The 60,948-nt window shown below is 32.6% G+C and overlaps 1 protein-coding gene across 3 annotated transcripts; it reads right to left on the reverse strand.

Moving 5' to 3' along the window:
• Positions 1–32,943: 32,943 nt before the first annotated feature.
• On the reverse strand, positions 32,944–36,890 carry LOC108470694 (kinesin-like protein KIN-14U). 3 transcript variants are annotated; one of them, XM_053022306.1, is made up of 11 exons: positions 36,553–36,890; positions 35,900–36,214; positions 35,729–35,812; positions 35,482–35,643; positions 35,286–35,392; positions 35,021–35,205; positions 34,753–34,917; positions 34,441–34,659; positions 34,262–34,299; positions 34,007–34,134; positions 32,944–33,925 (listed from the first exon to the last, which is right to left on the reverse strand). In XM_053022306.1, exons 2-11 carry the CDS (start codon positions 36,120–36,122, stop codon positions 33,305–33,307), a joined length of 1,932 nt encoding a protein of 643 aa, XP_052878266.1. In that variant the 5' UTR covers positions 36,123–36,214; positions 36,553–36,890; the 3' UTR covers positions 32,944–33,304. The 3 variants fall into 3 exon arrangements, with proteins under 3 accessions (XP_052878266.1, XP_052878267.1, XP_017627611.1); XM_053022307.1 differs by having other exon boundaries at positions 36,739–36,875; XM_017772122.2 differs by having other exon boundaries at positions 35,900–36,890.
• Positions 36,891–60,948: the final 24,058 nt, after the last annotated feature.

Genomic DNA, 60,948 nt, shown 5'->3' on the forward strand with positions numbered 1-60,948 from the left:
TTTTGAATGTGGCATGTATGGCAAAACACTCACTTTGTGTAATTGATCTTATGATATGGATATGGTTTGGTAAGAAAAGGGTTTGTAAATGATTAGCCATTGGAATGGCCAATCTAAGTCATATTTGATGTTATGTATGTTTAAAATGCTATTTAGTGCATGAAAATCCTTAGTAAAGTGAAATTTGCCATAAAACAGAATCTGTCAGCAGTAGTGATGTAAATTTGAAAAATCACTAAAAATAGTAGAAATGGAATTAAATGATGAGTAAGTTATGAAATTTAAGCTTAATGAGTCTATTTTCATATGGATTGAACAAAACAGGTATATAAATTATATTTTATGAGATATTTGAATTTTTGTGAAACAGGGTCAGAGTGATTTCTAGATCCCCTGTTCTGAATTTAAAAATTCATCATAAATTTTAAAAATATAATTAGAAGTCATAATTTATATGTACAGATTCTTTATTGAGTCTAGTTTTAATAGAAACAAACTTCATAGTCATTGAAATTCTGTACAGAGAGATATCTGATTCGTAATATACAGAGGTCAGAGTAGTCAAACCCTAAAACAGGGGAGATTTTAACTAATAAACTGTACTAATTGGCTTGACCAAAAATTCTAGGAAAAAATTTGTAAATATATATATATGAGTCTAGTTTCAGGGAAAATTTACAGAATTGAATTTTGAGTTTCAAAACTCGAGATATGAATTTTTAAGTGACTGTGATGCAGATTGCTAGCTTGACTAGAAATTTTAAAAATAAATTGTTTGAGCTGTTTAAGTAATGAATTAAGTCTGTTAACATCTCGTGCTCGACTCCGGTGACGGTCTCAGGTACGGGGAGTTACATTTGGTGGTATCAGAGCAGGTTTAGTCGGTTTTCGGACTAATGTGTTGTATGTACGGGTTTTGCTATACATGCCATATATATATTGTGATAGTGTGACGACTTCTGACCTTTTAAATGATTTTTTTATAGCAAATGGATCCCGATCCAGTTGCGACTGATGATGTAGAGAGTAATGCACCAGATCCGGCTGAAGGGGCGGTGCCAACTGAAAATCCACCTCCTACTGTTGGTCAAGGAGGAGGAGAAGGGGCTCGGGAAGCCTTTCTCTAGATGATGAGTGCCTGGTATACTGAGTTCACTCATACGAACCCGAATGCACAACCTCTTCCACCTCCCCTGATTCCTCAACCTGTACCCCTGATGCCTCAAGGTGTAGATCTGATGAAATTTCACAGAACTCCAGTTGACAGAATCCATAAACAAGGGGCCGAAGAATTCAGAGCAAATATTGATGATGATGGCGAGAAAGCAGAGTTTTGGCTCGAGAATTCTTTTCGAGTATTTGATGAATTGTCTTATACACCTGAGGAATGCTTGAAATGTGCTATATCATTGTTGAGGGATTCAGCTTATCATTGGTGGAAGACATTGACTTCAGTAGTAGCGAAAGAGAAAGTAACTTGGTAGTTCTTTTAAGAAGAATTTTGGAAGAAATATATCAGTGAAAGATTTATTGATCAGAAGCGTAAAGAGTTTCTTGAATTAAAGCAGGGGAACATGACAGTTACTGAATACGAAGTTTGTCAGGTTGAGTAAGTATGCTAGAGAATATATTCTTACAAAAGCTAAAATGTGCAGACAATTTGAAGACGGACTCAATGAAGACATTAAAATATTTCTTGGGATTCTTGAATTAAAAGAAATGGTAGTACTGGTTGATCGAGCTTGCAAGGCTGAAGAACTACTTAAAGAGAAGAAAAAGGTAGAGGCTGAGTCTAGAAATTGGAAGAAAAGACCGACGAGAAGTTCATTCTCATAGCAATCCAGAAAATCTAGAAATATGAATCCTCGTTCACAGGTTTCGGCTGGACAATCATATGGAAATTCTAAGAAGCAAAATGTGGGTCATAAATCTCAGACTACTTCTGCGGCTAGTGTGGGAAATACGAGATTTGTTAAGCCTGAGTGCCAGCGGTGTGGTAGAAATCATTTTGGCCCATGTAGAGCGAATGAATGTTTTCGGTGTGGTTTTTTGGATCATTTTATTAGAGACTGCCCAGAGAGAGCTGAGAAAGAAAAATTTCAGAATGTAAAAGCTAGTGGTGCAGACTAGAGGCGAAGATATTCGAGAAAAGTGGAAATGAAGCAAGCAAAAAAATGTAGCGAGTTTCAGACTAAATCTAAAGCAAGGGCTCCAGCTAGAACTTATGCTATAAAGGCACGTGAAGATGCTTCATCACCCGATGTGATTCTTGGTATATTTTCTTTTTATGATGTTAATATTATTGCTTTGATTGATCCCAGTTCTACTCATTCATATGTATGCATGAAACTGGTGTCTAGTATGAATATACTGTTGAGAACACGAATTTATGATTAGAGTGTTGAATCAGTTAGGCAAATGTGTGATAGTTGATAAAGTATGCAAGAAATGCCCTTTAATGATTCGGGTCATTACTTTACGCCGACTTGATGTTGTTGCTGTTTGATGAATTTGATGTTATTTTGGGTATGGATTGGTTGACATTGCATGATGCTATAATAAATTGCAAAGAAAAGGTTATAGAATTAAAGTGTGAAAGTGGTGAAATTCTGGGGTTGAACCGGACAAATCGAGGCATTATCTAGTATGATTTCTTGATGTCGGCTCGTAGATATTTGAGAAAGGGTTATGAAGCTTATTTGGCGTATGTAATTAATACAAAAGAAGTTGAAAAGAAAGTTGAATCGGTCTTGGGTTGTGTGTGAATTTGCGACGTATTTCGGAAGAATTGCCGGGTTTGCCTCCAATTAGAGAAGTAGAATTTGGTATTGATTTGATACAGGAACACTCGATCTCGATTGCTCCATATAGAATGGCACCAGCAGAGTTGAAAGAATTAAAGTCACAGTTGCAAGAGTTGACTGATAAAGGCTTTGTGAGACTGAGTTTTTCACCTTGGGGTGCTCCCGCGTTATTTGTGAAAAAGAAAGATGGTTCTATGAGATTATGTGTTGACTATCGGCAGTTAAACAAGGTGACAATCAAAAACAAGTATCCGTTGCCAAGGATTGATGATTTGTTTGATGAGCTAAAAGGAGCGACATGGTTTTCAAAGATTGACTTGAGATCTGGGTATTACCAGCTGCGAGTAAAAGAGTCGGATGTGCCTAAAACTACTTTTAGAACAAGGTACGGTCATTATGAATTTTTAGTTATGCCATTCGGTTGACAAATGCTCCTGCTGTGTTTATGGATTTAATGAATCGCATATTTCGGCCATACTTGGACAAATTTGTTGTGGTGTTTATAGATGATATTTTAATTTATTCAAAAGATGAGACAGAGCATCTTTGAGCATTTGAGGATAGTTTTGCAAACTTTGAAAGATAAGCAGCTGTATGCTAAGTTTAGTGAAAGTGAATTTTGGCTCCGGGAAGTTGGATTTTTGGGTCATATTGTTTCAGGTGATGGTATACGGGTTGATCCTAGTAAGATTTCAGCCATTGTTGATTGGAAACCACCGAAAAATGTAACCGAGGTTAGAAGTTTCTTGGGGCTAGCTGGGTATTATCGGCAGTTTGTAAATGGATTTTCTATAATTGCTGCTCCTATGACTAGACTACTCCGAAAGAATGTTAAATTTGAATGGACGGAAGAATGTCAACAGAGTTTAAAGAATTGAAAAAGTTATTAACTGAAGCACCAGTGTTGGTACAACCCGAATCAGGTAAAGAATTTGTGGTGTATAGTGATGCTTCTCAAAATGGCTTAGGATGTGTACTTATGCAAGAAGAAAAAGTGGTGGCTTATGCTTCGAGGCAGTTAAAATCTCACGAAAGAAATTATCTGACTCATGATTTGGAATTGGCTACTATAGTGTTTGCTTTGAAGATTTGGCGACATTATTTGTATGGTGAAAAGTGCCGAGTATATACCGACCACAAAAGTCTTAAGTACTTGATGTCACAAAAAGACTTGAATTTGAGACAGCGAAGATGGTTAGAGTTATTGAAAGATTACGAGCTTGTTATTAATTACCATCCGGGAAAAGCAAATGTGGTTGCCGATGCTTTAAGCAGAAAATTGCTATTTGCTTTGAGAACTATGAACACTCGGTTAAAGATATCAAATGATGGTTCCATTCGAGCAGAGTTAAGAGTAAGACCGATGTTTTTACAAGAGATTTCTAAAGCTCAGAAAAATGATCAAGATTTGCAAGCCAAGAGAAAGCTGTGTGAAGTTGATACGGGATCAGATTTCAGAATCGGTTCTGATGGTTGCTTGATATTTAAAAATCAGATTTGTGTACCAAAAAATGATGAGTTGATTCAAAAGATTTTGCATGAAGCACATAATGGTTGTTTGGCGGTTCATCCGGGCAGTACGAAAATGTGTAATGACTTGAAGAAAATGTACTGGTGGAGTGGAATGAAAAGAGATATTTCTGAGTTTGTATCAAAGTGCTTAGTTTGTCAACAAGTGAATGCTGAACACCAAGTACCTTCGGGATTACTCCAGCCTATCATGGTTCCTGAATGGAAATGGGAACGGATTACTATGGATTTTATATCAGGGTTGCCGTTAACTCCGGGGAAGAAAAATGCCATCTGGGTAATAGTTGACAGACTGACTAAATCGGCTCATTTTATTCCGGTACATACGGATTATTCTCTTGATAAGTTCGCTGAATTGTATATCCGTGAGATTGTTAGACTTCATGGAATACCTTTGTCAATCATTTCGGATAGAGATCCGAGATTTACTTCACGGTTTTGGCAAAAGTTGCAAGAGGCATTAGGTACAAAGTTAAATTTTAGCACTGCCTTTCATCCACAAACTGATGGACAATCAGAGAGAGTAATTCAGATTCTTGAAGACATGCTCAGATGTTGCGTATTGGAATTTCAAGGTAGTTGGGAAAGGTACTTACCGTTGGTAGAATTTTCTTATAATAATAGTTATCAGACGAGTTTGAAGATGGCACCTTCTGAAGCATTGTATGGTCGTAAATGTCGGACGCCATTATATTGGACTGAACTCAAGGAAAATCAGATTTATGGAGTTGATCTAATAAAAGAAACCGAAGAAAAAGTGAAAGTGATTCGAGATTGTTTGAAACATGCTTCAGATAGACAGAAATCTTATGCGGATTTGAAATGAAGGGAAATCAAGTTTCAAGTTGGTGATAAGGTATTTTTGAAAGTGGTCTCCATGGAAGAAAGTCCTTAGATTTGGACAGAAGGGCAAGTTAAGTCCGCGTTTTATTGGACCATATGAAATAATTGAAAAAGTTGGACCGGTAGCATATCGGCTAGCATTACCACCTGAATTAGAGAAGATTCATGATGTGTTCCATGTAACATAGATACGTCGGTATCGTTCGGATCCTTCACATATAGTTTCACCGACAGAAATTGAACTACGACCGGATATGACTTACGAAGAAAAACCGATTAAGATTTTAGCTTGAGAAGTCAAACAACTAAGAAATAAAAGTGTCGCTCTCGTGAAAGTATTGTGGCAAAAGCACAGGGTAGAAGAGACTACATGGGAACCTAAAGAAACTATGAGAAACTAATACCCACACCTGTTTACCAGTAAGATTTTCGACGACGAAAATTCTTAAAGGGGGGGAGAGTTGTAATATCCCAAATTAGGGCCAATCGGAATAGTGGTTTCGTGACCACAAATCTGAGATAGAAATAATTATTTTATAATTATTTTGATGTTTATGATATGATTGCATGATTGTGTGAAAATTTCGTGATGAAATCCTATGCCTAAAGTGCTTAAATTGAAATTAGGGACTAAATCGAATAATTTGCAAAACTTGCATTCTAGGAGTTTTTAGTATGAAATTGTTTTGAAATATTAATGAGGAGGTCTTAAATAGAAATTTGACCAATTTCTAAGTCTATGGACAAAAATTGCACATGGATGGAATTTTTGGAAAGTTTAGTAGTAAGGGCATTTTGGTCATTTAGTTATTAAAATGAATTAAAAACAAAATTAAAAGCCAATTTTTGTCCATCTTCTTCATTAGGCCAAAATTTCAAGGGTTCTCCATAGTTAGGGTTTGTTTCAAGCTTCCAAGCTCCATATTAAGTGATTCCAAGCCCCGTTTTTAATGTTCTTTACGTTTTTGGAATCCCGATAGCTCGATTAAGCTTATGCTAGCAATAATTCAACCTAGGGTTCATATTTGGAAAAATACCCATAGGTGAAATTTGTGTATTTTGGTTTTTTATGATAGAATATGAGGTTTTAAATTATGTTAGATAACTTGTACTACTCGGTTTTAAGCGAAAACGAGTGAAAGGGCTTAATCGGTAAAAATACCTAATAGTCATAAGTACATGTTAGAGTGTGAATTTGATGTTGCCATAGAAGGAAAAAATGATCAGCATGTCATAAAACATAAGAATAAGGGATGAAGTTTAATTTCCGAGCCTAGGGGGAAAAGTGTAATTATGCAAAAGTTTAGGGGCAAAAATGTAATTTTTCCAAAGTTCGTATTAAATGCTGTTTTGATGAATGTATGTATTAAATAAGATTAATTTGGCATTATAGATCAAGAGAAACGAGATTCAAGTCGCGATCGAGGGAAAAATAAAGTTTACGAAGAATAGGCTCGATTGCTAATAATTTTGTACCGAGGTAAGTTCATGTGTAAATGTAGTAACTTAATTGTCATTTTGAGCAATTTAATGTTGTTTATATGATATGATGCTTATTATTATCATGAATTGTTATGTTTTGTGGTTATTGTTGAATAATATGTAATTATGTGAATTACTTGATAAGTATGAACATCACCGAAGTGTCGATTTCGATATTCCGTGGAAGACGGCAAAGATGTGTAATCGAGGAAAAAGCCTGTTTTAACCTTGGGAATAGATTAGAATACAAGTGACATGTCACTAGGATATTTGAGTTCCGAACTCGTTGAGTTGAGTCCGAGTTCATGAGATGTAACTAGGCATCCGAGCTTGTTGAGTTGAGTCCGAGTTCACTTATGGATGCGAACGCCCGAGCTCGTTGAGTTGAGTTCGAGTTCACTTATGGGCGGGTTACATGGTAGCTTGGCTACATAAGTTCCGCAGGCTATTGAGTTTATCTAGCTACGGGTATGGCTCTTATGTTCATGAGACCCGCGTATTCGAATTATATTCCGATGTGTTCAACGGGTGAATTAAATGATGAGTAAGTTATGAAATTTAAGCTTAATGAGTCTATTTTCATATGGATTGAACAAAACAGGTATATAAATTATATTTTATGAGATATTTGAATTTTTGTGAAACAGGGCCAGAGTGATTTCTAGATCCCCTCTTCTGACTTTAAAAATTCATCATAAAATGTAAAAATATAATTAGAAGTCATAATTTATATGTACAGATTCATTTTTGAGTTTAGTTTCAATAGAAACAAACTTCATAGTCATTGAAATTCTGTACAGAGAGATATCTGATTCGTAATATACAGAGGTCAGAGCAGTCGAACCCTAAAACAGGGGATATTTTAACTAATAAAATGTACTAATTGGCTTGACCAAAAATTCTAAAAAAAAATTTGTAAATATATATTTGAGTCTAGTTTCAGGGAAAATTTACGGAATTGGATTTCGAGTTTCAGAACTCGAGATATGAATTTTTAAGTGACTTCAACGCAGATTGCTAGCTTGACTGGAAATTTTAAAAATAAATTGTTTGAGCTGTTTAAGTAATGAATTAAGTTTGTTAACACCTCGTGTTCGACTCCGGCGACGGTCTCGGGTACGGGCGTTACACCTATAGCTCGATCAGGATCCATTTACTATATGAAAACACAGTTTAAAATTGTCAAGAGTCATCACACTATTCAAGGCATGTATAGCTAGACTTTTACACACGATACGTTAGTCCAAGAATCTACTAAACCGTAGCTCTGATACCATTAAAAATAACACCCTTACCGGTATTCAATGTCGGAACAAGGTACGAAGCATTACCGGACTTATTACATGAACAAACATACAATTTTAGGCTATAAATTTGCACCCAAATTAAAACCATTCATATTCAATCACAATGTCCCTATTACGAGCCTACGAAGCCCATAACATGCATTAGAGATAGTTCGGGACTAAACCGACTTTAGAAATTTTTACAAAACTTAGAAATTTTTTTTCCTAAACAGGGGTCACGCACTTGTGTGGATATGGGACATGCCCGTGTGGGTAGGCCGTGTGATCACACATGCCCATGTCCCAACCCCGTGTAACTCACTAACTTGTATCTCATGAACAAATTGATATCACACGACCAAGTCACATGCCCGTGTGCTCCACCGTGTGGAAAATAAATTTTCATAAAATAGGTGCAGACTTCACACGGCCAAGGCACACGTCCGTATTCGAGGCCGTGCCGTCCACACGGCTGAGACACACACCCGTGTCTCTGTCTGTATGTTCATTCACAACATTTTGTTTCTCAAAACTGAGGTGCAAGGGACACACGGATTAAACACATGCCCGTAGGGAAAGCCATGTGCGAGACACACGCTCATGTGTCTACTCGTGTGGACAAAAATAAGGCTATTTACCAAGCCATTTTGCTACCCCTTTAATGCACACACCTACACAACATAACATAGCACCAACCCAAGCATATACATACATCCAAACATTCACAACTAAGACATCAACACATCATTCATGAAAGGTATCATTATATGAATATACTTATAGCTAATATTGGCTCATTTCCAATGGCCTTATACAAAATGAACTTCTAACTAATATAAGCTAACACATTTGGCCAAATCAATTATGACACATAACAAAATGATCAAGTCCCCTATACATGCCATAACTCAAAATGTTGATTTCATTAATACCAAAATAATTGTTGATATTGTGAATGGATCTCCGACAGTCTCCGAACCCGAGCTAGATTGGTGACACTATAAGACAAGGGAAAGAAAGGGGAGTAAGCTATATAGCTTAGTAAGTTCATATGCAAATAATAAGCATCTTAACCACACATTTATCATGCAATTTAAATAATTTTGGATAACATAAATGTTATTAAAATCTCATAGTCATAACTTGCTCAATCACAACCTTACCAAGAGTTCATCACCTATCAAGTTTATTACTTATGAGTTTTATGTACATACCTGTACCAACTCGTAAAATAACCACATCCTTTCACATCTTTAACATTCCCGTTGAACACTTGGAATGTTATTGGATACTCGGAAAATCTTGCACCTAAGTGCCACATATGTAGCCAAAGCTACCTCATATCTCATAACACATATAGGCTTGCCCTCAAGCTATTCACGGGTCTACTCACACAAGCTGTTAGTCAGGACGTTGCTACACAGTGTTGTTCACACAAGCTATCATGTATCCGTAACATATGCCAAAAAACCCAGCCACTAGTAGGACGTACAAGACCAGCACCCAAATCACATAAACACATATATACATGGGTTCCTAGTGACATGTCACTCGTATCCTATTCTATTCTTAAGGTTCAACCGGGATTTCTCGCTTGTTGAAACTTTGTCGAATGTGTCCAAAAAGTCAATCACACAAGTCATGCAATATTAAAGCATTTAAAACATAAATATAACATTGTATTATTACATACGAACTTACCTCGGTACAAAAATAGTAGAATTGGACCAAATCGTCAAACACTTTGTTTTCCCCCGATCTAGGTCCGAACCTCATTTTTCTTGATCTATAATAACAAATTTAACTTATTTAATACTCATATTATTCAATTTAGCCCAAAAATCATATTATGGAAAAATTACATTTTTGCCCCTAATGTTTCATATATTTACAATTTAGTCCCTAGGCTTGTAAAATGAAATGTATTCAACTTCTTCAACACCTAAGCCTAGCCAAACCATTTTCATACTCATAACAGCCCACATTTTCCACTTAATCACACTTTTACTACTCATTTTATAACTTTTACAAATAAGTCCTTTTTTTATATTTTTACCAAAAATCACTTAGCAAAAGTTGTTTATCTTACGACTAACATACATTTTCTACCATTAGACATAAAAATACATACATGTTTAACATTGGCAAAATTTTATACTTTGATTTTCTTTCAAATTAGTCCTTGAAATAGCTAAATTAACTTATAAGGATATCAAAAACATAAAAATCATTAAAAATGGGATAAGAACGGACTTACAGTTGAGCTTGAAAGCTTGGAAAACCCTAGCTATGCCTTATCTTGTGATTTTCGGCCATGGGAGGATGAAATTGAGAAGATGACATCTTTTATGTGTTTAATTTAGTCTTTATTACCGAAATAACCAAAATGCCCTTAATGCCAAACTTTGAAATTTTACCCTACCATGTCTATTTTTGTCCAAATTAAAATAAAATGGTCTAATTACCATTTAAGGACTCCAATTTAAAATTTCTTAGCAATTAGACACCTCTAGCTTCTAGAACATACATTTTAAAGCTATTACAATTTAGTCCTCTTAGTCAAATTGGACACCTTATCGATAAAATTTCTTAATAAAATTTTCACACAATTATTCAATCATACTGTAGACCTTAAAAAAATATCAATATAAATATTCTAATTTAGATTCGTGGTCTTGAAACTACTATTCTGATTTGACCCTAAAACGGGCTGCTACATTGGGAAAAGGCCTATCCAAGAGCTTGGAGTTATTTCAAGTTGTGATATTGGTTTAACTTCTATTTTACTCTCTACTATTATTAATTCTTTTTGTAAATTTGCAGTTTTTTCACATGCTGTTTTGCATGGTGGAGTTTTGGGCGCTGGGTCCAGTTCCCCGAATAAAACTATTTGAACAGTAGGCCAAAAATTATCAGATGTAAATGAAGGGGTTTTGAAAAACTTGGGCTCTAAGAGTAGCAATCAAATTGTGAAACTAGAGATTAACTAGGAAAATGGTAAGCTTTTTTTCTAACTTTTGCCCTATTAATAATGATAATATTATTTCCTCTTCCTTTAGTACAGGTACACTTACATCAGATTGTAACACCCCTACTCGTATCTGTCGCCAGAATAGAGTGCAAGGTATTACCAAGGAGTATGAAACACTTACAGGTAATTTAAATCATTTATCATTCAAATATCAAAATTGATTATAAAAGTTCCTTTAACGGACCCTCGAGGTCTAAATCATGCATTAGGGTCGGGTCGGGACTAAATCGGAGTTGTATGAAATTTTTCACAAAATCCCAAAATTTTTCTTATTTACAAGGGTCACACGCCCATGTGGTGTGGCCGTGTGGCTCACATGGCCGTGTCTCTGAGGTGTATAACTCTCTGACTTGCATCTATGAAGAAACTCGGGTCACACGGCCTTAGTACACTCCCATTTTGCCAGACCATGCGTCATATACAGTTATGACACACGCTCATATGTCTACCCGTGTGGACAAAAATTAGGCTACTTCTAGCCATATTTCTTACTCATTTGATCCTTTATCTTCACTCACATTTAATACATACAAAAACCAATTTAGGATATTCAACCGAGCCTTACACTTAATGCCATTTGTTAGTCGTACACTTCATGTAAATAACAAGAAACGTATATGGGCTCAATTCCCATTAAATTTCTCTTGTACTTATACTTTTTTACATTATATATTCGTATAGCATATAACAATCATACCTCTATATTTCATATACAGTTTCATAACAATTTGTCTTGGTTTCGAACTACTTCATATTTGAGTTTTACTCATCAAATCATTTGAAACATCATCTTTACACATATAGTGCGCTTGAGGTGCACAATTCTATAATTATAAATGAACACATTTATCAAACATATTCCATGTTTTTATATATATCATAGTTTCATATTTCCATGTCTTAATTACCATCACTTCCTCGTATTTCAGACAAATACGTGTAACAATTCATAAACATGCAATTCACTAACTCTTCCTGCCAATCACGATTTAAATTGACAAACCACTTATTGAGCCCAATTTCAATGTTCACTAAAATCTATCACATAAATTTGGATGTACGTATTCATTAATAAATTTCATGTACAGATATCATCATCTCATATTTCCACATACATTTACTCTCCACATTTATGAATTCAAATAACATATACAAGACATACCAATGTATTTCAAGTACGTTTTCATGATATTTCATTTTGAATTCAGATTATTTCATATTAGAACTTTTCTCATTAACTCATTTGGGATACCAATTCATACGGATAATACACTCAAGGTGTAGAAATATATAATCACAAATGAACTCATTTATCAACCAAGTTTTATGTTCATGTCTCATCAACTCGTTTTTTCCTTATATCACATAATTTCATGTAATACTTGCCAAACTTTGTTAAATTAGTGAACATCTTGCAGAATTGGTCTGCATCGGTATGCACTGAATTTCACTGATAATCACTGATGCTGTAGCATAGCTATGGTCTTAAATATTAAACACATATCACACCGATGCCATATCCCAGATATGATCTTACACGAAAATCAATTGTCGCTTGTAACCGAAGCTACCATTATTCACTGATCAAGTAGTCGGAGCTACCACTTCTCACTGATTAGATTACTTATTATCAAATTAGGAAACGTCTTACGAAATTGAGTACGTCGTTGCCCAGTGCCACAATTCACAACTCAGTATGGTTTTCCTCATTGAAATACCATACCTACATTTCACAACTCGGTATGGGAAATGCCATACCTACATTTCACAACTCGGTATGGGAAATGCCATACCTATGTTTCTTAACTCAGTATGGATAATACCATACCTACTTTTCACAACTCGGTATGGTTAATACCATACCTACGTTTCACAACTCAGTATGGATGATACCATACCTACGTTTCACAACTCAGTATGGTTAATACCATACCTAAGTTTCGCAACTCAGTATGGATAATATCATACCTACGTTTCACAACTTATTATGGATGATACCATACCTACATTTCACACTTTGCCATGGATCAACCATGGTCTTTTCCGTCAATTCGTCTTGTCACTGAACTGTAGTGCTCAATTTGATCATTTATTCAATTTTCATGCTTTTACATTATTCACGATTTTATCATCAATACATATGAAATAACACATCATGAAATTCATAAAATTAAATCACTAAAATTTAGTTATATAAACTCACAAGTTCAATTTTTGTATTATAAGGATAATCATAATTTCATAATAAACATTCCAAATAAAACATTATATCATTTCTAATTCAACACTTATCGATTATAATCAGGCATGTGATCAATTTATACACGAGTCATTCATATATTTTTCCTCCTCCTCCTCTCCATCCACATCCTTATTATAAATAACACACTTGTAAGCAACATTATCCATAATTTTCACTATTTACTTATGTGAATATTCAAGCTATCTATCTGTGTCATAGAAACTAAATTATTTTTATCTCGAACTACAGAAATCCAAATTAAGATCCGTTAATTTTCTCTAAAACTAGACTCACGTATCTTTTTACCATAAAATTTTTACAATTTTTGGTTAACCAATAAGTACGGTTATTCTTTAAAGTTACCCTTGTTCTGCTGTCTGACAGTTCTAACCCTTCTTCACTAAAAATTAATTATCTCCTCGTACAGGATTCGAATGATGTTCTAGTTTGTTTCTCTTGAAAATAGACTCATTCAGGATTCCAAAAATATAAATTTAAGCCCCTAATTATTTTTATCCAATTTTTATTATTTTCCAAAATCATAACAGGGAAACCCTAAATCATTCTGACCTTGTCTCAAAAATTTTACTATATCTCATGATTTATAAATCCATTGCTTACATCGTTTCTTCTATAAGAAACTAGACTCAATAATATTTAATTTCATATTTTATTCATCCTCTAATTCGATTTCTACAATTTTTCGTGATTTTTAAAAATTAGACTGCTGCTGCTCTCCAAAACAATTTTAGTGCAAAATGTTGATTTCCATTTTGCCCCATATTTCACAATTCATACAATTCAGTCCTTACTTAATTAACCCCTCAATTGTGCTAATTTTCTCAATTAATATTTTATTCTATCATTTTAAAATACTTCATAACCCTTGAAAATTAGAACTTTAGCACTAGACCTTATTTCCAAACTCTTTCACAATTAGGTCCTAAAATCAATTTCCATCAATTTTACTTGATAAAATCATCATATATCAAAATTAAAACTAATTCTATGTTTATTCATCATATTATTTCAGCACTCATCCATAAAAACTTTAAAAATTAGCCATGAAATCAAAAACCAATGAAATAGTAAGTTGGACCCAATTGTAAAAGTCCAAAAACATAGAAATTTCAAGGAGAAAGCAAGAATTAAACTTACATGAAGCTAGAGTATGAAGCTAGAGTATGAAAACCAGCTTGAACCCTCTTCCATGGCTGTTTTTTAGCTGATGAATATGAAGAGAAATGAACAGAATTCTAGATATTCCAATTTAGTCCCATTTTTGTTTAGCTAATTTTGGGAATTTTCTAATTTTGCCCTTATTTCACCCATTTCCTGATTTTTCTCAACTATTGCCGCCCAAAATATCTCCTTTAGGCTTATTTACACTTTAGGTCCTTCCTCATTTGACAATTGAGCTATTCAATCCTTTTAGCAACTTTTACACATTTTCTAATTTAGTCCTTTTTATTTAATTAACCACCCAAACGTCAAATTTTTCTAACGAATTTTAATACTACGTTATTGACACACTGTAAATATTAATAAAAATATTTATGGCTCGGTTTATAACACTGAGATCTTGATACCTCTTTTTCTCAATTTCTTGACCAAATAAATCTTTATAAAACACAATTTACTATTTCAAAAATCTTTTAAAAAACTACATTTGGCTCGTAAATATTAAATAATATAATCTTCGAGTTCATTTGTCGGATTTGATGGTCTCGAACCACTATTTTCGACATCGCTGAAATTCGGGCTATTACACGGATAAAGTGGTACTTAAGTCAGATAGAGAAAATGATGGTGCTAAAACACGAACTAACCCAACTTTTGAGGGGTCGGTTGGAGAGGACGTCCAATTGACCGTCAGCATCCTAGACTCATGTAAGCATTCTGGTGTGGTTTTTTAGGAGGGTGCTGATAAAAATCGAGTAGTTGTAATGGCAAGCGTAACAATGTTTCTAAAGGTAGGGGTCTCTCTTTTAGCAAGGATAAGAAATTAATGGGTAATTTTAATGCGTCTCGAGGGATTGGGAAAATGAATAATGTCTTAAAAAGAAGGAGAAGTCGGTTTAAATCCTCCGGCAACTCTTAAATCCTCTTAATTGAGTCCGTGGAGGCAGTGGTTGATTTATTGTCTTCTCACGTGGCTGGTGACACTGGTAAAGAAGCACAAGTAATTGCTCTTCTAAATTTGGATAGGGTTCTTCTCAGAGGTAATAAAGGTGTTTCTTTTTATTTTTTTAATTTTTTTAATCATGAATTTTCTAATATTTTCATGGAATTATGAGGGATGTGCTATTGTTAAATTTTCAAGAGCTTTTTGGGAATATAATATTGATTATAAGCCATACATTGTTAACTTAATTGAACCGAGAGTGAGTGGGGTCAAAACAGACAACATTATTGCTAAACTAGGATTTCAGTACTTTCATCGAGTTGAAGCGATCGGTTATTCAGGGGGCATCTCGTTAGGCTAGAAAGATTCTATTCATCTTGAGGTGGTTCATAGTCATTCGCAGTTTATTTTAGTTCGCATTTGGTCTATGCCCTCTACTGTTCCAGTTTTTGTCTCTTTCATTTGTGGTAGTCCTTATTGGCAAAAGCAAAAAGATCTCTAGAAGGATTTAAGTATGACAATTTTATTGGGACCTGTTCTATGGGATTCTATTAGAGATTTTAATGTCATCTTGTCTCCTAATGATAAAAGCGGAGGTATGTCCACAAGTAGATGTTGTCCTCAATTTGGTGATTTTATGGATATGGCTGAGCTTCATGATTTAGGTTTCAGGGGTCCTCCTTTTACTTGGCATAGAGGAGGGCTATTTGAGAGACTGGATCATGCGTTGGGCAATGTCCACTGGGTTCAAAATTTTCCTAATAACGTGGTTACTTATCTTTTGAAGATTAAGTCAGATCACAAGCCCCTTTCCACTATTTTTTAATCCTGAATTAAAATTGCCTAGAGGAAAACCATTTAGATTTCTAGCAGGGTGGGTTGAACATCCAGATCTTGAGTATTTTGTGGGAGCTAACCGGAACTTTAGAGGGAATATGGCTGATGATTCAGCTAAGTTTACTTCTGATCTTAAGGTTTGGAACTGTAACACCACTAACCCATATCTGTCACAGGAACAGGGTTACGAGGCATTACACTTAATGGTATTAGAGCTTGGGTTTAGTCGATTCTCAGAATATGTATGATATAAAAAGTGTCTAGAAATACATGCCATATAAATTTGTGATAGTGTGATGTGTATGATCCGATCTAATCCTTGTTTTTATTATAGATTATCTTCGATTTGAAAAGATGTCAGATAGACTAGAACAAATTGAGCAAGAAGAAGTTAATAGTAGAGTACAAACCTCTGAACAAGGAACAAGTAGTGAAGTTCCAATTTCATTGATGTGAGAACAAGAACTCAAAAATATGATTTATGGATTATGAATCAGTGGTATAATGAGAATGTGTAAGAAAGAAATCAGACTCAGCAACCTCCTCCCCTTATTTCAACAACGGTAGTACCCTCGGTTGCTCCTCTACCTCCTTTGACAACTGAATCCAGTAAACGTTCTCCGTTTGAAAAGCTTAGAAAACATAGGGCTGAAGAATTTCGGGGAAGAACAGATGATGATCCTGTCAAAGCTGAGTATTGGTTATAAAGTATAATAAGAGTTTTTAAACAAATGGCGTGCTCACCAGATGATTACTTAATATGTGTTGTGTCATTATTGAAAGAAGAAGCTTATAACTGGTGGGAACAATAGAAGCTGTAGTACCGACCGAGCAAATCACTTGAGAATTTTTCCAAAATAAATTTAAGAAGAAATATATTGGTAGAAGATATTTGGATAAGAAGAAAAGAGAATTTCTCGACTTACGATAGGGAAATAAGTCAGTGGCTGAATATGAGAGAGAATTTGTTTACCTCAGCAAATATGCACGAGATATTGTACCCACTGAGAAAGAAATGTGTATCAAATTCAAAGAAGGGTTAAATGATGAGATCAGAATGATGATAGGGGGCACTGAGATACGAGAATTCGTTGTTCTATCAGATCATGCTCAGAAACTTGAAGAAGTATATAATAGAAAGATGCAACGAGATAGAAGGAACAAAGAATCTTTCAAAAGAAGTGCATCAAAGTCATTTTCTGATTTACCAGAAAAGAAATCTGAAGAGGAATTTAGTCGAACCACTTTAGCACTGAAAAGATCGGGAAAGAGTAGACCAAGACAATCTGATTACAAGGCATCTGACAGACCTGCTGTTAGCGTGGGTTGTGTACAAAATACCCAAAGGCCTAAATGCCAACATTGTGGAAGAAGTCACCCAGGTGAATGTAGAAGTAAGTTAGGGGCTTGTTATAAATATGGGGTCACTGATTACTTTATTCGTGACTATCCCTATCTACAAGTGGAAGAAGTTGAACAGAAGGAGAAACAGAAAATTCCTCCTCAAAAAAGAAGACGCTTTGGTCAGAGCAATGCTACAGGGGCTACTCGTTCGGGTATGAAAGATACTGCTAGTCGATTAGAAGTTAGGGCTCCTGCTCGTACTTATGCCATTCGGACAAGAGAAGAAGCAACAGTACCGGAAGTAATTGCTGGTACTTTCTACCTTTATGATGTTCCTGTGTACGCTTTAATAGACCCTGGGTCTACGCATTCATATATTTGTACTATGTTAGCATCTAAAAAGAATTTATTTATTGGGTCTACTGATTATGATGTACAAGTTACAAATCTATTAGGCCAAAGTGTGGTAGTTAATCTAATATGTCACAACTGTCCACTGAAAGTTAGGGGCTGTGAATTCCCCGCTGATTTGATGTTGTTACCCTTCCGGGAATTTGGTATTATCTTGGGCATGGACTGGTTAATAAAACATGATGCGGTAGTGAATTGTCGAGAAAAACGAATCAATTTGAAATGTCAAACAGATGATATTATTTTGGTTGAGTTTGGAAATTTGGGTGATACTGTTAGAATAATTTTATCTATTTTTGCTCAGAAATTGTTGCGCAAAGGAAATGAGGCATATTTAGCCTACATTCTTGATACTCGAAATTCTGAATCAAAGATAGCACAATTACCGGTTGTGAATGAATTCATGTATGTATTTCCTGAAGAATTACCAGGTTTACCACCTGATAGAGAGGTTGAGTTTGTAATAGATATGTTTTCGAGAACAGCTCTCATATTAGTGACACCATACAGAATGGCTCCAGTAGAATTAAAAGAGTTGAAGACACAATTAAAAGAGTTGTTGGACAAAAGGTTTAGCAGACCGAGTATGTCGCCATGGGGTGCACCTGTCTTATCTGTGAAAAAGAAAGACGGTTCATTAAGGCTGTGTATAGATTACAGGTAGTTGAATAAGGTAACAATTAAAAATAAATATCCTTTGCCTTGTATTGATGATTTATTCGATCAGCTTAAGGATGCTGCGGTGTTTACAAAAATAGATTTCAGATCGGGGTATTATTAGTTAAAGGTAAATGAATGTGATGTGCCGAAAATAGCTTTTAGAACTCGGTATGGTCATTATGAGTTCTTAGTTATGCCATTTGGTTTGACAAATGCTCCTACTACTTTTATAGATTTAATAAATCGAATTTTTCATTCCTACCTAGATATATTTGTGGTTGTGTTTATTGACGATATATTGATCTATTCAAGGACAGAATCCGAGCATGCTCAGCACTTGAGAATTGTACTATAGATTTTGAGGGAAAAACAGTTATATGCAAAATTCAGCAAATTTGAATTTTGGCTTCATGAAGTGGGATACTTGGGTCATATTGTGTCGACTGATAGTATACGCGTAGATCCGAGCAAGGTGTCAATAGTAATTAATTGGAAAACTCCAAAAAATGTTACGAAAGTACGAAGTTTTCTTGGATTAGCCGGTTATTATCGTCGATTTGTGAAAGACTTTTCAATGACTGCTTCACCAATGACCCAGTTACTACAAAAGAATGTTGAATTTGTATGGTCTAATGAGTGTCAACGAAGTTTTGATTAGTTGAAGAAAATGTTGACAGAGGCCCCAGTGTTGACTCAGCCTGAATTAGGTGTGTCATATGTAGTATATAGTGATGCATCTCTGAAAGGTTTAGGCTGTGTACTGATACAGTCAGGAAAAGTTGTAGCATATACTTCTCGAAAATTGAAACCACAAGAGAGGAACTACCCTACACACGATCTTGAGTTAGCTGCTATTGTATTTGCGTTAAAAATCTGGAGACATTACCTATATGGGGAGAAATGTTGTGTATACAGACCAAAAAATTTTGAAGTATTTAATATCGCAGAAAGAACTTGAGACAGAGACGATGGCTAGAGCTATTGAAATATTACAATCTTGTTATTGACTACCATCCAGGAAAGGCAAATGTAGTGGTAGATGCACTTAGTCGGAAATCGTCATTATTTGCTCTTCGAGCGTTAAATGCTCATTTTTCTGTTAATGAAGATGGTTTTGTGGTAGCAGAATTAAAGGCAAAACCAATATTCTTTTCTCAAATTCGAGAGTTATAAGATGAAGACCCGAAGTTAGTGTTGAAACGATAGATGGTTCAAAACAACTTGAACTTAGAAAACTCTATTGATGATAGTGGTATGTTATACTATCGCAATAGAATTTGTGTTCCAAATAATCCAAATTTGAAAAATGACATTTTATCAGAAGCTCATAGTAGCATGTAATCGATTCATCCGGGCAGTACAAAGATGTATTGTGATTTGAAGAAAATGTATTGGTGGCCTGGTATGAAGCGAGAAATTTGTGAATTTGTAACGAAATGCTTGATTTGTCAGCAGGTAAAAGAAGAACATCAAGTGCCTACGGGTTTGTTTCAACCTACAATGATTTCAGAATGGAAGTGGGAATATGCGATGATGGATTTTGTATCTGGGTTGCCAGTGACTCCAAATAAAAAGATTTGATTTGGGTGATAGTGGACAGATTGACTAAGTCAGCACATTTTATTCCCGTTAGAACAGATTTCCCGCTTGAAAAATTAGCGAAATTATATGTGTCAGAAATTGTGAGATTACATAGAGTGCCAACGTCAATTATTTCTTATCGAATTCCGAGGTTTACTTCAAGATTTTGGGGTAAACTACAAGAAGCTTTAGGTACTAAGTTAAAATTTAGTACAGCTTTTCATCTACAGACCGACGGGCAATCAGAGCGAGTGATTCAAATTTTGGAAGATATGTTAAAATGTTGTATACTCGAGTTCAATGGTAGCTGGGAAAGTATTTACCTTTAGCTGAATTTGCTTATAATAATAGCTATCAAGCTAGTATCAAAATGGCACTGTTTGAAGCTCTACATGGGAGAAAATGTAAAACCCCGTTGTATTGGTTAAAATTAAGTGAATCGAAATTGGTGGGAATGGATTTAATTTGGGAAACTGAAGAGAAAGTTCTGATTATTCGAGAAAGTTTGAAAGCTGCTTTCGATCGTCAGAAGTCGTATACAGATTTGAAAGAAAAGAGATATAGACTTCAATGTGGGTGATCGTGTGTTCTTGAAAGTTTCCCATGGAAAAAAGTTCTACGGTTTGGTAGAAAAGGAAAGCTTAGTCCACGATTTATTGGGTCGTATGAGGTCATTGAGAGGATTGGTCCACTAACTGATAGATTGGCCTTGCCTCCGGAACTTGAGAAAATCCATAATGTATTTCATGTTTCTATGTTGAGACGGAATAGATCAGACCCTTCACATGTGATTCCTCATATTGTAATAGAGCTACAATCAAATATGACTTATTCGGAGGAGCCAGTGAAAATTTTAGCTCGAGAAGTTAAAGAGCTACAGAATAAATGAGTACCGTTAGTAAAAGTATTATGGTATCGACATGGATTGGAGGAGGCAACCTAGGAAACGGAGGAATCAATGAGATCACAATATCCACATTTTTTTTCAGGTACGAAATTTCGAGGACGAAATTTTCTAAAGAGGGAGAGTTGTAACGGCCCAAATTTCAGTGATGTCAGAATAGTGATTTGAGATCACTAAATCTGACAAATGAGTAGAAAATATTACTAATTTAATGAAAATAAATTAGATGTGAAGTTAGGAAAATGATTGAAATAGTGAATAGTAATTTGTAATAAATACTAAATAATTTGGAAGTGAAAACGAGGTATCGAGACCTCAAAATATTAAATCGAGCCATAAATACTTTTATTAATATTTAGGGTAGTCAATTGGGTAAAAATGACTAAATTGAATAAGTTGTAAAATTGTAGGAAATGATGAAATAGCATAAGTAATAAATAAGAAGGATTTGAGGCATAAATATGCCTAAAAGAAATGCATGAAGCTGCATAGAAAATAAAAATCTAAAATTAGGTGTGAACTAAGGGTAAATTGGTAATTTAGTTAAAATTTAATAGTTAAAATTTTGATTAAATTAGAATATCTAGAGTATTCTTCATTTTTCTTCATCCTCTCCAGCAAAAACACCATTGAAGGGTTCTTTTAAGCTGGTGTCTCATATTTTTATTACATGTAAGCTCAATTCTTGATTATTTCTTGTAATTTTTGTGTTTTTGAGACTTTTACAACTAGGTCTATTTGTTTAATTCATTAGTTTTTGATTTCATGGGTAATTTTGAAAGTTTCCATGAATAAGTGCTGAAAGTTTATGATTATTTATCATGGAATTGAGGTTTTAATTTTATTATATGATGATTTTATGAAGAGATTTTTATAGAAATCAATTTTTAGGATCTAATTGTGAAAGTTGTTGAAAGTAGGGTTTTGTGATGAAATTTTGAGTGTTAAAGGATTGAAGTAGTTATAATATCTTGATAAAGTGTTATTTGAGAAGAATTAGCTCAATTGATGAATAATTTGAGCAGGGACTAAATTGTAAAAACTAAAAAGTTTGCGGTAATAGTGTAATTTCAAAAATTAAAGGGCATAAATTGTGAAGTAGAATAGAATTGAAATAGATGCTAATGAAGGAATGATTTTATAATTATAGATCAAGAAAACGAATTGAATCGTGGAAAGGAAAAATTACAAGAATAGTCCTTGAATTTCTACGACTTTTGCAAATTAGCCCAGGTAAGTTCATATAGCAAAGTTCAATGTTTTATTATGAAAATCTTATGATTGCTAAGGTACCTTATTGTAGATGAATACTATCAAATTGTATTAATTACTAAATAATGTTTAACTAAAAGTACAAATTAGTTGGAACAATGGTTTTGAGTGCTTTCATTTTATGACAATGATGAATTGACGAAAAAGATGTGATATGTGCACCCGTATAAGACCATAGCTGGGCTATGGCATCGGTGCAATGTGATACGTGTTCCTGTATAAGACCATAACTAGGCTATGGCGTCGTTGTGATGTGATGTGATAACGTGATTCCGTATAATACCATATCTGGGATATGGCATCGGTATTACATGTGATCCGTTTAAGACCATGGCAGGGCTATGGCTTCAGCGTGCGATATATGACTATGTGCAAGTCCATGGTTTTACCATGGCAATGTGATTGTGAAGCACTCAATTTCATTATTTTTCCCTAATTTGACAATGGAAATGAATGAGAAATGGGCCCAAAGGAGTTAAATTTGTGAATAGCAACATGGAAATTATTCAAATGAGCTTATTAATGAATTTGTGATTTACAGGATGAATTAGTTAACTTAAAAGATATATGTTTCTGTACCATGTTTGGTAAGATTTATATTTTATGCCTATGAGCTTACTAAGCTTTTATAAGCTTACTTGTGTATGTTATTTCTTTTGTAGATTGACTTATATACAAACCGAGAATTAGATCTACATCAAGGATCACACTATCCAGATTTAATCCGGTAGATTTTGTTAAACAACTTTTTGATTTATATGGCATGTATAGGGGTTGATTTAATAATGTAATTGTAGGAACGACTAAGTATGCAAAGTAAGTTGAATGTGATTTTTTGTGTTTGAGAATGAAATATACATGTTTTGGCTTGGAATGATTGATTGGTTGGATTCTATTAGTGTGTAATTGTGTTTAAGTGCAGGAAATGGATGAAAGGGTGAGAAAAGTGGCCTAAAACGGCCTATTTTCGTCCACACGGGTAGACACACGGACGTGTGTGACACACGATAAGCCTATGGGTATGTGATATGACCGTATGTCCCCTGTATCCTTAAATATGAAGTTAGGATAGTACACGGGCCAAAGACAGGGCCGTGTGTCTTGGTCGTGTGAAGGACACGGGTTTCAAGCATGGTCGTGTGTCAAAATAGTGTGAAAATGGCTTAAAAATGGTGAAAAATCAGTTTACCACACGGCCTAGCCATACGGGTGTGTGCCCAGGCCGTGTGCCCTTTTGATACTTAAGAAATTGCAAGTCAAAATTCCACACGGGCTGGCCACACTCGTAGGCCCATATTAGGGACTTTATAGTGAAATTTGAAAAGAATTGATTTAAAATGCAAATTTATGACTCGATTTTGTATAAATGATAGCGTATAAATCCGGTAATGCCTCGTAACCCTATTCCGGTGACGGATATGGGTTAGGGGTGTTACAGGAACAAATCAGTTTATGGTCATATCATATCTTGTAAGAAAATTTTGATCTCTAAGTTAGCGGATATCCATCGGCGTATGAATTTTAGTGGCTCAAATCATTTAGCTCAAATCAAAATGGATGTGCAATTAGAGCTAAACAACGTTCTCCATCATGAAGAACTCCTTTTGAAGTAAAAATCGAGACGCGATTAGCTTAAGCTAGGTGACCGCAATACTAAATTTTATCATGCGTGGACTCTACAAAGAAGGAAGTCTAGTCGCATAACTACTATTTGTGACTCTGGTGGTGATTGGATTTATGACCCAGAGATCATAGAGTCAAAGGTGAATGTTTTCTTTCATAATCTTTATGGGGAGGATCCTAGGCCCATGGGAAAGTTACCAGCTAGTAGATGCCCTCGGTTAGACTCTGTTGATGTTAAATTTTTTGGGGAAATTAGTATCGGATGATGAAATCAAGACTGCACTATTTGACATGGCTCCTCTTAAGGCTCCGGGTAGTGATGGTTTTCATGCCATTTTTTTTAGAAGTATTGGGACACAGTTGGGGGCACTGTTTACTTTTGGGTAAAAGTGGTCTTTAATGGAAGGAACATTACTTCTGATTTGAATAACACTTTGGTGGTCCTCATTCTCAAAGTTTCTAACCTAGTGGATTTCGCTCAGTTTTGCTCTATATGTTTGTGTTCTGTCCTCTAGAAATTGATTATGAAAGTCATTGCTAACCGTTTCAAAAGTGTTTTCCCTAAAATTATTGCACATAAACAGGTGAAATTTATTGTTGGACAGAATATCATCAATAATATAATAATTGCGCAATAGGTGATTCATTTCATGAGGAGTAACAGTAAGAGAAAGTGGATGGCGATCAAGATTGACTTGGAGAAGACTTATGATTGAGTTAGATGGGATTTTATTAGGGCACCTCTACAGGTAGAAGGTATTCCTGATTACTATGGAAATTTGATTATGTCCTATATTTCTAGCTCCACGATGCAGGTTCTGTTGAATGGAGCCCCTTTGTCTAAGTTCAGGCTTGCCAGAGGTATTTGTCATGGTTGTCCTCTCTCTCCTTATCTTTTTGTGCTTTGTATGGAATGGCTCAGTCACTCCTTTAAGTTGGTTATTTCTAATAATTTGTGGAATCCCGTTGGTTTGTCGAGATCGGGGCTGGCTCTATCCCACCTCTTCTTTGCTAATGACTTGGTCATCTTTAGTAAAACTGATTTGGAGCATGGCAAGTTACTTAAGAAGTTGATAGGGGGTTTCTATGAAATTTCCAATCATAAGATTAATGCCCATAAAACTAATATTCTTTTCTCTAAAGGGGTAAAGGATTCTATGACAGATGTGATTAGCAATACGTTTGGGTTCCAAAAAGTGCAACACCTAGGTCATTACCTTGAAGTGCCTCTCTTTCATAAGAGAGTCACAGATAGTATTATGCATTTTGTGGTTGAAAAGGTGCATCGGAAACTTCAAAGTTGGGATGCTTGACAACTTTCCATGGCTGGTCAGGTTACATTAGCACAGTCAATTCTTTTGTCTATTCCTAGTTAATTCATGCAGTCCATGCTAGTACCTAGATCTATCTGTGATGAAATTGAAAGTTTGGTTAAAAGGTTTATTTGGGGCTCCTCTGATGGTAAAGGAAATATGTCTTTAGTTGAGTGGGATTCCATCTGCCAACCCAAAGAACGCAGTGTTCGATGCTTAAAAGACTATCCCAATAGCGAAACAAACATTGGAGGACATTGATAAAACCAAAAAGCAATTAGTCTTGCTCAAAAAAGTAAGAAGATGTTCGCTAAAAAGGGAACAAAAGTAGATACCAGCGAGACAAGGAAGAATGATGTTCAATGTTATGAATGCAAGGGGTTTGATTACTTACAATCAGAATGTTCTAATACTAAGAAAAAAGATAAGTTAATTTTAGGAAGAAAGTTCTATTGCAGAGAAAGATGTGAGCAACTATGTTGCTTTTACTACCACTATTCCAAACCATGGTCCAACAAATTCTAAAGAAGATTCGTATAATAATGATTTTCCTTTTAAATATTTGGAAAATGCTTTCAGCCATATGTTAAAGAAAATGAAGATATTGTGCTAATTGAATGATTCATTGAGAAATGAAATTATTGGTCTTAAAGGAGGAAAGGAAAAACTTGAAATTATGGTCCAAGAAAAAGATGATACTTTAAAATTAACCAAGACTGAGCTAGATGATGCAAAGGTTGTCTTAAAGAAGTTTGGAGGCCAAAATGATAAGCTTGATGAAATTTTGGCTTCAAGAAGAATTGAACCAAGCCATAGAGGACTTAGTGCATCAATAAAGGTAAGAAACTTATCGCTCCTCCAATTTTTGTTAAAGTTAAAGATATGAGTTCTTGTTTTCATCATGAGGTAGAAAATAAAAACTTCAGAAAGATTGTATGATATTATTGTGGGAAAGATGAACATATTAAACCTCATTGTTATAGAATGATGCAAGATTAAAAGAAGTTCAACTCTACTACAAAACTTGTTAGAACAATTAATGGAACAAGAAAACCACAACATAGGCAAATTTAGGTAAGAAAGAATCGAAAACATTTAAGTAATGAAGATTAGTATTTGATATGATGCTCGCATGAAACATAATGTTGTAACTCTTGATGACCACGTTAAGGATTTATCGAGGATTGGAGAAACGTTATCTAGGTTTCGTGGAAAAGATAACATTTGATCTTATTCATCTAAACAACATGATGGAAGTCTATAAGGGATGAATAGAGTAAGGGGGAATAACGATGCTATTTTAGTGATTTTGTCTACTTTGATTTCACTTATGGTTGCACTTTTGGCATCTTTGCTAAAAACTAGGAGGATATGATAGCCAAAAATAGAATTAAGCATTTCCTTAATACAAGAAATGGCAGCTAAATGTTGCTATTTGAGCAGTTTCTTTGTAGTTGTTTGTATGTTATTTTGGATGAATAATAATACTTATGAAAAGAATTTATGTTTTCAACTTTGCCAATTTATTTAGATTATCAACTATGTATTTAAAATACATAATTTAGTTTACAATAAAAATAAAACATGCGGTTTGAAAATTAATTGATAATAACATATAGAATATATACGGTATCAAAATGAAAAAATTAGATTAAATTATAAGTAAAATAAAATTCAAACATATAAATGCATCATATTAAGAATATTAAATGTATTACAATTGTTTATTGTAGTGTTATCATCAATCTTGAGTTCGTGTCGAGTTAACTTATGACACCAACTCAATCAACAATATTATCAAAATAGAAATTACATCACATACGTACTTAAAACACATATATTAGTTTAAAAATTATATACAATAAATAATGAAATGTATGGTTTAAAACTAATTAATAAGAACACAAGAAATATGCACATTATTAAAATGAAAAAAAGATTAAATTGAAATTTAAACTCATAAATACATCATATTAAGAATAGTAAATACGCTACAATTGTTTATCATGGTATTGTTATTAATCTTGAATTAGTGTTGAGTTGACTTATGACACCAACTCAATCAACAAAATTATCAAAATATATACAATTTATGGAGGTAATAAACTATGCAAAATACAATTTAAATGTAAATATTATGTTAAGATAAATTTTTGATTTAGTGGTAAAGTTAATGTTTTATTGATGTAAATAGCACAAGTTTAAATTTAACCACATATAAATTATTTATTTATTTTCTAAAAATAGAAAGATTAAAATATTCTCGGATGATATAATTTATTTTAATTACAAAATGACATTTTCTTAATTTTCCCAATCAAGTTGGTGTCTCGATTGACTCGTGACATCGATTCACTAGGGGCTTAAATGATAGTATGTATAGATATACGATTGATGGAGGTAATAAAGCATACATAATAAAATTGAAATGTACAAAATATTATAAGATAAAACATTGGTTGAGAGGTAACATTAAAGTTTTATCCATACAAATATCATAGGTTCAAATCTTACCATGTATAGATTATTTATTTTTTAAATAAAAAATTAAAGTACCTTCAAATAATATAAATTATTTTTAAATAAAATAGAGTTTTGGCTTAATGGTAAAATTAATATTTTATTCATGTAAATATCATGAATTCAAATCTCACCGCATGTAACTTTTTATTAGATTTAAAAATAAAATAAAAAGATTAAAATATTCACAAATAATATAACTTATTTTAATTATAAAATGATTTTTTTACTTTTACTAAACAAGTTTGTGCTCTGCCAATTTATAACATCAAGTAAAACAATGACTTAAATTTATGCTTTTATTATATTTAAATATATTTCTAATTTTAATTAATATTTAATTAGTTTTAAATAAATATTTAATATTTGATTTGTAGTTAAATAAGCTACTTACCTTTAAATTAAAACTTTAACATAAATCAATATTTCATTCGAACAAAAAGTCTATTTAAATCTCATTTGATATAAACAGAAATTTTGACTTAAATCTCGACCACCTATTTTCCTTATCTAATTTAATTTTGATTTAGGTAAATTATGTGTGATTACTAATGTTAATTTTACATGTAATAATCATTACAATAAAAATAAATATTTTTTTATTTTATAAATATAGGTATTTTTTAAATAAAAGACAATAACTCTAAATATAAATTATAAAATGGATATGAAAAATATTTTTAAAAAATACTGATATGGGTAGACCTCCCATGTATTGAATTGTTGTTTAGTTTATAATGAATGTTCTTTTATGAAGAAAAAAAAAGAGTAAAAGGGATATTTTAATAGTTTAGCCTTTTTATTTGAATGTGTTATTAGTACAATTAAAGTATGAAGAAATATATATTTAAAAATCACAAGTATCAAATTATTATAGCATGGATTGTCCAAAGAATCACAAAATAGATACAAACCATTACAACACATCTAGATTAATAATCAAGTATAATTCATACTAAAGCTAATTATTGGGAAAGTTGTTGTTACTCGTTCCATATCCTGTTATAACGAAATTGTTTCTCTACTTAGGCCTTAAATATGTTTCATTTGTGTTGAGTTCGATCCACATGAATCTGGAATATTTGACAAAACTGGAAGCATGGATCAACTAGGGTGCTAAGATTGTCAATCAAATTGCTTAAGGTGATTGGATAAGCATGAAAGTCTTATTATTAAAATGGTATTTTTTTAGAGAAAAATATCATATTTATTTAAGAGATTTTTGGAGCAATTGGAATAATGATATGTGAAAACTTTTATGTGATAAATTCAGGATAATTAATGGATAACTTTAGCATTTAAATAATAGTTTAAAGCCTATTAAAACATTGTTGATTGAACATTTGAAGAAGCCTATAAATATGTTGTTTTATGGCGCACATCAAGAGCAATTTTCTAAATGCCTTTGTCGACAACTTTATAGTGTTCTTGTGGTTATTTTGCAACACTCTTTTAGATGTTATTTGAAGAAGTTTATTGATTATATTGTGAAATATTTTGGTGAGTAATTTGTGACAATTGGGGTCGATATTGGAGCTGCAATTACTTTTTTGTGTAAGGATAGATTAGGCTTGAGCTAATAGATGATCCAGATGATTATTGAATAAAATCATTCACCGGGCGAGGCTTTGTAGACGTAGCACCGTTGTGTCTGAACTGCATTAGCAAAGATCGATTGTATTGATTCTTTTCTACTCTTATTTTTTACGTTGTCTATTTTCATTTTAACTATCGTTATAATGAGTGTTAAGCAAAGTTGATTTATCATATATGCAAACTAATTATTTTTCAATTAGCATTAGAGCATACTTTAAATTACTTAAATGTGATCTTTTGTTCGGTTTATGACCATGGGATCTATGAAGGAATGTAGTTCGATTACTCGATCCCTGTTGTTACTTAATTCAGCAAACTATGCTTATTGGAAGAATCGTATAAGGGCTTTCATTATGTCTGTCAACCAAGCAGCTTGGCAAGTTATTGAAGATTGGTGGACTAGACCCATTATAACTATTGTTGATGGCATCACACGCCCTAAAGAAAGAAACAAATACAATAATGCAAAAATAAAGGTTTCTCATGAAATTTACAAGCCCTAAATGTCATTTTCAGTAGAGTTGACTTGGAGCAACTTAAAGTCATTTTTGTATGTGAATTTGCTAAGAAGGCATGGACAATCTTGAAAAACCAACATGAAGGAAATGATGTTGTACGCATGTCAAAACTTCAAATTTTAACAACTAGGTTTGAAAATTTGAAAATGTTTAAAAATGAAACTATCTCCGAGTTTTATACAAGATTATGAGAGAATTCTAATAAGGCTTTTTGTCTTAGTGAGCATTTTTTTAATGATAAATTGGTGCACAAAGTATTGAGGTCTTTATTGGAATGGTTCACCGTTAAAGTCACAACAATAGAGGAGGCCAAAGATATTACCACTCTCAAGCTAGATGAGTTAATAGGCTCACTCCAAACCTTTGAGTTGAATATAGAGGAAGCAAAACATGACAAAAATGAATTTTCCGAAGAGCAGTGTTCAATGCTTAAAAGACTATCCCAATAGCGAAACAAACATTGGAGGACATTGATAAAATCAAAAAGCAATTAGTCTTGCTCAACATGAAGAGGTTCACTAAGAAGGGAACTAAAGTAGATACTAGCGAGACAAGGAAGAAGGATGTTCAATGTTATGAATGCAAGGGATTTGATTACTTACAATCTGAATGTGCTAATACTAAGAAAAAAGAGAAGTTACTTTTAGGAAGAAAGTTCTAATGCAAATGAATATGTGAGCAACTATGTTGCTTTTACTACTACTATTCCAAACCATGGTCCAACAGATTCTAAAAAAGATTCGTATAATAATGATGTTCCTTTTAAATATTTGAAAAATGCTTACAGCCATATGTTAAAGAAAATGAAGATATTGTGCTAATTGAATGATTCATTGAGGGATGAAATTATTGGTCTTCAAAGAGAAAAGGAAAAACTTGAAATTATGGTCCAAGAAAAAAATAATGCTTTAAAATTAACCAAGACTGACCTAGATGATGTAAAGGTTGTCTTGAAGAAGTTTGGAGGCCAAAGTGAAAAGCTTGATGAAATTTTGGCTTCAAGGAGAATTGAACCAAGCCACAGAGGACTTGGTGCATCAATAAAGGTAAGAAACTTATCGCTCCTCCAATTTTTGTTAAAGTTAAAGATATGAGTTCTTGTTTTCGTCATGAAGTAGAAAATAAAAACTTCAGAAAGATTGTATGATATTATTGTGGGAAAGATGAACATATTAGACCCCATTGTTATAGAATGATGCAAGATTAAAAGAAGTTCAACTCTACTACAAAACCTGTTAAAATAATTAATGGAACAAGAAAACCACAACATAGGTAAATTTAGGTAAGAAAGAATCGAAACCATTTAAGTAATGAAGATTAGTATTTGATTGATGCTCGCATGAAACATAATGTTGTAACTCTTGATGATCACGTTAAAGATTTATTGAAGATTGGAGAAACGTTATCTAGGTTTCGTGGAAAAGATAACATTTGATCTTATTCATCTAAACAACATGATGGAAGTCGATAGGGGATGAATAGAGTAAGGGGGAATAATGATGCTAATTTTTTGATTTTGACTACTTTGATTTCACTTATGGTTGCACTTTTGGCATCTTTGCTAAAAAACTGGGAGGATATGGTAGCATCAAATGAAATGTTCTTGGATATGCCTGCTACATTTTACTTTAACAAAAAGAGAGATGATGATTTTTTTTACTGCATATTTATGACTTTGGTGCATACTTAATCAATTATGTGATGAACAAGCATATTGATAGGGGGAGTGTACGATCAAGCCTGGTTCTACCCCTTAAAGGGGGACATTCTAACTCCTTTACTATGTGACTTGTTTGGATTGTGGGCTAAGCATTTGATGTAGGATTTTTTTAAAAATACCAATGGAGATATTGTTAGGAAAGTTGTTGTTCGTTCCATATCTTGTTATAATGAAACTGTTTCTCTACTTGGGCCATCAACTTGGGTCTTGAATAGATTTCGTTTATGTTAAGTTTGATCTACTTGAACCTAACATTTTTGACAAAACTAGAAGCATGGATCGATTAGGATGCTAAGACTCTCAACCGTATTGCTTGAGGTGATTGAATAACCATGAAAGTCTTATTATTAAACTACTATTTTTTAGAGATTAATATCAGATTTATTCAAGAGAGTTTTGGAACAATTGAATGATATATGAAAATTTTTATGTGATAAATATTCAAGATAATTAATGGGATAACTTTAGCTTTTAAAAAAGGGTTTAAAACCTATCAAAACACTGTTGATTGACCAATTGAAGAGGCCTATTGTTTTGTGCCGCACATCAAAGGCAATTTTTGGAGTGTCTTTGTCGACGTCTTTGTTGTGTTCTTTTGGTTATTTTGCAACACTTTTTTTATGTATGATATGGAGAGGCTTCTTAATTGTATGTGAGATATTTGAGTCAGTGATTTGTGATGATTGGAGTCAGTATTGGGGCTACAATTACTTACTTGTGTAAAGGTAGATAACTTAAGCCAATAGGTTGTCTGAACGATTGAACTAGGCAAGGCTCTGCAAACATAAGACCGTTATCAATTGTGTTAATTCTTTTCTGCTCTTTCTTTTACATTATTTGTTTTGCTCTTAACTATCATTCCAACGAATATTAAGTAAAGTTAATTATCTGTAGACTATTTAACTAAACCAAGGTGACATTGGAAAAAAAATTAATTCTCAAAATCCAATGAAGTGCAATATATATATATATATGAGAGAAAACGTGAAAGAAAACTGAGAGCATATGGTTCAAAAAATATCATTAGTGGAGTTGAGTTAGCATATCATTTGTCTGCTAACAAAATTTAAACATATAACAAAATATCATCCTTCAAACATATAACAAAATTTAAGTACGCATTCGAGTAACATAGTGCGAGTGAGACTGCTTAGGCACATGGCTCAATAATTTTCCTCTCTAAACCTGTCGTTGACTGCTGGAAGCAACTCTTTTTGGAGGGGAGTAAATGAAGTGTTTTCCATTGCAGATGCAGATATGGATTAAAATAAAGCTGAAAATAAGGCAGGAATCAAGGCTAGTTTTTCTTGTATAAAACATCATTAGTGTTTACAATAATAATGTTAATGAATTGTTTAACACTAGAGCCCAAAACCTAAAACAAACCATTTCAATATGGGGATCTTGTAAATAAAATACTTTATTAAGTTACAGATCCCTCTCACAACCGTGCAAACCACCCTCAATAAAAACATATATGATGGCACACCTCACCAAACAAAAATGACTTATATGTTACTCAGATTCTTCATTTTTCTTATAGTCCTCGTGCCCGACATATATCCAAACATGGACACTTACCCGAGTCCAAGTAACATAGGAAAACACTAAGCAAAAATGAAAAAATAGGATCCAACACACTTCAGTTTTAACTCTTAATTGTTAGACAAAATCAGACATCCTTCTTCTATGATGACCAAGTTTAACTCTCAAGTTTGGATCAGATGATGTGACCACCTTGCTTCTTGACAAGGAAGTTGTCTTCAAGGAAGATGAGTCATTGCACTTTGGGCTCTCTGTGGCTGGACCATTTGTGTCTTTGAACCGGGAATTCTTCACTGAGTGTCGCAAAAGTGATCCAAAGCGGTTGTCTGAAAAGCTGAGGGACTGGAAACCTGAGAGCTGCGTTGAACTCCTGGCTCTTGGTCTAAAGGTTCTTGCCCTTGTAACGATATCTTTTTCGGCTGCGCTTTGCCTTTCTCGACTAGCCACGGTAGAGGACATGAACCGAGGGAGAGACCGATGAATGCTTTGTTGAATTGGTTTCTGAGTTACTCTAGGTGTTTCTATGGCATGAGTTTTTGCATCTTCTTCATGGTTTTCAGGATTCTTTTCCGCACTCTCATCAGGTACCCCATAAGCAGTTGAGTAAAGTTTTCGGTTTTCACTTAATAAGAACTCAGCCTTACTTATTTGATTTGAAAGTTTCTGACATTCTTCTTCAACTTCTCTCATGTTCTCTTCAAGCTCAGATATCCGTTTTTCTCTTAGCTTCTTCAAGTCCTACATGATCATACATATATATCAGTAACAATCAAATCAATGTACTATCAGAGAAACTATTTGCAAATCCAATTACGGTACCTCAGGTAGTCCTCTGCTAGAGTCCACTGCTTTTGCCCTCTTTGCAAAGCTCAAAGAACAGATGGTTTCCTCGAGATCTTCTTGACACGGGCTTATGTGAACGAGCATCAAAACTTTCGAACCGACACCTAAACAAAACGGGATTACAAGTTACAAAAAGTTTTCAACATAACATCACAATATAAAACCTCTGTCCTATGCCAATGCAATGTGTCTAAAGCATTGGGAATGAAGGCAATGCATGTGATAATTTACCTAAGGAATCTTTGAGGATTTGAGTTAACTTGCTATTTCTGCAACAAAAAGAAATAAAAAAGCATTAGGAATGAAGGAATACTTCAATATTTTAAGGCATTTAAGTAGTTCTTACAGACATTCCAAGCCTTTTTAATATAAAGGTACAAACATGACCACATTTGAAACCGAGAACTTGCCTGTATGGCACATGGCCCTTTTTCCTTCTTAGAGCAGCAATAACATCGCCTAAAGCAGAAAGGGAAAGATTTATAGCCCTTCCTTCATCAAGGGTTTGTCCAGTTGCTCCGGTTTTGAGTAACCGTTCACTCCCTCCAAGATCAACCATCCATAATTTGCTTATTTTCGGTTTAGCTTCCGGAGTATCCCCACGTCGAGAAATGACGATTCTTGTTAAGCTAGATACAAACCAAACTAAAACGGATATATTAATTGTTAAACCAAATTAACCCTCGAAGAAAATTAAACATTGAACTCAACTCAGAACCCACCAGTGTGACCTGCTGGACGCCTCGTTCACGTTTGTCCATGATGTCGATCGAGCCCGCCTACCCTTCATGTACCACCATCTGGCTTTTGCAAAATCTGGTATTTCAACCTGTGTCAGACCCTCAATTTCTACTGACCCCTTTGGATCTGTTTGAATGTTTAGATTACTGTAGTGGAGTTAGCCAAATCATAGTAAGCTGTCTAACCAACGGCCTGGAAATTTCGATTTGCTATCTATAGTTAGGATGTTCAGAGAAAAAAGATCATTACCATCTCAACACGGTTTCATTTGCTCGTAATGCCAGCTTTGAAGCTAGTAGATCTCTCAGATTGCCCATGTAAACCTCCAACATGCTCATTGAAAAAGTATAAGAAAATGACTTGTCCGAAGACACTTGCTGGAAAAGCTCCTTCAAAGCTCGAGGAACGATTCCCGGCTGGACCGTCGTGCCATCCTAAACAGTCATTCCAATCCTTCATCAGATTAATCCTCATAAATGCAAGAATGACACAAGCAAAATTCTCAACTACAGACCATTGTAAATGTCTTCCCAGTACCGGTTTGACCATAGGCAAGAATGGATACATTGTGCCCATCAAGTGCAGATCTGAGGATTGGTTCAACATCAACAAACACATCTTCTACAAGAATTTCAAGCAAGATCAATTGATCAACTCTCTTAATTATGTTACCGAATTTGGGGGAAAACCGAGTAAAATCTGAAGCTAACCTTGATTAGCTTCTTGATGGAAAATCTTATCGAATCCAAACTCTTTTCGACTTCCACTTGATGTGACGATAACCCGATCAAGTTCACTCGAAATAGGTTCCAGGGTTCGTCTCTTGTCTGTCGAAAGGAAAGGCCTAACTCGACAAAACACTCTAATGGTGCCTGCAAATTGACACCAATCCTTAAAACCAAACAGAATAAACACACAAGCTAATGTTCTTAACACAACAACAAGACGATAATTTACCTTTGATGTCTATTATCTTATTCAACGTTTCCCTCCTTTTCTCATCTATTGACCTTAGGATTAACCTCAATTCAGCAATTTCACCTAAAAAAAAAATTTTAAAACAAGCATATGTTAATGAAATCAATACAATAACCTCAATCCTTAATATGAAAAAGCTCAAAATTTTACCTTGTAATTTGTGTATAGACTGCTCAAGCTGGCTCTTTTCATGCTCAGGAACCACATTGACATCACAGAAAATGGTGGACAGTGATGGAGAATCAGGCAAATCTGGTGGTGGGGGCAATCCATTAAGGGAATCAGGACTTGATCCTACTGGAGATGATGTCGAACACTCTTTAACTTCATTTGAAGGCAAAGTGATTTCCTCTGTTTCACTACTAATCAACATTTTTCTTTTACCAAACAATCCAACCCCCTTTTGCAGTTATAAACCAACACTTTTTCTTGCCTTCAGAACACAGCAACAACCAAATAGATTTTCTGGAAATGAATGATAATAATAACTATAAAAAAGTAGAAGTAAATACTCAAAGGTTCTACTTTTTCTATTTAAGAAACGTCTTAAGTTGGCAAAAGTACAAAAAAGTAATAGAGAAACAGCTTAGATTTTAAAAAAGAAGGAGAAACAACTAAAACCAGCTAAAGATCTATATTTAGGTTGTAGAAGAAATTAAAATTTTAAAAAGAAACCCAGAATCTTTTTTGTCTAAAAACAACCCTAAAAAAGCTAAGTTTGGACTATGGCACAAAATCTGATAAACCCAAAGATCAATAAAGCTTGTAATAATCAAAAGAGAACAACTTTATAGCTATCTTACTGTGTTAAATAAAACCCAAAAACAGGAAGAAAAAAAAAATGTTGCCGGTAGTAATTATGAAGGCTTGGACTTTCATGCAAGAGAAAGATGAGCTTAAAGTCAACAGTGGGAGAGCTGGAATTTTCAAACACAAAGAGAAAATTTTGAGAAATCACAGAAAAAGGAAAAAGGAAATTTTGGTTTTACCATCAGTTAATATAAATGATGGAATAGTGAATAAATCTTTGGAGTCTGATTGTTTAAGTGAAGCTTTTTTAAGCTTGTTTATTGAAAAAAGAACATGTTAAAATATATATAATGTAAGAATAAGTATTGGTTGGTCCAGATCTAAAGATCAAAACTGTAATTTTATTTATTTAGTTATTGTCATTTCAGGGAGGTGCGTGAGGGGCGGAGGGGCAAGATTGGAATAAGAAGTTATATCTCAATTGTTTGACTGAACTGAAAGTGAAGGAACTTGGATTGGATCCCTCCACGGTCAGAGTATGAAGTGAAAAAAATTTGATGACATGTAACTATCCACTAATTTAATGATTTTGGATTTTTTTTAAAAATATATTTTAATGATCTAATCGTCATATTTTATATTTCTTTTAAATAGGTTATGTAAGTTAAATTTGACGTAAATTTAAAATTTTTAATTATATAGTTTATGTAAAAAAAATTTAACCGTTCTATATTTATTAATATATATATATATAATATTTTAGATTAATATAATAAAGATATTGAGTCGTTTAACTGTTGGAATATTAAAATATTAATGGTATAAAAATATATAAAAAGATGAAAAATCATTTTAATTCTACCTCGGTATAAATAGATTCTCTCTTAAAAATATTATATAAATATATAATAATTTAGAAGTTATAAGTGTAATGTAAATATGATACAAATGAACATCGTCCTCTTGAAATATTAATTACTAAATTATAACATATTTACAATGTGAGTGTAAAAATATATTTATAAAATGTGTCTTAAAACTAAACGAGACTTTAGATTATGTTTTATATATATATATATATCATCATTAGTCATACCTAATTAAATTGTGACACTAATTTCAAGATATAAATGTTAACCCTCAAACATTAATAATATTAAGCAAAGATGGTACAAAACTAATCCACTATGTATACATGTTTTTCATCTCTATTTTTGTGACTTCAAATTCTTATTTTTACGATAAAAGCACTTACATTAATTTAAATATGGAAAAATAATTGAAATTATAAAATCACCCTTCAAATTTATTTAACCTTCACTATATCCATCTTCTAACTCAATCCATATACAATTATATTGAATTTTATATAAGCAATTCAAAAATTCAACATAACCTTTTGGGTAAAATATATAAAACATTTTGAATTGAAGTCTGCTACGATGCAATGAACATTTTTATAATACATATATATATTTAATTACGAACTACTGGAACAAAACACAAACATGTCTGTAACTGTCATTATTTCTTACAACGTGGCCAAATTTGATTGGACAAAGGTTAAAGATGGGAAGGTATTTTTTTTGGTTACAAAAAGATGGGGGAAGTTTTGTAATGCGAGAGATTGAACAATTATTTTTTCTGACGGTTTATACAGAGAACCTAAAAACTTGCCGTTAACGGTAAAGATGTAATAATGGCGGAGTACTACTTTTGGGATTGTTGAAATCATAAAATAAAATTTCAATAATTAATTTGAAAACATTAATGATAGTTTTATCAGTGAATACTTGTATTAATTAATATACAATTATAATAAATGAAACAACTAATAATTTTGTTTATTATTTTCAGTAAGTTTAATGAAAATATGTTTCCATCACTAGCTAAATAAAATATATAAAATAATTTTTTTTGTATGAATTAATCTTCTAATTTACTATTCTTCTCAAAATTCGTTCATAAAAATAGTGAATCATTGAGACTTATAGGATTTCATCATTATCAAAATCACTTGCCTTACCAACTCTTTGAAATGCAATCATATGGTCAATTCATGTTTAACAAACATCAACACAATTTTATTATTATTACTATTCTTATTTTGCAAATTAAGGACTAGAACTTTATTTTTAAGGATGAGTGTTCGATCGAATCTAATTAAATTAAGTGAAAGTTTTTTGAGTTAATCGAGTTTACAAGTCTTATTTTATTATCCCAATTTGATTTGTAATTTTTTTGAATTGAGTCAAATGAAATGAAATTTGAGTCGAGTTGAATCAAATCGAATAAAATTTAATACCATAGAATTTGATTTCAAATTAACTATTCCAAAATAATATTATTTTAATAGTTTAATATTAAATTAAATTTAATACTTATCTTAATAGTATTTTATTAATTTAATATTAGAATTGAATTTAAGAGAAAGTTGTAGAGAGAAATTCTCTAAAGAGATTATTTCAAAAAATTTCTAGAGATAATTTTTTGATTTATAACTTGACTTAAAAGTTTAGAGATATTAAGAAATTACTCCAATGGTAATTTTTACGAAAAATTTTCTAATTCAAAGCAAGTCAGACATGAACTTGAGGATAGCGGAGAAGACTACTTGGTCGAAGCGCTCATTCTAGACAAATAGAAAAGGTACAATTTTGATTAAGTGTTTCTTACTTTAGATATCACAACTAAGATCTTGTTTTGGAAAAGAAAATTTTAACTTTATTTTCCTTAAATTTATTTTCTGTTACGTTTTTCAAACCCCTTTTATCCAACATTCAGTACCTCTATTAGCATTTTGATGCTCTTTGGTGTGTTTTGGGGAACCCGAGTATCCGAGTCATATTACTAAAGTTTAACAGGCTATGAAAATATGTATCTACTGTTAAAATGATGATGCATAACTATTTAAATATTTGTATTCAAGAATGATCATGTAAATATGTTCCATTATGGTATTAATGTGATGAGTGTTACATGAGGGAGAGAGGTGAAGAGTGTTACATAAGGGTTCACACTATGTCATACTATATAACATGGGGTTTGTATACTACGTTGTACTATATAACATAGGGGTTCACATGAATATGTTAGGGCTCGTCTAGCATCTACTTAAAGATTCACATGTAATTCTCTAAGGGTTCGTATATATATTTTTTCCTCCTAGGGTTCACGTAATAATTCATGTGGTTTGCATAATAAATCACACTGGGGTTCATAGGTTTACTTACAAAAGAGGGGCTTGCATGTTTATTCTTTACGTATTTTGAGCCTAATTTCTCAATGATTCAACATATTTAATCATACATAATTATTTTAAATTAGATCCACACCTAATTTTGAAGATACAAAAATTTTAGTTTGGAAGAGGAGGTTGAAGATTTACTTGAGGGAGAGGGATGATTTTGAAAACTTGGCTCCTTTTTGCATGAAAATTGATTTGATAAGAAAAGAGCTTGAGGGTATTTTTCTTGAAAATTTGCTAGGTAAAAATTCTAGGATTTGATTAAAATAAGGAAATAAAATATTTTAGCTGAAAGCATATAAAGGGTTTCAAACTTGGAACCAAAGGATAAGTTAAGGTCTTATCACTAAACTAAAAAATTCATTCTTGCTGATTTCTTAACAAAAATAATTTTTAAGACATAATAATTCTCATACCTTTTGTTTAAAAAATAAAAATTAAAAATATTGTAAGGGAGTAGTTAGTATTCTGCCTAAAGGATTATTTTGGCTCTTGAATAATTAAAAAAAAAAGAGAGACTTCTTTCTCTGAAAATTTAGGTTCTGACAAATCCATTGTGGAAGAGTTGGTCCCTAGAAAGGTTAGATTCAGAGATAAGGATGGAGAATCGAACTATGCTATAAAGATTGATTCGCCATCTGTCCATCCTATCTCTTGGAAAGATATGCTAGTCGGCCCTGCAATGGAGGATGCTTCTAAAGGCCCGGAAGAGAAGGAAGCCATTGATTTTTTGGAAGGCGTTCAAAAGACCTTTGTGAATGGCGTGCCTTCTATTACCTTTTCAGACAGGATTCATCAAAATCTCTTCAAGGGTATGGAAAACACTGTGGTTTTAAAATTACTTGGTCGTAACATTGGGTTTTCAGTGTTGCAAAATAAGATTTACAGTATATGGAAACCTTCAGCACCGTTACACATGATGGACATAGAAAATGGCTATTTCTTAGTCAAATTTTAGAATAAAATAGATTGCGAAAAGGCTTTCTCTGAAGGGCCGTGGATCATTTTTGATCAATACTTGACCGTTCAGCCTTGGACACTGGCCTTCGACCCTGCCCAGGCCTACCCAAGCGTTGTCATGGAGTGGATCAAATTCATTGCTCTTCCTAGCTATTTGTATAATCGTAAAATCATTACAGAAATTGGGGAGTTGGCCAGGAAAGTGGTCAAACTAGATATGAATACAGACAGTAGGGCACGGGGTCGTTTTCCCAGAATGGCGGTGTAACAGCCCAATTTAGACCCTAATCGGAACGGTGGTTTCGGGACCACGAATTTGAGTCAGAAAAATATTTTAAAACTATTTTCTGTGTTTATTTTGTGTGAATTTATATTTGTGAAATTTTCGTGATTTAATTTTGTCGTTTAGGTGTCTGATTAAATAAAAGGACTTAATCGCGTAAATTCAAAATTTGATGGTTTTAAGCATAAGGGTCAAATTGATGTTGGCTTATTGAGTGGGAGACTTTAAGTTGTAAATAGGCCATTATTAAAATGGGTGGACGGTAATGGACAATTATAAGTGAAAATAAAATGTTTAAAACTAAGGTTAAAAAGGTAAAATAATGTTAAGTTATTATATAACATATAACATAAAAATATATTAAGTTATGTTCATATATCAACATCCACCGAAACCATAAATAAGAAAGAAAAAGAAAAAGAACTAGGGTTCGACCATTTTGCAAGCTAAATTTTAAGTTCGTTTCTTTGTCGATTTTTGATAATTTTTACGTTTTTGAGATCGTTGCTTCGAGTACTACTCGACCCATGCTTGAATTTTTGAATTTGGTGAATATTTTATGTTATGCCATTGATGAATATTTGTGTTTTGTGATGTTTGATGATGAAATATCAAAAATATGTTTTAGATTAACAAATTTTGTATTGAAGTTTTTGATGATTTTGAGTTAATAGGACTAAATTGAAAAAAATAATAATTTGAGGGATTATAATGTGAAATAAATGAAATATATGGACTAGTATGAGTATGTTGAAGATTCGGCCCAACTATAATGTTGTGAGATTTTGAGTATTTTGTGTTTTGTGCATTTAGGATTAATTTGTAAAAGTATGAAATATCAGGGGTAAAATGGTAATTTTCCCATTTATGTGTTGTTAGATTAAATTGAATGAAATTGTGTTTAAATGAGGTTAATTTGAAATTATATAGATTAAGAACAAAGGAAATAGGACTTGGATCAGGGAAAAATAAAAATAGTCGAATAACCGATTTGTAACGTCCGTCGATATCCGAGGTAAGTCTTTAAGCAGTTAAGCATGGTTTATTTTGAACATAGAATGATCTACTATGATGATTCAAATTTTTTTAATGTATTAGTATGTTAGCCAAATGAGAAATATTAATGAATCAATGTGATTTAGTTGTATTTGAATGACATCAAAACATCTGGAAGTGTGTATGTGTTACATGGGTTATTGTACGATTCGATATATGAAATGTTGTGGAATGAGTTTATGTTTTTGATATTCGGGCTTTGAGCCTAGCAAGCCTTGTGCCGGTGACTTTGATCGGGCTTTGTGCCTAGCAGGCTTAGGGCCAGTGAATAAATATCAGACCTTGGGTCTAGCAGGCTTTGTGCCGGTGTGTGATTCAGGCTTATGCCTAGCAGGTTTTATGCTGGTGATTTATTTTAAGTCTATGTCTATAAGATTTCACATTGATGTGGAAAGTGAGCAAGTAAGTTAATCTAAATGGCTTTTATATTTGGCCACATAAGTATGTAGATGTGAGGTCATATTGAGTTTGTATATTCGGCTACTTGTGAAGTTATATTAAACTTGTATATTCGATTTCATATGAGGTTATATTGAATTTGTATATTCGGCCATATGAGATATTTTATTGAACTTGAACATTAGGTTACATGTGATGATAATTTGAACTTATATATTCGGCCATATGAGATAATATAATGAACCTTGTGTATTTGGCTATATAGGTAAGTTTTTATGAGATGATATATTGGATCCTATATATTTTCGGTTATATAGGTAAGTATTTATGTGGTGTTATTATTGACCTTGAACATTCGGCCAAGTTAACTTATTTGAGTTAAAGTATAACTTTAATGGTACAATTCGGCTTGTATGAAATGATTTGATTATTTACTTGAGTTGTTTAAATTGCTTAAGGCTTACTAAGCTAAGTTGGCTTACTCTGTGTGTGTTTTTGTTACTCTGTTTTATAGATGTCGGTTGTAAGTTTCAAGCTCAGAGATCGTGATCGAAGTCATCGACACTATCGCCAACTTTCGGTAGTATTAAAAGATTATTTTGAAACTTATGGCATGTATAGGCTAATATGTATCTTGTTCAACTTTGAATGTGTATATATATTGAGCCATGCGAATATGGCTTATCTTTAAAGTTTGAATATGGTTATGTTTGGCAATGGTTTATCTTATTTTGATTTTAATGTTATGTGAAATGAATGAAAAGTATATGTGATTAGTGTTTTATGATTTAGAAATAGCTTGAAAATGATTATTGGATTTGGTTGTACTTAATAAATCGGTCATGGTATGTATAAATGTGGTTAGTCAATTCGATTATGGTACATGTTTGGTTAATTATAAATGTGAATTCGTATACTAAGCTTGTTTAACACATATTTTGAATGACATGATATAGGATATGTTTTGTGTTAATGAATAGAATTTAGTTTGGTTTGCATGTAAGTGTATGTGTATTTAAAGTGATTAATTGTTTAGTATAGATTGTAAGTGAGATAAAAATATCTACCAAATGAATAGTGATTCGAGTAATAATGTACCATGGGAGTTATATGAATTTTTAATAAGATGTTAATTATATATATTTATATACATGTACATGTAGTGTATTCGATTGAAGCTTGACATAATGGTTACATGTTGTGTATTCGATTGAAGCTTGACATAATGGTTTGGTTTATAATGAAAGTATTTGCGTTTGAATATATTTGCTAATGAATAAATGATTTGTGATAAATATTATTCAGTTAAAGATGCGTATGATTATTGGGTTGGAATTATGTTTGTTTGAATGCCATGGATTTGGTTTAAATTTAAGGTATGATTCGTAATGACAATGTGATTAATAATGCATGTATTATATTTAATTAGCCATGTGCTTAATATGTATGAATATGACTTGCATGAATATGTGAATATTTGGGATTATGTTTTTGTTTAGTAATGCTTCATAACCTTAATTCGGCGACGGATACGAGTTAGGGGTGTTACAGGAAATTTATGTCAATCTAGACAAACTATTAGTTTTTCAAATTCTGATCAATGGTTGATCACAGAAGGTGGAGTACGAATCCTTATCGACTATTTGCTTCCATTGCGGGAGATATGGACATGTGGAAAATATTTGTTCCTTTAGCACTGCTGGGCCATCTGTTGAGAAGAACAATAAGATTTCGGAAATGGTATCGAAGAATTCAAATTCAATCAGGAAAGAATCAGAGAAGAAAGACGAGAATTACGGGCCGTGGATGATTATGGAAAGAAAATTAAGGCGGAAAGTAAGGGATAACGGTTAGAAGGCTGTTGGATTCCATGCGAAAGATAAAGAAGCTTCCCGTACTAATGGACTAATTAATAGGAATCTCAATAAAGAAATTACTGATGGAGAATTTATTGCTGTTCAGAGCTCAAAAGGGAAAGAAATCATTAATGGGTTCCAGCATGGACATAAATTTGGGGATAATTATAACGATCAGCCTAAATTAATGGGAACCAAGACTAACATAGGCAAAAATCTAGAGGTGGGTTCCATTATTGGATCTGGGCCGTTTAATAAAAATAATAATGGGCCAGAACTGAGACCAAGTCTAGTCCAAAGCCACTCTAAGGAGTACTTACAACTTTCAAAAGAAATTAATTCGGGCTTGGACCTTGTTGATTTAACGACCCGCGATCAGATGGAGCAGACCAGCCTAGAAAGAGTGGCCCAGCCGAGCCTCGTTGCTACTGGAAACTGTAGTCTAACCCTAGTAGCGGGAGCTATAACTAATGCCTCTATCATCAAGAATTCCCCTAAAGACGCAGGTGAGTCCTCGACCATTTTTCTTCCTGCTGTGATTTCGAAAGGAGATGAACCCAAAGCGATGGCGGTGGCATAGGTCATATTGATTCAGACAAGTATTCAGTGGTAACCTTCTCACTAAACAAAAGTGAAACCAGCTGGAGCAGTGGTTCTCCCACAAATAGTCCCTTGATCTCGACTCAGAAGGGGTTTCTTGGCTTGGGCAAAAAAGGCAAAATGAAGAGAACTAACATTTTCACCAAACAGAACAAATTCCTTCACGGTAACAACACTCGCTTCAAGAACTCCGATTCTCAAAGGATATTGTTAAAAAAGTCTATGGAGTAGCTAGCAGAAAATATTGTAATGTTTTCGCAAGAAAATTTGGATTATGGGGTTAACACCAGAACTGAACAATTTTAGGGGTGTTAGTAACCCCGAACAGTAAGGAATTTCTTTATTTTTTAAAATTTTACTTTTAGGTTTTATTTGGTTTTTTATAATTTTCATGTCTTTTAATTATTTAATGGATTTAAACCTTAAAATTTTATCATGGAATTGTCAAGGGTGTGTGAGTAGGAACTTTATTCGAGCTTTTTGGGAATATAAAATCGAGCATAATCTAGATATAGTTTGTTTGGTTGAACCTAGAGTGGATAGTAAAAAAACTAACGTTATTGTTGAGCAGTTGGGCTTTAATTTTTCTCATCGGGTGGAATCTGTTGCTTTTTAAGTGGTATCTAGGTTGTTTGGAAGGACTCTATTAGAATTCAAATTATTAGAAACCATTCACAATTTATTTCTCTATGTGTTGATAATTTTATTCGTAATAAATTCGTTTCCATATCATTTGTGTATGGAAGTCCAGACAAATCAAAATGAAAACTTTTTTGGGAAGGATTAAAAGCTACCTCCCCAAATTACCTATTCATTGGCTAATTATGGGAGACTTCAATGCCATCTTGTCACCTGAGGACAAGAGGAGTCCATATACTATAAGTAAGCGATGTGATTTTTTTGGAAATTTTATTGACTCTTGTGAATTGCAGGATTTAGGGTATTGTAGACCCTCTTTCACCTGGCAACGAGGTGATACTTTTGTCAGATTGGATCGGGCTTTAGCTAATGATGAATGGATGTCATCATTCCTACAATGCATAGTTCAACATCTCACCCGCATTAAGTCTAACCATCGACCTCTCTTATTGTCTACTAAACTTGATCTTGGTTTGGCTATTGGAAGACCTTTTAGATTTCTTCCAAGATGGACGTTGCATAATACTTTTCCCTCATTTTTTAAACAAAAGTGAAATTTTTCAGGTAATATGGTTGATTCTTTGAGTAATTTTACTTCTTCTGTTAAAGTTTAGAACATGAATGTACATGGTTTTTTGGATACTCGTAAGCAGCATCTCAAGAGAGCTCTGAGTAACATTCAGAAGGCATTTGATTACTTTCCCTTTAGCCATTAAGCTAAAAAAGAGATGGAGGTTCGAAATGAGATGAAAAACATGTTGGAACATGAAGATTTACTTTGGAAGCAAAAAGCTCGTTGCGATTGGCTTCAATTAGGGGATTGCAACACAAAGTTTTATCATAGTCGTACGATCAGGAGAAGGAAATTCAATCGTATTACTACTTTACGTCTTGATAATGGGGATTGGTGTTTCGACCAAGATATTTTACAATCGAAGGCGGTAGAATTTTTTGAATGGCTTTATGGTGAGGCCTCTCCCATCTTGAGTAGTAGTTCTAATTTTGATTTTCCTAGACTCACTTTTACAGAGATTAAGTTTTTGAATGAGGCAGTCTCGAATGAGGAAATCAAAAAAGCATTATTTGACATGGTGCCTTTGAAAGCGTCTGGTAGTGATGGTTTTTATGCACATTTCTTCCAAAGTCAGTGGGATACCTTTGGGAAAGATATGTGTCAGTGGGTTAAAGGTGTCTTTGCTGGGCGTTCGATCGAGCAAGAGTTAAATAACACTTTGTTTGTTCTAATTCCCAAAAAAGAAAGCCTAGAAGATTTCAGCCAGTTTCGACCCATCAGTTTTTGCTCTGTCGTTTATAAGTTGGTGATGAAAGTGATTTTTCCTAAACTGATCTCTCAAGAACAAGGTGGGTTTATAGCGGGCAGGAACATTTCAGACAATATTATTCTTGCGTAATAAGTCATCCATTCTATGCGTTGTAAGCGAATGGGGAGAAATTGGATTGCCATTAAGTTGGACTTGGAGAAAGTTTACGACAGAGTGAGTTGGGATTATATTTATGATGCTTTGACTGTAGTGGGGTTCCTACTTTTTTACAAAGAGTTACTATGTCAGCCATAACATTCTCTTTTATGCAAATTCTTTAGAATGGAATGCCTACTCGAAAGTTCAAACCGGTTAGAGGAATTCATCAAGGATGTCCTTTATCACCTTATCTATTTGTCCTTTACATGGAGGGATTAGGTCATAGCATTCGGGCTAATAAGGATAATGGAAAATGAGAATCAATTCAGTGATCTCGCTCGGGTCCAAAAATCTCGCATTTATTTTTTGCTGACGACTTGGTGATCTTTTGCAAAGTGCAACTGGAGTAAGCTAGACTATTGGATTTTATTCTTAAGCAATTTTGTGCAAATTCGGGGCATAGAATAAGTGCTAAGAATAACAATATCTATTTTTCCAAGGCTACTGAAGATGGTGTCCATAACCAAATTTCACAAATGTTCAAATTTCCGAAAGTTTAAAATCTTGGAACTTATTTAAGAGTCCCTCTCCTTCATGGGAGGATTACAAGCAGTATGTTGAGCTTTATTGTGGAGAAGGTTAGGTGGAAACTGCAGAATTGGGATGCGAGGAAGTTATCTATCGCAGGGAGGATTACTTTGGCTTAGTCAGTACTCTTATCCATCCCTAATTATTTTATGCAATCCTTGATGATCCCGAAAGGTGTCTACTTTGATATTGAAAAGTTGGTTAGACAATTTATTTTGGGGAGCATAGAAGGCCACACCAAAATGTCTTTAGTAGGATGGAATTCTATTTGTTGGCACGGGCTCGTGGTGGCTTAGGCTTTCGACATTTGAGTGATCAGAACACTTTTTCTCTTATGAAGATTGGGTTTAGCCTTGCTTCCAACAGTAATGCGCTCTGGGTATGTGTTCTTCATTCTAAGTATAGATGGAAAGATCATCTTCCAGACTCTATTAGCAGGAATCAATGCTCACACTTATGGAGGTCTCTTTCTAAAATATGGCCTACACTCCGGGAGAATCTAATTTGGTCCATTGGATATGGTGCTTACGCTCGTTGTTAGAAAAATCCCTGGATTCCAAGTATGGGTTCTTTAATATAAAAAATTCTATCTTTTTCTAGCCTTGACTTGGATTGTTGTGTTAAGGAGTTTGTCAATACAAGTGGAAGTTGGAATTTGGATCTACTCTGTGTTTGGTTATTGGAGGACGCGATTTGTAAGATTACCAGTATCCCTCCTCCTCACCCAGACTCAGGTTAGGATAGGGTGATATGGACTCAGTCTTTTTCCAGAACATTCTCTGTTCGTAGTGCTTATTGGACTTTAAAAGAAGACACTTAGAATTCTAGTGATGAGCATTGGAAGCTTATTTGGAAGCATTCAGGACCATAGAAAGCAAGGGTCTTTCTCTGGTTGGCTTTCAAGAATAGACTCCTTACCAATGCAGAGCGTGTAAGAAGAGGAATGGGACACAGTAGTTCTTGTCCCTTGTGTGGCTACGAGTTTGAGGACTTGGCTCATGTTCTTCGTGACTATCCTTCTACGATGGATGTGTGGTCGCTTGTGCTTCCACAACATCTTAAACAAAGGTTTTTCTCTACCTTTTTTTCAAATTGGCTTTTACTTGACCAAATGAGACTAATTGCTTGGCGCATGTGGAAAAATAGAAATCTTTTTATTTTTCAGAATATCTCATGGACTGCTACTGAAGTGATCAAGGTCTCTAGCTACTGGGCTCACCAATATGAATCAAATGTTTGCGACAGCAGAAGGAATGATCCCATTTCGAATTCAGTTAACAACTCGGTTGATACTTGGATCATTTTATCCACTGATGGGGCCGTGGACAGAAGTTCAGGGTACGTTGCTACCGGGGGGTGGTCAGAGGTCAAGATGGAAATTAGATAGTGGGATATACTCGCTTCTTAGGAGTCTACTCTTCGTTTGAAGATGAAGTTTGAAGCATTCTAGATGGGTTATTATTTTGCTTAGCAAAGGTTACAGACGAGTTATTATTCAAACTGATAATCTTGAAGTTGTCCAAAATTTGAGGGATTTGAGTTTGGAAGATTCTAGGATTGCCGTACTCAGAAGGACTCAGCGCAGCATGAAGGCGAAAAGAAATTGGAAGATTAAGCACATTCCAAGATCTCAAAACTTGGCTGCAGATCATCTAACTAAACTCAGCTTGAGTTGGAAAACAAGCATTCAAATCCTTAAGGAGGCTCAAGAGAAATTAAGTGTTTTGGTACAAGAAGAAAAAAACAATGGGTGGTTTATGTAGTTGATGTATTTCATTTTTCTCACCAAAAAATATATATATTTTTATCTTTATTTCTTCTAGTACCATTTTTAATGTGAGAGGTATTAGTACATTATATGATGCGAATTAGAAGAGATTTTTTAATAATCTTTAGTAACAATTTACTACTACGATTAAGAATGAAGGAAATTGTATTAAATTATATTTTTAATAGTTTAAATATATATGTTGTGATTTTGTAATTTATTTTTAAAAAGTAAATTTGGACATCTAATTATTTCCATACTTATAAGGAAGGGAAAAGATAATTTGAATTTAAGGGTTTATGAAAGTTAATTTAGTCAATTTTTTACATGGGAAACAATTTGTTTTAAAGATGAAAAGAATTAACCAAATTGATTTAAAGAGTTTGATTAATTTTTTCTTCAATAACTACTATTTTAGTGAAAAGTTATGATGATTTCACTATAATTGTAAAAATAAAAGCTAAAAAATATGATTGTTTATAATATATATGAAACGTGACACATAAGAATAATTAATTTAAACAAAATCTAGCATGGATTATTGTCATATAAAATTAATTTAATTTCTAATTTGAATTTTTTCCCATAATCAATGTTTATGTCACATATAGTAGGGATTATTGTCATATTAAACCCTTGATATATGGATGGTTATTCAATGTAATGTTGGGGTCTAGGATTTTTTTTTAAACTATGCTTTGTGTAAAAATATTAATACTTTTAAAGTTGATATATCAACTAAAATTTTCACTTTGTATTAGACAGTATCATAATTTCTTTTTCAACATAATATTAAATTTTAAAAAATTTAATGTATTAATCTTACATATATTTAAAGTATTACCCTGCAACTTTTTTCAAATTTGTTGGTATATTAAAAGTATTACTTATATTCAAGTCAAATTTACTACAGTAATGTCTAATATATTTAAATTATTAAACTTGCAAATTTTAATAATTTAGATTCTTTTTCCTATAATCATTTTTTATACCAAATATAGTCTAATATTTTTATTATACAAAACGAGTGGAGTATTTTAATTTCTAATCTAATCAATCTTAAGATGTAATTGATAAAATACTTTTCAAATTTTTATTCAAAAATTAGTTTATTATTTTCTAGTTATGAATAAGAAAAAATTTATTCCAAATTTGACAGTATATATTAATAAGTGTTATAAAATAAATAGAAGGAGATTAAAGAATAAAGAAAATAGGAGAGTAAAAGAGAGTGTATTTTATAGATCAAGACAAGTAATTTATAATGTTTCTCCAAAGTCTATATTTATAGGTATAAGCAGTATAAAGGAAATAGAGATCAACTTCTAATAACTATTAGAATTTAAAGTATATCAAAACTTATCTAGATCTTGATGGACATCCAATTAATAACATATTCATAACACTCATCATTGGATGTCCATTGGTAAATAATGTGTCTCATTAAAACCTTATCAAGATAAAAACCCTATGGGAAAAAAAATTCCTAGGGAAGGAAAAAAAAGACCACATCTGTAATACACATAATATGCCACCTCGTTAAAAACCATACCAGGAAAACCTAAGGGGACAAAACCTCGGTTTTACTTCCCCTCATGAAAACATCACATAATTTATCATATTCTACGTATTCAATCTTGAATACTAGTTTTTTTATATTATTATGAACTTTTAATTAACTGGGCACCAATTAAGCAATTGAACCCATTTTAAAATGTCAAATGGTGATGGAATGACATTAAAGTCTACTAACTTATTAATGGTAATTAATTTTTACTTAATTAAAGGTTAATTCAATAATTATGATTAATTATGTTTTAATTAAAAGTATACAAACTAAAAGTTAAAGATGTCACCTTTATTTTTCTTCATCTTTTTCTCTATTGCTGAAATTTGAAGAAAGAAAAAGGTTTGAAACATTCCAACTTTAGTCTTTCCATTGCTAAAAACGACACAGGATCGTCGAAAGAGAAAAGAAAGACGAGAGTCGACGACGAGTGACACGAGCTTTCGATTTGTATTTCTATGATTTGAAACCTATTTAATTGCAGTATTTACATGTCATTTCACATCATAAGTTGTTGAAGTAAGTAACTGATGACTATTGGAACTGATTTGGTCTGTTTAAGATTGATTTCCGAGACAGAGACTAAATTGAATAAAGTACAAAATTTAAATTTTACTTGATATTTGATAATTGGAATGGGGTTGTGTTGAACTATGTTATATAAATTGAATTGTAATGTGTTAGTTAATAGAGTTATAAACAAAAGAATTGTCCTACGAATGTGAAGAATGTTATACTTATAAAGTGTATATGCAAAATGTATTGAAAAACAAGCCTAAAAAGGGAAATTGCGACTGAGAAAAACTGTAAAATTCAGAATTACTTATAATGCTATGTATGAATTTGATTAAATGTATATCATATGAGTTTAGAGTATTTATTCATTGTGTGCATTTGCATAATCCTATTATAATTGTCTTGAATTATAGATTTACCACTGAGTGTATTGCTCAGCTTGCAGTTTGTTTTTCCTGTGCGCAAGTATAATAGATTCTTAATAGTTCAAGCAAAGTTCTAGCATCCAGAAATTGATCCCCGAATCAGCAAAGTTTGTATGCTTTTTGTTGTGTCTAAAGTGGTATGTACCTAGATGAGTCAAATTTTGGTTTGCTTTTAAGTTCATATGACATTTGGAGTTGGTAGTTTAAGATGTATATTTGATCAAATGGCTATAATGTTGTATGAATCCTTGCTTATATGCTCTTATGTATGAATGGATGCATTGTTGATAGCCTATTAGGGATATGGTATTAATGTGTAAAACTAGCATGAAATGCATAATTAGATAGCTTGAATAATTCTTAAGAACAATATGATTAAGACATTGAAGTGCATATTTGAAGTAGAGAATGGTATATATATATATGAATTGCATATGAATTACTAAGATATGATACATATACCTGAAATTGCTATATGATTGAGTGTGATGAGTGAATGCATGTTTTATATCTTTTGCAGCATAATTGATTAGTGCCTTGTTCATAAGGTAATAAGCTATAAATATGGTATTTGAATGACAAAATTTTATTGATGAATTGATATGGTAGATGGTGATATGGAATGGTTAAAGGGAATGATTGATAGATTGAGTTTAATTAAATTGAATTGGCTTGATTTTGTGCCAAAGTGTGGCATGTTGGAATTGGTAGTTAGAATTGATTAATTGTCATGTTTTAACATGTATATTGGTATGTTTTATGCAAGTTTGAGTGTATTTTTAAGTACCATTTGGATAATAAAGCTGTTTTAGCATGAAAAAGGTACCAACATGTGATTTCTCACCATTTTGGCTAAGAGGTACTAGCACTTAGTGTCTTTTTTCAAAATTTTCAAATACCGAACCTCAAAATGGTATTGATACAAAGGTAAGGTATTGATACCTTGAAGGAAGTATACTTTATGTTTGATATCAATACCTTTGGTTTTAATCAATTCTTCTGAAACATCAAAGGTTAGATTGGTATCGATAGTTATATGGGGTATCGATACCTGATCTAGAAACTTTGAAAAGTTTGCATTTTTGTCCTAACTCATGCTTGGGTCAACAAAAGAGCTTTCGTAAGCTCAATTAAGGCTCATATTTAATTATGTATCATAATATCTAGGTGTTTATGACATGATTGAATATTGAATGATTTATTTATGATGTACTTGATTTGAAATTTAAAAAAAAATATTGCAAAAAGGTTCCTATTTGATATTGGATTGACTTTAAAGCATTCATATGCTTGTATAAGACCTGGGAAAGAATGTTCATGATACTTAATGTTGTATTATTGTCGATGCATGATTGATGGTGCGAGAGACTTAAGTTTTTCAAAAAATTTCACATTCTAACACTTAATACCCTATTATTATGAAATTATGCGGACTCTTTTTTTTTTGTAACCATATTTTTTTTGTACAATGCTTAGAACTTCCAATAACTCATCCAAACCTTTAAATAGGATGATAAATGCACCTCAGCACGCTCAAACCCACATTCTCCTACACTAGTAACAATGTTAATGCCAACCGAACTAAACCTCGATCAACAATCATACTTTTTTTTATTTGATCCTTTATAACACGAGTATATTACATGATAAGATTATTTTCACCTTTTGAATTATATAAATAAGCTATTTTTTCTTTGATATATTTAGTTTTTAGGTGATTACTATATTTAATTTCACTTTTAAGTTTATTTTTATTTTATTGTAGTTCCTTTTAAAATATCACATCACTTATTTAAATTTTAACTCTATTTAGTTTAATTTTGTTTTAAGTCCTACACAATTTTCATTTCTTCAATTTTATCTCTAATTTGAAGTCTTAAATTATTTGATTTAATACCTAAGTTTAGTTTTTATTTTTATAATTAGGTCCTTATGGTTTAGGTCTTAATTTTTACAAGTTCCGTATATTAATTTATTTTTTTACAAATTAAACTCTTTTCATATAATTATTATTTATTAATATTTTATGTTTTTTAAATGATTCACATACAACACATATATCATAAAAACTATACATAATGAAAATTTTAGCCCTCGATATTTTCATCTTTGTCAATTTGACTTTTATTCTTTTTTAAGCTAAATTTGACCCTTAACCTTTCAAAAAAAGTCAAATCATTTTTTTAACGGAAATGCTGACTAAAACATTAATTTTTTAACAATGTTAGCATGGTAACCCGTGTGGCAGTTCATATATACTTAATGTTGACATAATACTATTTATCTTATATTCCAGATTAATAAATTATTTTAAAATATTCAAAAAATACAAAAAAAATTCATAAAAATTAGCATGAAGCACATGTTATTTCCATGTTACCTATCATGTTTAAAATTTTAACATTTTAGTTAGTATTTTCATTAAAAAACAATAATTCGACTCTTTTGGAAAGGTCGATGGTCAAGTTCGACACTTTTTAAAAAGTTGAAGGCCCAATTTAGATTAAAAAAAGCATAAGGGTCAAATTGACAAAAGATGTAATGATAAGAGTTAAATTTATCATTATACCTAAAAACTATAACGTATTGATTCATTTATATTAAATTATAAAGAAATTTGAACCAATGCTAAATAAATTATTTCAACTTAATTTTAAACATATTATTTTTCAAACATTACAATTTTTAAATATATTTTAAATAAATGATTTAATATATTTTAACAAATAAATATAATAAACTCGTGCATCACATGGGTACGCAAACTAGTATTATGTATAATATATAGGGCAAACTACATCAAATGTCACCCTAAAAAAGCGTCATTCCTATTTTGATAACTCTAACTCTTTTTTTTTTCCAATTTAGTCACTACAGTTAGAAAAATTGACCAAAATGGTCATTCAACCATTAAAACCTTAATGAATTGCTAATTGGACCTGCAAAAGGAAAAAGAATTCTTTAGTCCCTTTAAAAATTACAAATTTTTAGTTAACATCGTTGCTATACCCATGAAATTTTTAATCTTTTATGCTCAACGAAATTTTTAATCTTTTATGCTTAGGCAAAGAAAAATATAACGATTTACCGTAGCTCCACCCTCTATGACGTTTCCACCGTCTTTGCTCCGTTGTCTTTCACCTGAACAAAAAAATTTTGTCATGGTTTTCGCCCTAAAAAATGTCATTCAATACATTCCTTTTCCTCCACTGTTGATGTCACCATTGACTTTGGTTGGAAAATAAATAAATGAGAAACATGGATAATTATGGTGCATTTGAAAAACTAGTGCAACTAAACTATTTATTTGGAAAATAAATAAATGCGTAAACATGGGTAATTAAGAAATTTACCCTATTGTCAAGATCAGAGGAGGAAACGAAGGAGATAGTGGGGGAAGACGGTGAAGTAAGCATATTAGAGGCTAGATAAGCATATTAGAGGCTAGACCTAACATTTTTTATGTTATTTAATGAGTTTTTTTTATAGAGATTTAAGAGATTAGCTTATTTTTTTGTAATTTTCAAAGGGACTAAAGAATATTTTTTTCCTTTTCTGCAAGTCCAGTCAACAATCTGTTAATGTTTAACAACTGGATGACCATTTTGGCTAATTTTTCTAACAGCGGTGACTAAATTGACAAAAAAAAAATTAAAGTGACCAAAATAAGAACAACATTATTTTAGGGTGACCTCTAATGTAGTTTACCTTAATATATATAATATATAAATGAATATTTGTAAAAAAGAAAAAAAGAAAAATACAAGTATACAACTATAGAAATAAAATGTGATAATCAAATAAAAACAAAATAAATATATATATTTAAATTTTCTAAAGATTCAGGATGCGTTTGGACACTATAGAGTAATAAGGTGAAAGTAGTAATTACACCCTCTTGTAATTACCAGGTAGTAATTATGCCCTCTTATAATTATAGGAATTCTAATTTCCTAGACATGTTTGATTGATACAATGTAATTACCTTGTAATTTCCTATGTTGTTTGATTGTATAAATTTAAGGTTATACATTAGTCTAAGAAAGTATTCAATAATACAATTACTAATAAAATTAATAAGAAAAAAAACATTCAATGCATTTTATCTAATTACCGTAGCATCATATATTTTTGTTATCAATGATTACTTATTGATCAATTTTAAATAATTAATAATTAATATTATGTAATTGTAACGACCTAAAATCCGTGGGCACCGAAAAAGTGTGTTATCGAAGCTTCGTCTTAGTGAAATAAGTTCAAAATAATTATTAAAAATATTTATGAGCCTAGTGGTGTGTCTAATTAGGTTTTAATTAAGTAAATTTAGCTTAATTTAGAGTAATTAGTAAAAAGGATTAAATTGAATAAATAGTGAAAGTCTAATTATAGATTAAAAGAAAGTAAAAAGGGCTAAAATGGTAATTAAGCCATTTAGCATAAGTTGAGACAGCAAACATGTTAAAATCTAAGATATTTTTAGATTTTAGTTATGTAAATATAAATAATTTAATTATTAATTACTTTTTATTTAAGTATATAGATATTTATTATTTATTATTATTCTATTAAATTATAATTTATATTATTAAATTATGATTATTATTATTAAAATAAATTAAAATAAAGACAAATGTATGGTGATTAAATTATACAAGTGTAATTCATATATTTATACATTTGTAATATATTTATTTAATTACTTTTTATTTAAGTAAAAAGATTTTTATCATATTAAAATATTAAATTATATAAACTAAATAAAATAAGGCAATTAGATGGTGATGATAATAGGCAAGTGTAAAATATATGTGTGTCCAATTGTAATATATATATTTGTTATTAAATAAGATATTTATTATTATTATTATTGTTATTATTATTATTATTATTATAAAGTTAATAAAATAAAAGAATAAAAGAAATGAAATAAAATAAAGTAAAGAAGAAACAGAGAACATTTCGAAATAGAACAGGAAAGAAAAAGGAAAGAAAGAAGAAAGGAAAAATTTAGGTTTTAAAGCTTGAAGTTTAATTGGTAAGTTTAATTGGTAAGTTTAATCAAGTCCTTTTCTTATAAATTTGATATTTTGGAATCTTAGAGTGAAATACTCTTGAATTTAAGTTGAAAATTTGAAAGTTAATAGATTTTTGAGTAGGGTTTATGTTGAACAAATGATGGAATTGGGGGATCATTTGATAGAAATTTTGATTAGAATTGAATAAAGGATTGAATTGTAAACTAAGCTATAAGTTTTGAGTTTTAGGGATTAAATTGAAATAAATTCGAAATTATGAAAATATGATAAAAATTAAGTAGTTAGATGTGAGTTTGGTAAGAAATTGAGTAGTAAAAATGTATGAATTGGGAAAGAAAAATATATAGGTTTAGTTGGGATTAAAGTGGAATTAAAGTAAAAGTTAGATAAAAATTTCAGCATTTAAATTGTGTTATGCTAATAATTGTGAAATTATTTTAATTGTTCGTAGCTAATATCAAGACTAAAGCATAGGCCCAAAAAGGAAAAGGAAAGATCGTCGAGAATTAAATTCGAAGAGAATTCTGGTTTGTATCACTATAACTCAAGCTTTATAATTAATATGTGTTTAATTTAATATGAATATGTGGCAAGTATTTTAAGGTAAGTACTTAATGAAATAATAAAATTTGTGATTGGGTATTAAAATTGAGATTGATACTGAACTGAATTATTGGATTCTGAATATTATTTTGAATACCGAATTGAACTGTGAAATTACTGAATAATGTTACGATATTGCATTGAATTGTAAAATTTCTAATGAAGTGAATTATCAGACATCGTGAAAATTGATCAAAATAATAAATTATAATTAATATTGAATCGAAATGGAAATTATACTGAAAAATGATTTAAATACTCTATTAACTAGTCGGGCTAGTCGGATATAGTTGGCATGCCATAGGATATGGAAGAGTACGGGTTTTTGCCAAACTTCGATCGTGCACTTATGTGCCGACTATTGTTATCATATCGTTATCAGCATCGATTCGACACTTTGTGTGTCGAATACTATTATCATATCGTTATGATTCAAAGACTTTGTGTGTTGAATATCATTATCTTATCGCTTGTCGCCATCGCTACCATTACTGATTACTTATTAGATATTGTATACCGTTAAGGCACATTGTGCCGTACTGGTGTGTTGGTTGGAATCCGTATATCCGCCGAGTCCGAGTCAAGTTAATAGGGAGAAATAAAATAAATCTACTAATAAAACTAAATTTGAATGGTATGTCCTATGTGAAAGTTGAGAATTGAAATAAAGAAATAAGAATGGTATATATATATAATTGAATGATAACATGAAAGATTGAATTGTTCATTAAGTGATGATAATTGTAATGTAAAAGTATGTGTGTGATTTAATGTATTTAATTATAAACTAAATTATAGTGATACCATTGAGTATATGCATACTCAGCGTAAGGTTGTTTCCGTGCGCAGGTTGTAGAAGTCAAGCATCTTGAACCAAAGATCCAAAGTCGACTCGACTTGAAAAACTTTTCGTGATGTATATTTTCTTTTGGTAATGTGGCATGTACTTAGGATGTGTATAAAGGTTATTATGTTTTGAATATAAATGGTTTAAAGTACTAGCATTGCATGTTTAAGAATTATAATGAAAAGTTTATTCATTTCAATTTAATTAGCACAATGATAAATTTAAATTAATATTATATTGATTAAGTTGATTAGAAAGTAAATAGAATAGAAAATGAATGTGTGAAATAAATTGGTTGAATTGGTTATGTTTGAAATGGATATGGTTTTAATTGCAGAGGGTTTTATGTAAAAATAAGCGTAAATGTCATCGAAATTTATAAAAATAAAAAAATAAAAATAAAAATAAAAATTTGGAGTATTTAAACGAATCCGTTTCACTTAAATGTATGTTTTAGACTTTGAGAGTTCGATATAGGGATTTAGTAATTAAATTATGATATGAATGTTATTTTATTTGTGAATTATTCATAAGTTGTCTGATACGTCCGGTAATGCCTCGTAACTCTGTTCCAGCGACGATTTGGGGTTAGGGGTGTTATAATTGTTGGTATCAAAGCTAAGGTTTAGCCGATTCTTGGACTAAATCAAGCTCGTAAATGAGTCTAGAAGTACATGCCACATTTAAGTCGAAACTGAGTCGGGTTTTTGGATGCTAATATATTTATTTGATTTTGTTTTATAGATAAAATGTCAGATGAAAGAATGGATAATGTTGAACAGGAAATGTATACTGGAAGTCAAGAATTTGAAGAAACTGAATCTGCTACACCTAGTGTGAATCCGTTAGATAATCAACCTCCTAACGTAGGAAGAGAAAGAGATGCCTCACAACTGTTAAGAGATATAGCTGATGCATTACAGCATATAGTGAGAACTATACCTGCTACTACATCTGTACCTCTTTCGACACAGTGCTCGATTAAAGAGCTACGAAAATATGGTGCCACGAAATTTCAGGGATTAAAAGGAGTTGATCCGTCCATTGCTGAAAATTGGATGGAAACAACAAAAGAGTTTTGCAACAATTAGACCGCACTTTGAGAGAGTCTAATATGTGTTGTATCAACATTACAAGGAGAAGCGTATCTCGGTGGGAATCGTGTTTAGACATTTGCGGATGATCAGTAACCGGGACTTGTTTCAAAAAGAATTTCGAAAAAGTATATTGGGGAATTGTACATCAAGAGAAAAGGAAGAGTTTTAGTCTTGAAACAGGGAATATGTCAAGATCTTGGATTATGAGCGAGAGTTCTCTAGATTGAGCAGGTATGCTTCAGAATATGTTCCAACTGAGGCTGATAGTTGTAAACGATTTCTACGGGGACTGCGAGATGAAATCAATATTCAATTGGTAAGTCTCAGAATTACTGAACTTGTTGATCTGGTTGAGCGAGCAAAAATGATAGAACAAGTACTGGGCCTGGATAAAAAATCAGAAATAGGTAAATCAACTGGAAAACGTATGGGAACTACCAGTTCTAATCCATTACCGAAGAGATTCAGAGAATCAAGAAGTGGTTGGAGATCAAGCTTTCGGTCTGATAGAGGTGATAGAAGCAGAGGAAAACAGATTACTATCTCTACCGGTAGTGTAAAAGCTCCTCCCCGGGAAAGTGAAAATCTTGAATGCGATTATTGTGGGAAAAGACATTTTGGTGAATACTGGAAGAAAACCGGAGGATGTTTCCGCTGTGGCTCTACTGAACACTTTGTTAAAGATTGTCCGAGAACTCAGAGTAGTACACCTGCCACATCTCAGAGATTAGTATCGACTGCCAGAGGTAGAGGAATGTCCAGGAGAGGTTCTGTTTCGAGGAGAGGAGGAGTTGGTAGAAGCAATGATATAGCTATACAGCAATCTGAAGCCAGAGCTCCAGCTAGAGCTTATGTAGTCAGAACCCGAGAAGAAGGCAATGCTCACGATGTGGTGACAGGTATATTTTTACTGTATTCTGAGCCTATTTATACTTTGATTGATCATGGATCTTCACACTCATATATTAATTCAAAATTAGTAGAGTCGGGGAAATTAAAAACGGAAATGTCTAAAGTCTCAATAGAAGTATCAAGTCTATTGGGGCAAACAATATTAGTTAATCAGGTGTGCCCGAGATGCCCGCTAATGATATATGATAAAACTTTTCCGGTGAATTTATTAATAATGCCTTTTGGGGATTTTGATGTTATACTGGGTATGGACTGGTTAGCTGAACATAGGGTAATTTTGGACTGTTATAAAAAGAAATTTAGCGTTCAGACTGAAGATGGTGATAGTGTTGAGGTAAATGGAATTCGTACCAATGGGTTAGCTCGAATCATATCAGCGATTAAAGTTAATAAGTTGCTTCATCAGGGTTGTACAACATATCTGGCATATGTTATTAATTCTGATTCAGTCGGAAGTCAGTGTAGTCAGATTAAAACTGTATGTGAATTTCCAGATGTATTCCCTGAAGAGTTACCGGGATTGCCACCTGATAGAGAAGTAGAATTTGCAATTGAAGTATACCCAGGTACAGATCCAGTGTCGATACCTCCATACCGTATGTCACCTACTGAATTGAAGGAGTTGA

Source organism: Gossypium arboreum, chromosome 11, assembly GCF_025698485.1.
Source record: "Gossypium arboreum isolate Shixiya-1 chromosome 11, ASM2569848v2, whole genome shotgun sequence".
NCBI classification, from domain to species: Eukaryota; Viridiplantae; Streptophyta; class Magnoliopsida; order Malvales; family Malvaceae; genus Gossypium; species Gossypium arboreum.

What these genes read in the sequence shown, in the direction of transcription:
- LOC108470694 (XM_053022306.1), bottom strand. Translation starts at nt 36,122, where the DNA reads ATGTTGATTAGTAGTGAAACAGAGGAAATCACTTTGCCTTCAAATGAA. An exon ending in AAGGGCCATGTGCCATACAG is followed by an intron (nt 34,300 to 34,440) that starts GCAAGTTCTCGG and finishes TTTTTGTTGCAG; the next exon opens with AAATAGCAAGTTAACTCAAA. An exon ending in CTAGCAGAGGACTACCTGAG is followed by an intron (nt 33,926 to 34,006) that starts GTACCGTAATTG and finishes ATGATCATGTAG; the next exon opens with GACTTGAAGAAGCTAAGAGA.